Raw genomic sequence first — 71004 nt, 5'->3', positions numbered from 1 at the left:
TTTTGTTTTTTTTTTTTTTTTACTTTAAAAGCCACTGGATGCAGGGGAGCACTGTGAAGCATCTAGCTCATGTTTGGAGTGAGGTCTACATTTAATTGGAAATTTTTTTTCAAACAACTTGAAGCTGAAAGAAATTAAGCAGACTGTGATAACAGTATTGTTTGTATGAAACCTATTCATAGGTTTAGCTTTAGCATTCTGCGAGCTAGTGTGTTTCTCCAAAGGTCTGCTAGTTAACTAGTGTGTTGTTTAAGGGAAGGTTTTAATGGTGTGGGAGGCGTAAGCCTTTGTAAATAATATTATCTTAAATGCAAAAGGCCTTATCATGCACTCCTTGCTCAGGCAAGTCTCCTCTTCAGATCATCTGGAGTTTTGTCTGAGTAAGGAGAGCAGAATCAAATCCATAATGAGCCAACCGCTTAATTGAGTGGTGCAGGGGCATTCAGGCAGTTTTCAGGCTGTAATCAGTACTGCTGTGATCTCACTAGAGGGAGCAATTTATTTTGAAATATTAGTCAATATTAGCTCAGCACTTAGTCAGGCCACAAGTGGGTCAAAATTAAGATTACTTTTCTGAAGTAAACACACATTTTAAGATAAAAAGACAAACAAGGGGGATAGAGAATAGACAGGACTAGTTAAAAATCCTAACTTCTGAAACAATGAGTTGTAAACAGAAAAAGGAATCTATGCGATATGTGGAGATTATTTTTTATGTTGTTTTTCCTGCTGAAACATCTACAGTAGAGGTTTTATCCCTGTTTCCAGGAAAGATTCCTGTTTTCAGGGATTACAGATCATTCTGGTCGGCCCTTGATGTGAGGTTTTGCTTTTATTTTAAAACATGGATAGAGCTATTATCTTTTTTTTATCATAGGCTGTAAAAGAAAATAAATCACCAGATGCATAGAGATTCTTAGCAGCTTTGCTAGCACCCAGGCTCTGTCAACATTTCCATCTTAAATCATTATTTAATGTTGAGTCGTAAACACCTTTCTGTAAACATTTATTTAGTGCCTGACAAGGTCTCGCCTCTAAAGGGGTGGGGAGTGGTGTTGCTCAAAAAAAAACCACAGGGTTTTTAAGTATTTTTAGTGATATCTTTAAAGGCTGTGTTCTAAATCTGTTCTTATTCAAAGTCTATATTGGGGTAAGTTTGTTCTGGACTAGTACAGTGCCTGGCACAGTAAGGTTCTCAGAGATCTGAGGCGCTGCAGCGAAAGCAAATAATACACATTTAATACTGACTGTGTTTATGCAGTCTGACCCTGAGTACCGCTTAGCTCCTGGGCCTTCCTGTCTTGACTGTGTGTTGGGATTAAATGTGGGAATGCAATTGCTCTACTTTGCCCCCTGTCTGGTCTGGAGGGAGGAAAGTGGGTCTGTGAGCTGGGAGGGAACCTAAGCAACCTCCACGAGGTGTAGTATTATGGAATGCTCCTGTCCCACAGGCGAGACACAGCCACCAGGACTTAATCCCTCCTCACAAAGCCAAAATTATCAGCTTTGTGCATCTATGTGAGCGCAGAAGCTAGGTCTTTGTTTCATGTGCTCAGCAAAGAGTTGCTGGATGCAAAATGACGGAGTCTGTTTGCTCTAGTGAGTTTTGGATACAGCCTTTAAAAGCCCTAAATCTGCCATCTGGTCCACTAAAGATGAGACTTCTCTCTATGGATCACCAACTGTGTGATATAATTTGCAGGATGGAAGCTGAAAAGGTCAACATATTTGTAAGCAAGATAACATCACTACCTGCCATGCTATATATTAGACTGACGTTATCATTACTAGCAGAAATCATCAGCATCACAGTTTTGTTTGGTGACAATGTTGGCGCTGTTTTATACAAAACAAAATCAATTTTTGCTTTCCAGATCTGACATACAGAGAGGACAGCTTACACCCATATCTTCACTGCGTTTCAGGAAGCTGGATGGAGGTATGCGCTCTGCACTACCCCAAGCTCTGGCCGCATGCTAGTACGGAGAGCACAATGTTATGCTTAAGGAAGCCACGCTTTGCGGTACAGCAGGATCCGCCTGGATCTAAGTGCCATTTATGATAGGGGAAGAAACTTTAACAGATCCTGCGAAAGGGAAGAGAAAAAGAAGGGCCATGCAATCTTGATGTCACTCATGGCCTGGAAGAACAGCCTGTCTTATACTGCTGCTGACATTTTACTGTCAAGAAAATAAAATCTCTGAAAGATTTTGAAAGAAAGGCAAGTGAAAGTGAGTGTAGATTTAAGGCTACCCTCTGTTCAATAGTGGGAGAAAATAACTTTTTGTAGTTTTAATATCTACTAATCCACCAGGATTTTTATTTTTGGTTCCAGACAGGTTTTCTGGTAATACTTTCCACTAAAAAAAAAAATCAGATCCTGGTTTATTACACTTGCATTACTTTACAGGTGAATGGAGATTTAGTAGATGTGGTGTCAGGCAAGGAGGAAGTGAAATCTGACAGACCGACAGAATGTGACTAACAACCAGTTCATACAAAAAGTCTTTTTGTTAACACCAATGTAACTCCTTTGCTGAGCAAGCAGGGAAAAATCTGTTTGGTTCTTTCAGCAAAGTACTGAAGCAGAAGCCTGACTTTAATTATGTGAATAATGTCACTGAGTGGTTCATATACTTATACCCAGTGCCAGAAATTTTAGAATATTTGCATCTTCGTTTAATTGCTGAGGGATCTCCCACTGCTTTGAGAAAATTTCCAATAAGAAAATTGTGATTGCTAAAGGAAATTTTAGAAAATTAAATTAACATGGGTACAAATTGCCTTCATATGCCTCTCCACCAGCTTATAATCATTTCTGGTGACACCTGCCACTGTGTGTATATATATGTCTGTTCTCCTGGAATTATTGCTGTACCTATCTTTATCGCATTAGGTCAAATAGTACTGATGTAACTGAATGGTAGATAGTACATAGGAGAATATGTTGTGTGTAAAAATTGCTTTAGCAGCTTAGCTTAACAGAGGCAGCAGCATAGTCTGGATTCTGAATTGCTTGATTTCTATTAGTGAAAATCTTGAGAGGCCTAAAAACCAATCTAAACAAGTTATCTATGCCAAGTGCACATAATCCTTTATTATTTAATAAATCCATGATATTTAGTCATCTAACTCAAAAGAAATTTCTTTATGGACCAAGGCTCTTTTGGACAAGAAGTGATGGTAACAGGACAAAGCTAGCCCTTAACATAACAAATTCATTATTTTGTTTCCCATTAAAATGTGTTGCCGGTTTAATGGAGACTGGGATTCTTAACATGACAGACATTTTATGAAAACTTCGGAGGGCTCTCTATTTCTGTATTTTAAAATGCTTGGTATTACATGTAAAACCAGAAATGTTGTGTGTAAAAAACAATATACAGCTGTTGTATTTTTTACAATCCTAAACTTAAACACAAATTCCTTCCTTCCCCACAAATGGTTTGAGTAAGGGAGGTTAAGCTTTCTCATTCACCAAACTACACCTAATTCACAAAACCAGGGTGCTGTACAAAACCCACAAAGGCATCCAATAATCAATTCTTTAGAGGAAAGTGGGCTTATCTATTTTTGCTACAAGAAAAAAGTTGTGCTTTGCAGAGAGCCCTTTGCTCTTTGCTGTGTGAATTAGCAGTGCACTGCTGTTAATCTAAGTGGATTAAAAAGGGTAAAGACTCCTGGTCCATGAAAGCCGGCTCTATAGCTAGATTTTGTATGAGTATAACTGTATTGGTTGTGTGGGAGACCTAGGGGGGGAAGCATGAGGGGGGTCTTTTAACTGCATCTACAGCTCCTGGTATCAATTCACTTACAGTGGCAGGAAGGTGCTTGCGATTCATTCCTTTTCCTGGAAAGGAATAATAATATCAGTATGGGGTCTTTATATTGGTATAATGGCAGTCACAATGTGGGGGAGAGGGGAAGGGTTGTGCTGGTGCTCTTATGCACAAGTGGTCGAAGTGGCACTGCTTCTGTGTGCAGACACAACTGAAATAACGCATTTCCCAAGAAAAACAGCAGTGCCGTTCTGCACTGGGCTTAAGAATTTTGCTTGTGAGCATATCTAGGAGCTTGGCATGCTGACTAGATAAATGTTTAAAAATAAGTCTAGTGCCCAAGCTGACATGCTTGTGCCTTTTTGAATATATTCATCTGAAGAATAAAATGGATTTATCTGAAAGTCTGTTTCATTTGACCGAGGTTCTCATCAGGGACGTAATGCTTACTTGCCATTTTCCTTACTCACCTGAATATTTTTGGTATCTGGAGACAAAGAAGATAAAGAGAGTTGTACTCTATTAATCACCCTTCTCTTTGTTCTCAAACTACCTCTCTTCCTTCTATCCCTCCTCCAAACACATCTCCCTTGCCAAATCTTTAGGGAAAAAAAATAATCACTGTTATATTCTTTCAGGGATTCTAGCACTTACTGGTACAACATGTAATACTTGTGCCTGATTTGTTTTGTTGGTATCTGAATGGGAGCCAGTAAAAAAAAAAATCACATAAAATGGAATTTTATAAATAACAGATGTGAGCTTTTTTGTGAAAAATGTTTGGTTTTTTAAATGTTCAAAGTTTTTAAAGGAAAAAAAAACCTAATTCCATTTGCTTATTTTGGTTTTCCTTTTTTCTTTTGTTCCTGTCTCTATTTTCCTGAGGGTAGAAGGCAAAGAAACTTTCCTGGGGAATAAAAAAATGGAAAAGCATTGTCGTCATTTTTAACATGGTGAAATGAGCACAGAGAGGCTAAAGTGAAGAAGTTTCCACAAAACTAGGATACCTCAGAGGTGACACTCTTATTCTGAAGGTACTCATCGTTACATGGTACAAATCCTACTGACATTATTTACCTGTAACATGCCTAGCAATTATTTCCATTGAACTAAATGGGATTTGAAGAAAGGATTTTGCAGAAAAATGTTCAGTGTTCACTCAAGGTCAAAACTTCTGATAGCCTCTGTCACATGAGGATCTGGGTGGCACTAATTACAAGCCTCCTCAAACTCCAACTCCCCACATCTGCCTTCTCTAGCTATTGTAACAGCAAGTCATAATCTCCATCCATATGTATAAAACTGCTTGTATATAGATATAAGCTACTATCTGCTAATGTTGACTTACAGCAGAGCCACTGCATGCCCTCAGGTCTCCATCCCAGGGCCTATTGCAGCTCCATGTCAGGTGTGGGGAATTTTGCACAGCAAGGTCCTGACCTGGTGTGGGCTGGGGACATTGCTGGGACAGGTACGTGTGCTGAGGAAGTCTAAAGTGCTGCCTATCCCGATTACATAGGTACTGTCTGGGAGCTGAATGCTGCACACTAATACTGCTCTTCAACTCTCTATCCCCACCCATGAGTAAAGATTCAGCTTGAGGCTTCTCAGCTGTGTAACAAACCACAGTTTTTCTCTCCTGGGATAAGAAGACAAAGGCAGAGGCAGCCCACTTTGCCAAATGGAAGGAAGAGAAAACAGGATGGGCCAGAACTGGGTTCCTACCTGCAAAATCCTGGGGACGGAGGCATGACACTCCCAGCTTGGCTGCTGGTGACAGCCCTGCTTACCTACCAGCCACAGCTGCTGCCACTTCAGCCCTGAGCCCTTCCTGGGTGGAAGCTGCAGCCACTTGGCTTTGTACGGCCATGGCAGGGGTGATGCAGGTAGCAGGGCCCAGCCACTCAGGCTGAGCTGCTTTCCCCAGCATGCCGGTGAAAAACTCCTCTAACCACAACCACTATTGTCACCTCCCTTATCCATGCCAATTGCCCTCTGCTCAGGCTCACAAATGGGAGGGGATGTAACCCATTGCAGCTCTTCCTAATGCTATAGTGCCCTTGTCTGTGCTGCCTCTCGTGGTCTCCAGCTGGGCATGCCCTTCTATCTCAAGCAACATTTAGCTCTCCATCATCTCTATGAAGAAAGCACTCAGCCCTCCCTAAATTTCAGTCTGGCCTGGGTGACTTAATTCTTTTGGCAAGTTCTGCTTTACAAAAAGTGGCGATTCCAGCCACTGCTTGGCCACAAACTCCTCAAGAAGTTCCAAGCTGGCCGAGGACAAGCCTGCCCAGCCCATTGGAGCCTGAGTTGGATAGCTGGGGTTCAAAAGTGCAGCGTGCAGGTCTGTTTGACAGATGACTGGGTGGTTCCAGAAAGTGAAGCAAGCAGCAGCTCCCACCTCGTCATCATTGTGGGGAACCGGCTGGGACGTACTGCAGCATTTTGGCTTTGTAACATGTCAATGCGTGTTTCCTACAGCAGCCATAGCCTGATGAGAGCTACAGCATGTGTAGTCTGCAGAGGATTTAGCTGCCCAGCTCTAAAAAGTCTCTCCAGAGTATGTCCAAACTAGAATTTCACAAATTTGGCTGATATTATTTAGGAAAGCAAAGGGTATGTTCCTGACATCAGAGTAACCCTGCCAGCAAATTCATATGCTCCTAACCTCATACAAGCCAGTGCTTTACAGCGGGATGGAGGTGTTTTTCTCCCTTTAGAAAACCAGCCAAATGACAGATTAATTTAATTACCCCTGGAAATACTGGCTGAGCCTTTTCTGCTGAATCTTTAACCAAAAGATAAATAAATCATCGACCAAAGATAGACATCCTTCATGGGTGTTTTTAGTATGAAGGAAAGTACGGAAAAATTTTAAGTGTCTAAAATAGTCTTTTACAAAAGGCAACTTTACATTCTTATGGATGCAATGTAGTGCCATGTTTCCCAGTAACATCGTTTACTATTACAGGCATCTGTGCCACACCTTTTGCCAAAGTACTTCTTCAAGGAACAGGAAAAATGTTTCACAAGTAGTGTGTTAAAAATAATCTTGCTCTTCTTAACCCATTAGCAGTGAAGCTAAATATGCTTCAGCATGGGATCTTCCCCCAGCTGCTCAGATCCCAATATCCGAAGGACCTCCTGCGTGCTGTTTTCCCCTACAGAGACAGCTGAAGCTATCTCTATCCTGTTCCCATCTTCCTCTTCTTGCAGCTATGGTGAGGGAATTTTACAGTCCAGAAACCAACTGAGTGGTGAGCAAAAATATCAGTGTCTCCTCTGCTTACTTGGAGGTGTCTAAGAGAATAAAGTTTGGTCTAGGACTTACTCATGGACAAGCAGTGTCCTTCCACTCAAGGATTTTCAAAGCAGCTGTGACCAGCAGCATGCTAGGAATGCAGTTTCCATGCAATTCTTCTTTTTGACCGCAACATCTAATCTACTGAATAATATAATCCCATAGGATTCACAGCTAATTGCGGATTACCTGGATTCATTGAGAAAATAACTTCTCCCAAAATCTTCACAAGCAGATATCTGCCTGGGAGGGTCTAGGGCCTGGGTCTTGAGCAGAATGAGAAGCATCTTTCTGTGAACTAGAAATCATCACTGCCTTTTGCATATAGACGCATTGCTGTGGGGAGATTAAGTGATGTGCCCAAGGTTACAAAGTAACAAAGTGGTAGAGCAGAAAAAGAAATCTGGTATGCTGACTCCTGTTTGTCTCTAGTTTCTATTCTCTCATTCACTGATGCTTTCAAATCTGTAGTTAACGTTGCTATAATGCATTTAGAAATGAATACAAATAAATATTTTTTTCTTGTGGGCAATAAAGATGAGTTGATTTTGCACTGTTGTAAAATTCTGTTATGTATAAAGGACTCTTTATTTTATAATAGCTGTTAGAATGTTTGTTTGTAGGATTTTCTCGAGCTGGAAACTTCAGAAGAAGCATTGCTTTGAGCTAATCATTTAACAAAGGACAAAGATGCCTTAGATTGCTGAGTCGTCCTATAGTTAATGGTTCTCTCAGGCTTTTCTCTGTCCAATGTGGCAACTATGACATCAAATGTTATCTCTGTGAACACATGCCAACTCAAAATAGCACATGGAGGGGAAGGACGAAGAGTTCCTTATCCTATATTTTAGCCAAGATTATGGTCACCAACATGTTCCTTTCACCACGGAAAAAAAAATAAACTTCAACTACACTTTCCAAAAGTTAATTTTTAAAAACAAATGACCGATCCAACAAACTATTTTGTTTTTAAATTAGCCACCTTACAGGATCATACTTTGAGTGCATAAAATACAGAATTCCTATTTCTGGGATACCAGAATTTGAGTTATGATATGTTGCTTGCACAGGCTCACTACGGGCCTGAGGATAGCTACAGCTATTAGAGACTTTTTTCCAAAGATTTTGCAGGACAGCAGACTGGCAGTTCAGAGACCCAGACAGTTTTGTTGATCTGCCACTGATCTGCCATGTGACCTTGAGCAAGTCTTTTCACTTTTCTCTAGCTCTGTTTCTCCTCCTCAATTTGCCTTATCTATTTAAATGGCAGCCTTTCTGAGCAGGGAATTTCTCACCTTGTGCTAGCTAGCAGTGCTTGGCTGAATGCAAGCCCGTCTTCCTTGGGATTATTGTATTGCAAAGCTAACAAGTAACACTACCAATTAAAAGCACTAGTATAAAATACTAATAAGCTATTTTTTTTCCAGAGGGGCTCTTAGCACAGAAGAGCAGTAATGCCCCCTTCTCCAGTACTTCACTTCCTCTGCTCTTCCTATCCAGGAGCTGAAGCTGTGACGTGGCATCACCAACACTGACATTTTATAGTCAGGTTTTTGGAGGCAAGCCTCAAAACCGTGAAGATACGGGGTGCAGAGCTGGCCAGGCTGTGGCTGTTGAGCTTAGGAGCAGGTCCCACTCTCATGCTAGGCTTTATCAAGGAGGATGAGAGGTGCTCCTAATCCTGGCAGTGAGTGAAAGTGTGCCTGCGGAGCAGCCAAGGTTTTCTATTGCCAGCAATGCTTAACCACACATCCATACTCCTAGCCCCAGGTCAGCACTGTGCATCATCCCAGTGGCTGGGGACCACCAGCGGTGCCCAGCTCCAAGGACTGTCAGGCTTACAGGTAACACAGCCCTGCTGAGCCTCCCAGAGCAAAGTCCTCTCCCTTTAACATGCACACCCAGCCTGGAGTGGCAGAGGACAGATAACCCAGGTGGTTTGCAGCCCACTGAGACCCCCAGGGCTGAGGAGGTAATTTAGATGCAGCTGAATGACATGCCTGCTCGGCAGCAAAGAGCCACAGCCTGCCCTAGTTTTTCCAGTGTGTATAATTGTCACTGGCTGTGTCTCATAACAAAACGCACTGTGAATAAGCACAGGTACAGAGTACAGAGGCTTGCCATGCACATTTTCAGAGTCCTGAGTAACAGGGCACCTCTCGAGATTTATATGCAAGAGCCTCACGTATCCATTTAGCAGGGCATTTGCATGTGTGGCACGTGTTCCTGGATGGTGGGAAAAGTATAAAATAAAAAAAAAACACCCTAAGGATGGGCTTTTCTTCCTTCTTCATGGCACATTATTTATAGACATCTCCAAGCAAGAAATCTGTACAGCCTGTGGAGCCGTATCCCACCAGACTCTCGTTTAGGAACTGTGACCTACTGACCAATGGTGCAGGGAAACTCTGCCTTTGCTCAGAATCAATGGCATTGAAGAGAAGTTGCAGTGGGGAGGTTATGAGGCTGAACCATGATTTTTGGATGGAAGGTATGTTTTGGTCTGGGATATAATATATGCTGCAGCTTATGTTGACTTTGGCCAAGCAGCTTGTTATCCTAACTAGAAGATGTTTGTAAATATGCCCAGAAATATCTAATATATTTTACAAACCAGGCACAAACTGTCAGCCTGCAGCACATCCATAGCAGAACCATTTCCTCAACATTCTTCCTATAAATTACACAAATGCCCAGGCTATTTAAGGCAGCAGTTCACTTCACAGAGCAGGATTTCTTAATACAAGTCCCAGGAGAAATGCAACTACCTACCTCATCGGCATGATTTTGGGAGCTGAGGCTTTCTCTCAAAAGAGTTGTTCAGCACACACTCGCTGTCCTCGCAGCATCCTTTTCCCAGCCAAGCACGTGCCTATCTGCTCCGTCTGCAAGCTGGGAAGACTCAGCCCAGGGGAGTACAAGCTGTGCCTTTCTCTCGCACACACACAGCAAATCCCAGAGCTTTCTGCCTGGAATCCCCCTGAGTCAGCAAACAGCTGGGTTTCTATCTCAGTCAGGAGGCAGCTCTCAGAGGGACATCTGGCTCTGGTCTCTATCTTGTCTGCTGCTCCTTCACACATCTACTTCCTTAAAAAGAGCTTACTAGGTGGAGCGGGAGAGGAAACGGGCTCCAGGTTCTTTTGACTACTTAAAGAGGACCACCCTGTTGCACTGTCGAACAAAAGTTATGTATTTCCTACAAAAAATATAACACTTAAATAAGGGAGACAATTAGATGTAGTTGCATTTGCCTATTGCAATACATCTCCAATGTCTTGGGAATGACTGGGAGGTACAAGAATGCTTCATGCCACTCGCCTTCTCTTCAGGGTGGGGGTGCTGCACAGAAAGGGCAGAGCAAAACATTTTGGTATTTGGGGGAATTGTATTAAACATCAAGCAGGGATGTCAATCCACTCAGCCTTCCAGATGAAATCCTTGCTTTGCAAATTGCCCCAAAAGAAGCTAACAGCAATCTTTTTGGAGGCTCATACTCGTATTGCTTAGAGTGAATAACAGCGGTCGAGCATCTTCTCTGAGAATTTCCAAATAAATGCAAGCCAAATAAGAGAGGAGAAGAACAAAGGACGCTGCTGTGGGGCAATAGATTTGAGGGAAAAAAATGTGATTTTGTGGGCAGTCAAATATGGAATGTGCTGATGATTCCTTAAGATTTTCTAATGGAAACATCATAAGCTGCAAATAGTTAAATCAGAGTCTCTATTTCTCAGCAAACTTCTTAAATTACACATAAAAATCTCTTAAATGCTTCAGCTTAAGGGAGGCCCTGGCTAGCTCTAGATCCTTCGCCTTTTGGGGATTTTGCAGCAGACCACCCACTGGGAAAATGAAAAGTTTGCATCTCTACAACCATGGCACTTTTTCTGGAGACAAGTCCCTAAGATGCTGTGATCTTTTCCCTGGAGAGACAAAATGAAAAGGTCTAACCTGGTTAACATGACTTGACAAAGTGGGGAGGAATAAATCACCCATGACATGACTTTCTTTAAACTGTTAGGTACTCTATTTACACGTATTTGGACCAAATGTCCTGCTTCAGCCCGCTACTTACATGTAATGTAATCAGCCCACACTTGTGCAAGTAAGTCTACAATTTCACGCAGAGACATGCTACACACTGTAGATGCCTTGTCTCAGATAATGAACAAGTTGTATTAATTGTTATAAATCTATCCCAGCCTATTAAAATCTTTCATTAATGATGTTGCAGTGAGGTGGCTGCTTCATTCTGAGTCAGTTTCTCCCGTAGCTATGCTTGCCTTTTTGATTGAAACCTTTTGTGGTTCTTGGTGGAGCTAGGCTATGTCGAGTTTATAGGCCAACAAGCCGCTTTGTCTCTAGAAACTTTTATAAAGATCATCCTCTTCACCTGAATAAAAGGCCTGGAGCTGGAACTGCTAATCTTACGTATGCCAAAAAAAAAAAAAAAAAAAAAAAAAAAATTAACAAAAATGAATGGGTGCATTATGCCAAATAAGTGCCCATCGTTAGGCAGAAATTAAAGGTTTAGTTTGCTGTCCATACACGGAAATTATCTTCCTCACCAAGTCAGATGAGTGTTTCACAACCACCAATGCACTTTTATTGTCACACCACATTGGAAACAATTGTTGCTCTAGTTAATGTAAGGGCCAGTGAAAGTGGTACCTGACAAAGTTCGTCTGAACCAAGCCTACATGGCATACGAATTACCCAGTGCTTTCCAGGTGCTCATCTCCTCTGGCACACTCCAACGACCTGACAGGAACATGTGGTTCCCTCTTAGCTTGCTTGCATCCCTGGTTTCCTTCCAGTGATTGAATATATATGACTATTCAGCATGGTTTTGACTGCTTAGAGCATTATACCAAACTAAACGGCTACAGCTAGGATGTGCACCTGCATCTGAAGGTCTGGAAGCATCCCAAATCTATCAATTTTAACACAATCTTAGTGGCTTGACATTGCCCATGTGCCTGAAATGTGAACTAGTGCCAGTGCCCTGCATTTCACTGAGTTCCACAGATGCACAGCCAGTTTGATACCCAGCTAGCTGGGCTCAGCTTTAGGAGTTGCCATTTTGGAGGATGAGCCAGTAACACCATGGCCAAGGGCCCTAGAAGTAGAAGAGTCCAAGAGACGTGGTGTGTCTGCCTGATCCTCTGTGCTAAAGTCACAGGGTCATTCTGCACTCACGTGCATAGTGTCTAGCAACTGTCTCATTCTCTTGGTGCAAGGGACCCAAACCCGACGCAGTCCCTGGCTCCCTTGGGGTTTTACTGTTTGCTCGCAGAGGGAGTTGGCAGAGAAGAGTTCCCTTTCAGAGGAAAGAGAGATCCCGTCCATAAACACTTCACAGGGCAAATGGGAGAGTGGGAAGCAGCTGAAAGACAGGTTAGCACAGTGTCTCCAGTCCACAGTAACTCTTGCAGGAGTCTTTCAGCTGCAGTCTAAAACATCAAGAGCCCCTTGGGGTACTGTGAGAGCATCCAGCACCAGTTACTAAGCTAGATTGCACGACAGCGTTTTTACTCACGGAGGCCACAGACCCAGGATTACATATCTAATGTCATGCCCTTAAGAGTTAAGTAGTGTTGGACTCTAGCATTATGCATAGATGAGTGTCAGATGCCGTCTTCAGTTTCTTGCCAGGGTATCAATAACTGCTCTTTGCAATTTTATACTTTTCACTCATTTGGCCAACAGCCATGTTTGCAGCCTCAGATCAGGCATCCCCTAATGGACAGAACAAGGCTTTTGCTTGTCCTGCTGGAAGACCTCACTGCACTGAGGACAACTCCTTGAGCAGGTACCTTCTCTACGGGGAGCACCCCACAGTTTCCTCCAATAGAAACGGTGGCAGGACAGGACCAGTGGGTTTCTTCTTAAGGCCTGTGCTAGGCTCTGCTATTCTCTTAATTAACAGCCTGGGATTCATAACCCTCTGGGGTAGTCAGGGTTGGCATTCTGCCCACAACGCTCCACGTGCTCTTCTTGCATATGTGTGTAAACTAAGTGTTGCAGTGAAATTTATCAAATGCCACGAAGAATAGCAAAGAATAAATTATGAGAATCATCATTACCTTTACAGAATTATATTAACAACTTAGCTGTCCCATTTTCCTTCTGCAAGCTTATTTCAATTAGATTTCTTTTAAGAAAGTGAAAGTCTGTCATTAAAATAAATCAGTAAAACAATTGTTTGGGTATTATCAACAAATAATGAGATTCAGAATTATCACCCCTGTAACATATGACCTCTGAGCTGATATAGAAAGCACATAGACTTCTCTTTATATGACCATACATTGGTTTCTGTGGCATGTGGGCCAAATGTTTCTTCTTGTGACAGTCTCTGCACAGGAAATCTCACAGGAACCAGGAATAAGATCTCTTTTCTTATTCTCAAGCTGCTTTATCTTTTCTTCTTACTCCTCCTTTGGCTTCATTTCTCCAGTCAGAAGAGAAAATTAAGATAACTGCTCTGTGATTTCTAATACAATGTGTTTCTCACACAAGGCTGCATTGTTGTCTGCTCCAGACACGGTCAGCATGGTCTTTGTAGCCCAGGCTGCAGATTCTCTTCTTTTACCCCATGAAAAGCCTTCACAGAGCACCTTTGGAGGGTTTCCTCCAGTTTTAATTTATCCATTTCACTTACACTTCAGACATACTCTGGTCTCAAACAACTGATCAATTTCTGTGGCAGGAGATTAAATATTTTACGGTTGGTTGGCTGTTGTTTTTTTTTTTACAGGCACAGTAGAATCTATCTGGTTATTCTCCTCACCCAGCCGTTTGAGATTACATGAGCCCATCTAAGGCCATAAGAAGGGAAGCTGTTCCAAGGCCCTTCTTTCCAACCATGGAGCCTGGTCCTGATTCAGCACAGCCTGCGGGCACATGCTCCGTTCCCACTGTCTTCCAGTACAAGATGAGCATGTGCTGATTTATGCTAAAGCCAACCACATCCTGGGCTACATCAAAAGAAGCGTGGCCAGCAGGTCAAGGGAGGATGATTCTTCCCCTTTACTCCACTCTTGTGAGACCCCACCTGGAGTACTGTGTCCAGCTCTGGAGCCCCCAACATCAGAAGGACATGGACCAGTTGGAGAGAGTCCAGAGGAGGGCCACAAAGATGATAAGAGGGCTGGAGCACCTCTCCTATGAGGACAGGCTGAGAGAGTTGGGGCTGTTGAGCCTGGAGAAGAGAAGGCTCCAGGGAGACCTTATAGTAGCCTTCCAGTACCAAAAGGGGGAGAAACTCTTTATCAGGACCTGTTGTGATAGGACAAGGGGTAATGGTTTCAAAACAGAGGAAGGTAGATTCAGACTGGTCATAAGGAAAAAAATTTTTACTATGAGAGTGGTAGAACACTGGTGGTAGATGCCCTATCTCTGGAGGCGTTCAAGGCCAGACTGGACAGGGCCCTGAGCAACCTGATCTAGTTGGAGACGTCCCTGCTCCTTGCAGGGGGGTTGGACTAGATGACCTTTAAAGGTCCCTTCCAACCCAAACTATTCTACGATTCTATGATTCTGATTTTACCTTGGAAGCCGATGGGATTTAAACATGTGCATACACGTACCGTAGGATCAACAAGCGTGTCACAGCTTCTGCGCCTTCCAGTGCAAGGAGGAAAACACTACACAGACCAGTGTAGGCCCATAATATTGCCATGTAAACAATGCTCACCCACATTCCCAAGCTGTGTTATTTATGTCCCCAGAATTGCCAGCTTTACTGGAGGGGATTTGACTGATCTCAAATGCCAGTGCCTGGCCATCACAAGAATTAAGTACTCCATTGTCATTGAGAGAATTGTTAGAACTGCGATCCAGTTTCAGAAGTCTTTTTGTTAAGAAGACAGAAAAATGCAACATTCTCTGCACCCTAGACAATTAAAAGGAAACACCCTATAAGATGCTGAGAGCCTACAACTGTCACTTAGTAAGCAATGAGGCTGCTTCTTGAGGTAATTAATATCCCTTTTTTTTTTTTCAAAAAAAAAACCAAACCAAACCAAAACAAAACCACCCCATTTTTCCTGCTCTGTATCAGAGGTTGAAGTTTTGAACAGCATCTCACTTGCATGGACCAGGACTTAAAAAAATGACCTGTGCTATGACACATCTCTCCCTACGTCCTTTGCTCGGACTCACTGAGCCATAGCTGTTGACATGCGAGAATGGCTGTCGCCCTCATCGTGTCACACCGACGTGATTTGTCAGGGATGTTGCCGGTCACCCACTGATTACAAGCCAAAGTCTCCGACCTCCTGGCTCAGCCAGTGGTTACAAGTACATCAAGTAGGACAAAGGTGTCCCTTAACATCCAAATAAACCATGAGAATATAGCCCGACTGCATGTTGGTGTTAACAAAACACATGGAGTATTTTTATCTCTGGAAAGCTATTTCCTATTTGTAATACTACTTGAAACCGCTTCCAAGTCTTCATTTGATGTTACTTGTATTCATATATTTTATGTGTCTTGTTTTCATTTTCCAAACATGTTTATTAAAAAATGCTCTCAGGGTAATGGCCCTTGTGGTAGGAATTTCTGTTTTGGGGGAAGAATACCAGAGTTGGAGGGTTTTGCCAGCAGGATGTGAAAGCTGAAGGAAATAACAATGACTGGGGCTAGAGATTTGTCACAGGGAGTTAGAATGCGAAAATTTACAGTCTGGCCATGAGACAGTCCAGGCTAAAGCCATGAATTTATAAGAAGCATTGCCAAAAGCTGGATATTATTATTTTACTCAAACTCTGTTTTACTTTGCATGAAAAAAAAATGTGAATTGCCAGAGACTTTGGCTCTGCAGATAGAGGAGAAAGGGCAGAAGAGCCACCTCTGTCTCCACTGCTCTTCCCATCCTGGCTGAGGAGTGGGAAGCATGCATGACCTTCCCTGGAGAAATCATGGGAATTCAACTACCTCGAACATCATAGGGAGAGTTTCTGCTTGCTCGGGAACTCCCCTCAGGGAACTTCACTCAGTGCTGCGGGCACAGGCTCTGCTGACTTCAAAGGAGCACCAAACGGGCTGGGACCCACTCTCACACTGACACGCCGTCCTCCAGCCTGGCAAGAAATAGCTTCATTCCTTAGCTCTGCATCCACCAAGCGGGTGCAAGAACTTGTGGCTCGGGAGGTGCAGGGCTTGTAGATTCCTGCTCCTCTCCAGATAACACAGCCTTGAAAGCGCCTGGCAAAGATTTTTGTAAAGCAAAGGCTTTATGCTCCTTTATGCTTGTATTGTCCCAGTGACCTTAATTGTTGGTGGGGTTTTAATTGAATGAGAGAAAAGAGTACGATGTCTAGATCTGCTGGAAAATTACTTGCGAGACCTCTGGATCTGTATTTGCACATAAGTGGCCACTTATATTTATTGCTTTACATATGGTCACAATCCAACAAATCACTCAAGCATGTGAATAACTTTAAGCATGGAAGTGGTCCCCCGTGAGCCAGTGGAACTACCACCACACTAAATATACACATCAAGTGATGAGTCCGGCTCCACCCTCGTGTTTTCCCCAAGCGCTGCCATTTATCCACGTACACACCCAGCAGGCCAGGGGCTTGTTCCTCGGGTTCCTTTCCAACTGCATAAACCTCCATCACGGACTTAAACTGTGGGCTGCGTTGATTGCTGCACTCATCGATCCTTGCCCATGCCTAACCGCCGAGGCTGCGCAGCACTGCACTCCCTTCGGATTAAATAGTCTTTCTTTTTTTTTCCTTTAATCCGGAGTAAAATATGTAACAAATTTGCAGGGAGGGGAGCCTTGCTGAGTTTTAGAGGACCTTGCTGCCATATATGAGTATCTCTTCCTATCACACACACGGGGGCACGGTCCTCCGCGGGGGTGGGAGCAGCAGGGACATCTGCGGGCCGCCCCACCTTTGCTAGCCCCGGCTAGGGTGGGCGCGGTGGCTCCGACCACCCCGGAGGGCTAAGAGTCCTGTCTGTCCCGCCTGGTTTTCTCCCTCCCCGCAGTTTGGGAGGAGCGGGACGGCCCCGGCGCCCTCGACGGCTGAGGCTGCCGGCACCTGGGGGGTCCCCGGTCCCCCCGCGGGAGAGCCCGCATCTCTTCCCGGGTATGCGGGACCGAGGTGCGGACCGCACACGGCCGGCGAGATTTCGGGGGAGGAGGGGAGAGGGGAAGCGGGGAGATGGCAAATACTCTGTAGCAAGAATAAGACATGAGGCCGGGAGCACTAAGCGCATACCAAGATTTATGTGTGGACTTTACAGGACAGTTTACTGCAACCTGGCAGATTATTTCAGTTTTGTAGGTAGCGCTTTACACGGCGGGGCCGCTCCAGCCGGTTAATGTTCAGCGCGAGCCAGGCTTGGCGCTGGGCACAAGCCGTCCTCGCAGCGCCCAGCGGCCTCGCAGCCCCCGCAGCGAGGGAAGTGGGGGGAAAAAAACCCTTTTAAAAAAAAAAAGGTCAGACGGAAGAAGAGACCAGAAGGCGATCGCCCCCCCAGCCCCAGATTCCCCGATTCACCGCTGCGGTCTGTGCGGAGCCGTGCGGGGTCCAGCCGCCGGAGCATCCCCCCGCTTGTGCGTGTGTGTATATGTGCGCGTGTATGTGTAACACGTGTGCATGTGCAACATACAAATGTGTGTGCGTGTGCGTATATACATGCGGACGTAAATCTAAGCCTTTCCCGGCGGCACTCCGGCTCGGTGGGTCTCTCCCACACTCACGCTTGCACACGCACACACACGCGGGAACTGGGCTCTCACTCGGCTCTTTCCCCAGCGCCGCGGCTGGGGTCTGAGGCCGAAGCCGTCGCTGCTCTTCCTCACTGCCGGAGCCAGGCATCCACAGGGTCCTGCCCCCGGCTGGGCTGCTGGGGACTTTGTGTGGTTTGGGGCTTCTTTTCTTCTTTTTTTTTTTTTTTTTTTTTTTTTTTTTTTGCCGGGAAGGCCGCAGGGGCCGTGGCCGTGCGGAGCCAGGGTCGGCGCAGTGTCCACCCCCACCCCCTTCCCCGAGGAGGAGGCAGGGCCGGTGGCAGCCGTAGGGGAGAAAGACAACAAACACCCAACCCCCCCAGCCCCAAAACCGCGGGCCGAGCAGAGGGAAATAATTCGCAGAGGCCAGGCGGGCAGCGCGGAGCCCCCTGCGCCCCTCGCGCAGAGGCGCGCAGCATCGGCTGCGCTGTTCCCGCTCCAGGGCCGCGCTCACGAAAAGCCCCCTCAAACGCCTTTTTTTTTATTAAACAGAAAAAAAAAAAAGAGCTCACCGCTGAAAATTTGCAAGTGAGGGTTTCTTTTATTTTTTCCTCTCTGAGAAGAAGATGCAGGCGACTGGAGAAATTAATTCCGAAAAGGGCTCGTATTTAGAAAACTTCAGGTTTAGCAATCAATTAGGCCGGCGTTGTACGGGCTCCGAAGGCGTAAATCCGTCCGCGCTCGTGGATTATTGACTGTGACGGGCTGTCGGGTACGGAATATTCAGACCTGCACGCGTGTCACACGCGTACCAAGGCAGGCATTTATCAAGGTGAATTATATGCCCCGAAAACGCGTAGGTATTAGCGCCAGCGTGCCCTGAGCCGCTCCCCTGCCCTGTCTCCTCGGTTTGAACCCCACTCGCAGCCGCCTCCGCGCTCACGCAGGGCTGCCAGCGGGGGACAGCGCGCTGCACCCCCCCCCCCCGACTGCCCCCGCCTTCAGCGGCAAAACGGCTTCGTGGAAAAAATTCCTCGGGCCCAAAAGCCAACTATTTTTCCGAGGAAGTTATTTCCCTCAAAAAATGCTAATCAGTCTCGGGGGGGGTGGTATTTTATTTTACGGGTATAAATAAATGTACAGGTACGCAAAGGTCGGTATCTAGCTGATTTAGGGACCCGTACATAAAAGCAACGCAAAGAGAGGGAAGCGCACAGAAAATAACCCAAAGCTGAAGTACCCCTGTTCAAGTTTAATTTTCACCTTTGCACGCGCGCCGATCCGGCTGCCAGGGCCCTGCGCACGCCGCCGGGGTTCAAAGTGCGGGAAGGCACCGGCCGCAAACAAAAGAGCGGAGCCGAGCCGGGACGGGGGCCCGAGGGGGCTCGGGTGGGGATGTGGATGGGGATGTGGATGGGGATGGGGATGTGGATTGGGATGTGGATTGGGAGGCAGACGGCGCTGCCCGCTGCGCAGCGGGAGGGCCGGAGCGGCCGTCCCGCGGGCCCGAGGAGGCCAGGGGGGTGCCAGCCCGTCGTTTAACCCCTCTCCCCCCCGCGCTTTTCTAAATAGATATTTTGCAAGTGCCTCATTTAGTTGTGGCTTCCCCCCCCACACCTCTTTACGGCCTCCATTGTTCCAGGTTCGCGCTGCCACCGCCGATAAGGGGAAGCAAAGCCCCCGGGGAAAAAAAAAAAAAAAAAGAAAAGAAAAGAAAAGAAACAAAATGAAAAAACACGACCCAAGATTTTGATTTACGACCTAATCAAAACATTATATCTTTGGTCAAGTGCCGCAGAAAAATGATGACCCTCAAGGCTTCAGCTAGGGGGAGAAAGAGAAATTCAGATTACACTCGGAGTGATTTATGCCCTCTCTGAGCAGTCATGTTGATTTCTCATCGTTTGAGCCATTACACAGTACAGTGGAAAACTCTGATCCACTATTTTGTGGATCCGGAAACGGTATATAATATTCTTCTAAAGGTATATGCGCATAGTACATATTTTCTATATATTATTTCTCCGCGCACACTCAAATTCTAAATATATACACGGACATTTTATAGATATATATGTGTATGTATATATATATGAGAGAGGACTATAAATAACCAATGCCACCGAGAAGAAACGAGAGCCGAAAAGAGCGTGCAAAATACCGTGCCGATACCCGCAGCGACCCTCTCGCTGATTTCCAAGCCCGTCCTGCCGGGAAGGTTTGGGCAGAAAAGCACTCACATTTCTCTGGCTTCCCTGGCCCCCGACGGGGGGATCCCGGGCTGCCAGCCCCTCGCCATAGTCGCCCCCAGACCTTCCACCCGCGGCCCAGCGAGGAGGAGGAGAAAGAGGAGGAAGGGGACATTTTTGGAAGGCACTGGCACTCACCCGGGTGAGGTGTTGACACACGGTGCGGAAGAAACCGAGGGAAGCGCGGAGCTGGGTGGGGGTGGCGGCGAGGCCGGGCACGCCGGGGGAGGGGATGGGGGGCAGCCCGCCTCTTCCCCCCATCCCAAGCACAGAGGCTTTTTCTCTCCGCCGACCCTCTAGCAACGACACAGAGAAGAAAGGAAAACCGAAAACCAGGTTAATTTAGAAAAAAAAAAAACCCAAAACAAAACAAGCGGGAAAAAAAAATAAAATAAAAATCAGATGAGGAAAAAAGAAGGGGGCAAAGGTAGTAAAAATGAGGTGGGGGGAAAAAAAAAAGTGGGGGCTAAGGCCTGCCCCACAATGGGAACGCGGTGGGGATTCCCGCTTTCAGGTGTGGGGGGGGGAGATTTTTTTTCCCCTTGGGACACCTCCTCCTCCTCGGCTTCCCCAGCGGCTCTTCCCAGCCTGACAAAAGCGCGCAAGGAAAGCGCAAAGGCCGCGCAACCCCCTCCCCCCCGGCCGCTGTGAATGTCCTCCCTGCCGTCCCCTGCGCACCTCTCCGCCTAACGCGCCCGCGGAGTTTCTTCCTATCTCAATCTTCCCTCCGGTTCCTGCCGCCTCAGCCCCCTCCCACAGCCCCCAGCCCCTCCTTGCCCGCCCGGGGCGTGAGGCGATGGGAGGGCTGAGCAGCAATTCATCTTGATTTGTTTCAATCGCCCGGCGATGGCCAAAGTTATAATCCTGTATAATTTCACGAACAAGCAGGTTGAGAAAGAACGGCTCGGTATTACTTAAAACAAAACACGGGAGAGCACGACCTTTCCCTTCAACGACGTGTTGCAGCACGGAGCCGCAGGAAACTCGGGGGCAACCTCTCACCCCTCCCCGCGCTCCGCGGGGTTGCGGTTATTTGGGCTGCTCTTTGTTTCTCCTCACGTCTGGAAGGGGGATTTGGAAATAGAAATGCAATATTACATGAAGGATCTCCCCGCTGAAGGGAGAAGGTGAGCACAGGGGGCGGCGAAGGGGACAGATTGTTTTAAACAGGAGCGGTTTGTTTGCAAACTGGCTTTTCTTTTTTTTTTTTCCCCCACCCTCTCTTTAATGTAATAAAAGCTTCCTTCACAGCGGGAGAAATTTATGCTCGAGATACAGCAACTGTGCGGCTGGGAATTCTCGAGGCCAACGAAGTCAAATAATCCATTTTCTCGGGGCTGCGCGGGGGAATATAAGGATCCTGCTGCACCCAAGGCAGCGTGTGCAAGCCCCACGTTTCTCTAGCATGCAACTTTAGTGTGAGGGATTTTTTTTCCCTTTTTTTAACAGTGTAAACCGCCGGCACTTATTTGTTTTGCAATGAAAAGTACTGCCCTGTGTTTCCAGAGAACGAGATCCAGTGTCAGTGATCAGTCAATCACTGCAAACCAGTTGCTGCTGTGCAGCTTGGCTCATTAAATAAAAATCCAGACAAAACTGTATGCTGTATATTTTACTCCCATGAAATAAAACACATTTTTTTTTTCATGTTTGCTGAAAAGTAAAACAATAATATTGTACGAAATGTTATGCACAGGGCATGTTTTACGTTGCAATATCAGAAACATCGTTGCATCCACCAGAGGTACTATTCTAAAACTGATATTCACACAATGGTTTTTTTTTTAATAATTATATGTTAGAAACATACAGTGTCGCATTTAGTATATACATTCCCTTGCTCACAAGCGAAAAAGTCCTAATCGCTTCTCTGTAACATGCTTTATTTTAAAGCCTAACCTTTAAAAACACTGTTGTGATATTACTAACAACTGCTTTTATAAAATTAATTTGACATTTCGATATATATACATCCTTTCAGTCATTTTTATGTTAACAATGCTAAACTTAAAAAATAACAAGCTTATAGTAACATTAAAATGTCATATCATATCCAGTCAAACATTTGTCCATATATATATATATATATATGTCCTTGTAACTGTTGAAATACTCTTAGTGAATGAAAGATCTCAGAATCTGTAGGGGGTCCTTTGAAAACAAAGGAACTATCTTATTTCAGTGGTTTCCTCTTTTTTTTTTTTTTCCTCCTCTCTCTCTTTTCCTCTCCCTCTCCCTCTCTCTGATTTTCCTCCTTTCTCTTTCTCTACAGTGCCCATTACTTCCTAGTGTAATTCTCAGTCTTTGCAGGAAACGGGGTGGGATTCCCATGCAGTGTTTCCTACTGGGGTGCCTCACACGGGTCTGTCCACCGCGTACTGGCAAGCGCTCAGGTTGGAAGCAGGGTTCTGCACGCTGGCATAGCCAAAACTGGAGTGCTGCTTGGCTTTAAGTCTCAGACTCGCCAAGCTCGAGTTACATGTGTCCCTATAAACGTACGGAGGCGTCGGAGGAGCGTAAGGACAGGCAGGCGTCGGCACGGCAGAATTCAGGGAGGGGTTGCTCAGGTTGTTCAAGTTATTCAGGCTGTTGAGGCTGGAGCCGGGGACCCCGGTGACTGCAGAGGGTACCATGCTTGAAGACATACTCATGGAGGAGATGGAGTTTGGAGGGGAGAACATGCTCTGAGAAGACAGAGGGTTGACATTCATGGAGTTGAAGAAAGGAAAGCTTTTTGTGGAGAGGGAGGCGGAGGTCAGGCCCTTGGCCGCCCAGTTGTTGTACGAGTAGCCGGGGTACATGTCGTCGTAGGGCTGCATGAGGCCGTTAAACTGCGGACCGAAGCCGTTTTTGCAAAGCTCGGCTTGCTGGTTCCTCTCTCTCTTTCTCCACTTGGCTCTGCGGTTCTTGAACCAAACCTTTGGAAAAGGTGGGGAGGGAGGGGCGGGCAGGGGAGGAGATGCGAGACTCGAGTTAGTCAGGGACAACAGCCCAGCGGGTCCCTGTATATATATATACGTGTAAAAATGTGCATGTACATATGCACACACATCTATAGGTTCGCCTCCTCCTCCACGAAGCCCCGCGCTGCTCCAGGGCAGCGATCTGCTGCCGGGGCCGCCGAGCATCCCCTGGGGCCGCGGGGTTTAGCAAGGCAGATCCGTGGGAGAGCCATCCCGCCCCCCGCCCTTTTTTTTTTTCTTCCTTTTTCCCTGTAATTTCTCTCTCTTTTTTACCCCCTCCTTCCTTGGCTTATTCCGCACTGGAGCCGTCCAGGGGAAACACAAAAGTGCAAAAGTGAGGGCGAAACGGCTGGAAACCTGCGGAATTTTAAAGCGATGTTTCCTATTACGGGGAAAGAGGGAGAAGCCAGCAACTAATAAATCCTTGCTCCAGTTTGTTAAAGCTACAAGTTCCTCCCGCGCGGAAGCTTCCAGAGCCGAAAATCACTTTCTAAATAAACTCGTTCGACTGCTCTTTAGATGAAAAAAAAAAAATCAAAGAAGAAAAAAATTTTCCCCATTAACAACGTGCTAAGTGAGATCTGAGGCACCCTTCCCGCAGACAATGGGGGAAACGTGCCCTTTCCCAATCCACATCTGGGTGCCTGACCCGCCGGGCAGCCGCCGGCCACAGCCTGGCTGTGTGTATTGGAGCCGCCCCGGCGGGTTTGCAGGAGCCCCTCCCGGGCCAAGTCGGGCAGGGGCCGTCGGACGGGTCCCATCTGGCGGCACCGCGGCCCCCGACACCAAAAAAACCCGGCAAAAGCCCCGCGCCGCCACCGCTCCGCGCTCCGGCGGCCCTTCCCCAGCCCCCGGTTCTTTCTGCCTCGCTTTCCTTAAGCGACGGCGGGGAGAGGTTTATGTGGGAATTCCGAAAATCTGGGGGTTCGGCCCGTTTCGGGGGGCTTTTTGTGTGTGTGTGTGTGTGTTTCCCTCCCCTCCGCCCAAGCGCAGCGTTTGCAGGCCAGCAGGATCCGGCCTCGGTATCTCTGCAGCACCGTGATGGTCCCATAAATCTCGGAGGGGAGGGGGGAAAGGGCGGAGAGAGACGCTCGTTGAATTGTGAAACCAAAAGAAAAGAGGAAAATGCAAGGAAAGGCACGTCGGGAGTGCCTCGGAGTGAAGCAAAACCCCTTGTGTATTTGACATCTTTTTCTCATTAGAGGCAGCGCAGGTTGCAGCCTGTTCCGAGTGGCTTTCTCTGCTCATCCGCGTTACGATCAAAAGGAGCAGGACGCATTGCACGGGGAGGGTGAAACGTGCAGCAAACCATATTCCGGAGAGGGGGGGAGAGAGAGAGAGATCCCAATCTGTCTCGCTTTGACAGAAACGTCCCGCTCTGCCCTCCTTTTGCGCGAGGGCTCTGAAGCTGGCGGACAAACCGAAATCGAAAGCAGCTGCGAACATCTCGGCCCTCCTCTCCTTTACTTACCCCCCCACCCCCGCCTCCCCGACCCCCGCTGCGGGGAGCCGGAGTGTCGTGCCGGGACTTACCCTAACCCTGGCCTCGGTGAGGTTGGTCCAGACGGCGATTTCCTCGCGGGTGGACATGTCCGGGTAGCGGTTCCGCTGGAAGGTGGCCTCCAGCTCCTGCAGCTGCTGGCTGGTGAAGTGAGTCCGCTGCCGCCGCTGCCGCTTCTTCTTGGAGGGGTCCTCGGGACCCGCATCCTCGGTTTTGCTCTGCTGGCTCTTCTCTTTCTCTGTAAGGGGAGGAAGCAACAAAAAAAACCACAACAACAAGGCGGAAAACGAAGGCGCCTCAGCCTCCGAAGCCTCCCCTCCGGTGGTTGGGGCAGGGCTCGTCCTCGGCCCCGACTGCGGCTTGGGGTTGGGGGGGGGTTGAGGGGTGGGTAATGATTAACCCGCCGCGGGAGCGACGGGGCCGGCCCTCCACCCGGCTGCGTGCGAGGTTTTCGCCGGTCGCTGCGCGGAAGATTTTCTCCGTTTTGCATCCGGACGGTCCGCCCGTCTGTGCACGCGTAACCCGCGCTGCTCGCTCCGGACCCTTCCTCTGCCCGCACTCGCGTCGTTCGCCTGTCTATACCCGCACTATTCGTCCGTCTATATCCGTGCTGTTCGCCCATCAGTACCCCTATTCGTTTGTCTACACCCATGTTATTCGCCGATCTGTATCCATACTATTCGCCTATTTGTATCCGTGATTTTTGCCTATCTCTACCCGCGTAACTCGCCCGTAACTAAGCCCATCCTTACACATGTCATCATCTTTCCCACGCCGGCACACAGACACTGCACGCGGAAAAAAAAAAAAAAAACCCAACAAAAAACCCCAAAACAAAACAAAACAAAACCCAAAAAAACAAACAAAAAAAACCACACAAAAAAAACCCCCAAAAAAGCCATAAAAGGGGTCTCGGCTTGGGTGCGGGCCGCTCCCGGGGCGGTGGGTGGGGGGGCTCTGCGGCGGGGCTGCCGGGGCCAGCGGTCAGGGCTGGGCCGGGGGTCGGTGCCGCTCGCCCCTTCTTACCTGCGGCCTCGGGGCTGGAGGTGTCGGAGATGGTGTGCACCTCCAGCCGGTGCTTGGCGGGCTCCAGCGAGGAGCGCGCCTGCCCCGCCGCCAGCGCCGTTGCCATGGCCAGCGCGGGCTGCTGCTGCTGCTGCTGCTGGTGGCAAGATGATGATGATGATGAAGAGGAGGAGGAAGGTGAGGAGGAACACAGCTTATTCCCCGCTCCCAGGCGCTCCAGGCTTAGCGGGTCCTTCATGCAGTTCATCGGCAAAAGAACGCCAAAGTCTACGTGCGCGCCTGGGGGGTCGACAGGAGAAGGTGTGCGTGTGTCTGTAGGTGTCGGTACGTGTAGCAGGGCCGGGTCGGCGCGGAGCAGCCCCCTCCGCGGGCGCGGAGCAGCCCGGCGGCTCCAGAGGGGTCAGGGCTGCCGGGCGAGGAGTCTCGACGGGGCGCGCGGCGCTGGGCTAGCGCCCGGGCGGCACGGCGAGCCCAACAGCCCCCGCCGCCCGGGAGGGACGAGGCGGTGGCGATAGGCGGGCGGGCGAATCCCGTCCTGCAGGAGCCGTCACGGCGACAGGGCTGCTCCCGGGCCAGCGGCCCCCGGCCGGCCGCGGGGCTCCGCGGGGCGGGGGCGGCGGGGGACGGCAGGGCGGTGCGCTCCGCTCCGCTGCCCGCGCATGGACCCGCGCCGCGCCGCGGCCGTCCCCGCACCGCTTCAGCTCAGCCCGCTTCCCTCTTGGCCTGACATCTTAAACCGCCGGCGGCCTTCCCCGCGCCGCCGCGTCACCCGCCCCCGCCCCGCACCGCCCCCGCACCGCCCCTCCGCCCCCTGCGCCCCGCCCCGCGCCCCGCCCCGCTCCCCCCTTCCCCCTTCCCCCAAACCACAACCAAAAAACCAAACCCCTCGCGTTTTCCGCCAGCTTCCCCTGGGGGGTGGTACCCACGCCCGGAGAGCCTGGCCCACGGGGCGCCCCGTCGGGGCTCCCGGACCGCTCCGCGCTGCCTTCCGCACTCGCGGACGCGCGGGAATGAGCAGCGGAAAGCTCGAAGAAGACAGCGAGGAAGGCGTAGCCCCGATTCCCTCGTTGTGGAGGGGGCGGCAAACACACGAGGTGGGTGTGCGGCCGCTTAGACGGCGGATCTCTGACCGGTAACAGCGATGGTAGCAGGAACAGCCACCACCACGACAGCTAAACACGAACGGGTACAGTACCCGCACCTCTGCGGCACGGCCACGGAAAGCTTCACATCCCACTGGAAGGAGCATGGAAGAGCGTATCGACCCCAGCCCCTCAGCACTCATAAGCCCCGCGCTCGCCGGCTGCCCACACCCAAGGCGGAGAAAACGGGGGAAAAAATCCTCTCGCCGGCACTGCCATTCCCGTCCCTTCATTGCAGCCGGATTCCCAACAGCCAGCCCCCAGGGAGGCTGCTCCACCCCAGTTTTCCATCTCATTCTCCCAATTACCCGCAGGGATCGGTCCCCCCCACCCCCTCGGGGACCGTCCCGCTTCCCGGGAGGGGCCCCCGCAACCCGCGCCCACGAAAGCCCTTCGCAGAGTTTGGCCAAGCCCCGCAGCGAGCCGGGCGCCGGCACGCAAATCTCTCACACACAGCCCCCCCCCCCAGGTTTGGGTGGGGGCAAGATTTGAGCCCTTGCTCCCGGGCACCTTACGGCGAGGGGGCGAGGCTGCTGCGGGCCCGAGTCCCGCAGGAGGAAGGAGGAGCGGGGCTGCTTCCAGCGGCCCTAACGCGGGGGCAAGTTGCCCTCCCGTGTCGGCCAGGACCTCTCGGGGCAGGGGAGCCCATCCCCGAGCCCTGCTCGCGGGGAGAGCCGCCTCCCGCCCCCGGGGAGCTGTGACCTTGTTAGAGATGGGGAGTAAGAGGGAGTCCAGGCACGGAAAACGCCAGTTTGCGCCTCTGTCTTCAATCCCTCTACACTGTCACGGGCATCAGAAAGTCACCGAAAGCTTCCCCTCGATGTGGCCCTCCACACCCACATCCCAGCGCCCAAACTTTTCCCTATCCTGTTGCTTCCCCTCCGGGCCTCCCCCGTAAGGGTCCTTCTTAAGTCGCTGATGCTCGTTCGAGGTGCGTACCATCCCCCGCAATCTTACTTATCGCTAAATTATACATAGTACTTTCCCAGCCTGTTAGTAAAGAAGGTTAAATTAATTTACATTCTGCTCATTATCTGGTACTTAAATGACGTGTTTTTATCCCTGAGATTTGGCAAAGAATCTCTTTCCTCAGACCCCACAGCGTTTCGATGGAGACAATGCTCTTACATTTGTAGTGGATTTTAATCTGATAAGACTCTAATTTGCTTAAGTCTTTTAAATGGGGGGTTTAAAATGATTCTAGCCGTTTTCTTATTGAATTTCCTCTAATTCCCCCAAGATCATAAAGTATATGTGTAAAGTAAATATTTCCTCCCTTTGCACCGGCAGCAGATGACCTATAACTAAGTCAACATGAATCCAGCTCCATTCCGCACAATTTGTTTACCAATCATATGTCCCTTTTTCTTCTTAACCTCTCGCTACCTCCGTGGTCCTGCACCCAGAAATGCTCCCCCACCCTCCCGCCCCGTCCCAGCCTTTCCCGGCCTCGCACTCGCTGCAAGGGGACCGGGAGGGGACCCTGCCCTTCTGCAGTCCCCACGCCGGGGCTGTACCCAGGCTGCAAAGCCCCGGGGAGGGGGAGCAGCAGGAAGAGGGGTTACGGTGACCTCCCCCGTTATTATTATCTTTTTTTTTTTTCAACAGGGCAATGCAGCCCACTCACAGATGAACACTTTTACCGCTTTTCCTTTTTTTTTTTTTTTTTCATTCATTCATTTATTTATCATTAGTTTGAGGAAACGCTGGCTTCTTCCGCCGCGACCCAAACCGAAAAGCTGCTCCCGCCTGCGCGGCGCAGAGCGCTTTTTACGCGCTTTAGGCTCCCCTAGGGTACAGCGCCGGTGCCCGCCCCGCCGCGGCCCCCTCCGTCCCGGGATGCTCGGCAGGGGCGGGCGGGTCCCGGCCCGCTCCCCCTAGAGAAGGGGGAGAGGAGGGGCAGGGCCCGGCCAGCGCGCCGCCCTCCCACGCCTCCCCCAAAAAGCGCCAGTCCCGCATCCCCCAGCCCCACGCGGGACAGACCCTCCGGCAGTCACCGCGTCCCCAGAAGAGAGGGGCACAGCACTGGCCCGGGCCCTGCAGTAGAGAGGGAGAGGGTGCCGGCATTTCCTTACATGCCTTTAATTAAAACTCTCCCATCCCGGGCAGGAGGGGAGCTACCACGAAGCATTAGTCGTCATGGTGACCATAAATCACGTAAATCCAAAAATACCCACCTATAATCTGAAATGAAGCTTTTATTTCCCGAGTGAAATAATATTTTAAAAGCTGTCAGCCAACCGAAAAACAACTTAATTGTAGCCACCCAAGCAATATATTAGCGGTAAAGGTTTCAATTAAAATGTCAGAAGTGTTTTTTAATTCTCCCCCCCCCCCTTTTTTTTTCCTGCTGGAAGCTCCCATCCCCTTTCGGATTCGGGTTACGGTCGCGAAGCCGCCCCGGCCGGGTAACCGGCGTACCGACTGTCCGCGCCTGCTGCGGGGGGCTGCCACCCCAAAACCCCCCATTTTGGGGGAATCTCTCCCTTCCCCTTTCCGCCGGCGCTGCGGGACTGGAGGGGGATGCGCCCCGGCCGCCTGGAGGGCATCCGCCGTCTGCGAAAAATGGAGATTTGGGGCTGCTTCCTGCCCCGCTCCACCTTCTTCATTGCCTTTTTGATTTTGTAAATTTTTTTCCGTTCTTTTAATTTATTTTTTCCTTCTTTTTTTTTATTTTTGGTTTTTTTTCCTTCCCCAAGTGTTTTTCGACCTTCCGCTGCCGCGATCGCCGGTGCGGGACGCGGGCGGGCCGGTAGCGGGGCGGCTCGGCTGGGGGTGCCAGGGTGGGGGAGGTGGGCGGCCAAACCTACTGCGGGCATTTATTTTCCCACTTTTCCTTTATCTCCTTACAGGATCGTTGTTTCTAGGCGTAATACTCTCCTAAACGGATAAATCTCCAGCTCCTCCTGTTGTCTTTTACCTTCGGCTTGTTGTCTTTCGCCTATCTCGGATTACTGGGTATTCTCCTCGATGAAGAGCCATTAATTACCCATTCAGTCAATATTAGGAAGACTACAGAGCTTTTTACATAGGATTAAGAAGACACCAGGTTGTTCCATTAGTATATTCCTACTCACGAATAAGCTTTCGTTATACATTTAGTTTTCCCTGGAGTGAGGCTAACACCCGCTGCATATATTATTCTCAGACGGCCGGGGGGTGGCGGGGGGGGGGGAATTACATATCCGAAGCGCAATAGATATATTTAGATATCTTTTAATTTGCGCTTGGCGGGGGCTGCGGGAAGGGGCGCGCAGGTTCCGCGCAGAGGCAGCGCACTGGCGGCGCGCGCTCCTCCCCGGCCAAGTGGAGAGCCCGGCTCCACCGCTCGGGTCACAACTGCGAGGACAAATTTGGCCACCTTATGTACCGGGGAGGGTGCCGCTCCGGCTCCGCCTTGGCCCGCTCCCCTCCACCCGCGCCCGCTTCCTCCCGCGGGGCGGGGAGGCTGCCCGCCCGCCGCGTCGCAGGGCTCAAAAAAGGCACCGAGGACGCTGCCGTCCCTCCAACTGAATCAGGGCTGGGTTTTTTGTGTGTTTTTTGTTGTTGTTGTTGTGGGGTTTTTTTGTTTGTTTGGTTTGGTTTTTTTGTTCCTGTTGGTGGTGGTGGTAGGGTTGTTTTTTTTTTTTTGAAAAAGAGATATTAAGCTAGGGAATAATTATTTTTTTTCAAAACAGTTGAAAAACAAATTTGAGATGCTGAACGATGATATCAGGCGGAATGTAATTTCAACGTTTTATGTTGGAGGCTGCTGTTTCAGCAATACCCAGATTATCGATTACAGGACAGGATTCCTTAAGCAGAATTCATAGAACTAATAGATCGTATAGGCTTTTACATATATATATATATACACACACACACACGTGTACACACACACACACAAATAGTTTAAGAATCTCCCGCCCTGCACAAAAATTATTCGAATGAACCCACTAGCAACCATTTACGTGTGCTGAGGGGTTGCCAAAGCGTGTGCTGGAGTTTTCCAAATTTCGTGGGACTGGTCACCCAGCAGCAATTTTCCCTTCTCCCTGGGTGAACGCGACACCCGCCGGGCTGCAACGACACTTTCATATATTCCCGTTTCCCTTTCCCCGGCGGGGCCAGGAACCCGTTTCTCCTGAACATCCCTCTCTCCACGCGGGAACGCAGCGCGCCCGTCTCGTTTTGGAGTGTTTCCTACTTGAATTTCGTTTCCTCCTTTCACAAGAGCATCGATTTGACCGAACATTCGCTTTTAGGTTTGTTGCGGGTTTTTGTTTGTTTGTTTGTTTATAATTATTACCGATGCTGCTGATTACCGATGGTGCCTAACCCGCAAAATTACCTGACCGCTCTCCTGATTTCCGAAACTGAACTCTGACGGGGTGGGGGGGTCCCCAAACAAGCCTTGCTCGTCTTCGCCACCTCCTCCCCGCACCCCCGCACTCCCTCCCTCCCTCCCTCCTCCCCGACCCCCCCCCACCGAGGACTGGACTTTCGGCGAAGTAAATCCCATAAAGCATGAAGTCCTTCCGGTCAGGCAAGAACGAAAGTCACTGAACACGGCACGACGAAAAGCAAATCAAAGCCAAGATCCAACAAAACTCGCCCGAATCACGAGAAAAACACCCGTGACACTACAATTTGCTGCAGCTCGGGGCGTCTCAGGACTTTGCCATCACTGGTCGCGCAGAGCCCACAAGCTTACGGGATCAGCCCCACATCGGCAGGGGTATACCCTCACATCTGCAGGGATATGTCCCCCACATCTGCAGGGATGTATCCGCACCCGCGGTTGTTCCACACTTCCCTTCCCCGTGCATGGGAAGGTTTTAACGGTCGGGCAAACCCTCACGTTGCTTCTCCGGCTCGGACTTATACTTTAATTAATGGCATTAAAGGTGTTTAGATAGCAATTTCCCCTGCAGCCCGACGGGTAAAAAGCAAAGCGGCTGATACGGTAACGAGGCAGGAAATTTTGCGTGTACTACAATAATCCGGGTTCCTAATTGATGGTTAAGAAAATAACCATTTGTTTCTCGCAGAGGAAGTAGAAAGTTACCGTGTCAGGGAGCATATGTGGATATTACTTTTATAAATACTCAGTCCAATGAAGCCAGCGTGGAAGGGATCATAAATTTATTATATCAGAAAGGTCCCCACTTTCCCATTAGGTCGCGCTGGGGGTTCTGATGAAGGCCACCTGTCCGGTGGGAGGAAAAGGCAGAGGGGGGTGAAAAAGGCCTTTTTTTTATTCGCAAACCATATATAAAGCGATGTCACCCTTCCTTTCCACGTTATTTAACACTCATTATGGGACGAGGGAAAAAGTGCCAGACCTCTGCTAAAGCCTATTTGCGCACAATTTAATATCACGTATGTTTCCGGGATTAGACATTATCGACTCATAATACCGCCGCGCTTGGCGTGACCCCCGGATTTCGCTCGCTAACCTCCCTGGAGCTTCAGCGTTTCTTCTTCTGGGGGTCTAGCCAGCAAATCCTTCCTGGAATCTCCGGGGGAGGACGGACTCGGGAAAAGGGGAGGTGGCTCCTGCCGAAGCCACTGGATGCTGTTTGAGAAGGAGCGAGCTGCTCAGCCGAGCAGGGTTAACGCCTCGCTCCCGCAAGGAAGTGTTTAACCACCAGGCCAGCAATACGTGCATTATTAATTCGCTATAGTTTCCTGTATTATTAATTCAGGTTAATGTATTTTACTTAAACACAATTACGTTTGTCTTGGATTAAACAGCCTCTCGAAACGCAGAGCGCCTGTTTTCTCCTTCGTAATATATTTGCGTTGCTGTTTTTCCTTACCAGCCCTCGGGCTCGCCTACCAGACCCCCTGAAGCGGGCAGGGGAAAAGGAGGCCCGCAGGGTGCGGGAGGAGCTCCGAGGGTACCGCCTCGGCGCGGGGTGTGAGGACCGGTGCCTCGTTTACGGGCGAGAGTATTAAAAAAAAACCCAGAAAATAAAAATAAATACACACGAGAGCGACCCTGAGGGTATCTGAAAGGCGCACTGACAGCGGTGATTTCGAGGAGGGCCTGGCTGGCGCTTTGCACCCCTCCCCCCCCCTTTTTCCCCGCGGCCGCGCATCTTCGGGCGCAAGCGGCGCGCGGGCTCAGCGCCGCGCCGCGCTGCGCCGCCTACGGACAGCAGGGGGCGCCCTGGCGCCGCGCAGGCCGGCCCGGCGAGGAGCTGCGCCCCCCCCCCCCACTCCGCCCCCGGCAGCGCGGCCCGCGAAGGGGCGCGGAGGGAGAGGCTGCACCCCGGCACAGCTCCCCCTTTTTGATACCCGCCTCCTTGGAGAGCAGACACCGGGCGGCGGCGGGCCCTGGGGACGGGGGAACGGCGAGGGGAGCGACGGGACAGGGGAGAGGCGGTCAGCGCCCGCTGCTACGCACCGGCTGCCCCGCCCGGCTCCGCACCCGCGCAGCGCTCCGCACGGCAGCGAGAGGCGGTCTCTCTTACCTAGCTGAACGCAGGCGGAGACAAGCTTGCGGCAGTTGGGCTCCATCCCCCGTTATCTGCAAAAGAAGAAGGCGCCGGAGATTTAAAACAAGTATTTGTGGAGGGAAAAATAAATTCCAAGAAACCCAGCCGCCCCGCAACGATGCTGGCGGGATCCCCACTTCTACCCAACGATGCCCGCACGGTGCCCCCTCTCCTCGCCTCAATCTCGGCTCCCACCCGTGGGGGTTTTCCCGCCCTTAGGATCGCTCGGCCTCCCTCCATTCCCTCGTTATTTGGGGAGCTGGAGGAGGGTCCCCGAACCTCTCGGCCAGGCTGAGACCCCTGTCCCAGGGGGGGTCGCGGGTACCAGTATAGCTGGGCCACATGCGTGGCGGGAGATGCGCGGCCACCGAGACCTCGCTTCCCGCCTGCGCCTCCACGTCCCCCCGGCCCGAGAGGCCGGGCAGTAAAATCACAGGATTAGTGCCTGATTGAGATGTCTGTTTGTGAGATATTACAAAATTCATTATCACAGCTCTCTACTAACTCGATATGAAGTAACACAGATGGGATTTTATTAGTCCAGGCTTCAAATGTTTACTTATGATAATTTCGGGGAAAATTTGCATGTCACCATCATTTCGGTAATCTTTTCTTCTTCTTCTTCACCTCTTTTTTAATGTCTGAACCGGCCGAGTGCTCTGAGCCGGTGCTCAGAAACGCGGCGGCCGGGAGCCGAAGCACGTTTGAGATAAGCAGCGCCCGCCGCGCCGGGCCCCGCCGCTCTCCGCCGGGCAGGCAGGACGGAGCCGGAGGGGGAAAAGGCAGGGAAAAAAAAAAAAAAAAAAAAAAAAGAAAAATTAAAAAAGAGAGGAAAAAGAGAGGGGAAACGGGGAGGTGCGCTTATCGGCACTCCTCCCGTTTATTCAAGGCCGAAGGAGAAAAACTCTGCTCCCCTCGGCAGCCAGGCCTAGAGCACAAGCCGCGCCTAAATTAATGAGGAAGGTGATGAGGAGAAGCTTAATTCTTCGCCGATGGTCCTTCAAGAGGGATAGGTCTCCATCAAGATCAGCCCTGCGTGACAAATCCAGCTGCCCTCCCCCGACGGCTGATTTATCTCGCGAGTACAGACACACACACACACACACACCCCCCCGCGCCATGCACACGCACGGCAGCCGAGGGGAAGTTTCTCCCGAGCCCCCGGTCTCCTCGGAGAAAAGTGCTTTTTCCCAGACGGGTTTATTCTTCCTTCTCCGCCCTCGGTGGCCTGCACCGGTCCTTTCCCTTTCTCCTCTCCGCATCCTCTTTTCGTTTTTGTTGCGAACCGCACCGCAGCGCCGGGCCGAGGGGAGTGAGGAGCCTTTTCCTACCGCCTGGTGGCTGGGTTTAAAGCCGCTCCACTCACTTTTTTCCATTCTCCGAGCACTTCTCCGCTCGCAATGAAACACCCCAGCCCCAGCAGCCGCCCCGGCAGTGCGGGCGGTCCCTTTCCCCGCGGCCGGCGGGGCCCGCTCCGCGCAGCAGCGACCGGCTCGGAACACTTCGGCTGTGACAACTGCGCGGCGCGGACGAAAAAGCGGTGTCACACTGGATTTATTTTTATTATTTTTTCCCTTATGGATATCTATAGCTATTTTTTCGGGGCGGGAAAAAAAAAACAAAACAAAACCCCTAGCCGTCCAAAAGACAGAGTCCCCTGGCAAACATCTCAGCAACACTCCGAACAGCGAGGTCGGTGATTTCGGCGGGAGAGTTTTTGCTAGGGGCCGGCGGCCGCTGTCAGTGGCTCCCAAACGAACGCAGGGCTCCGAGCGGGGCCTACCACTCCTCCGTGCCCGCAGCCCCCCTCGGGGGGTCCCGGCCGCCGAACCCGCAGAGCCTCCTGATCCTCTCGATTTCCCGGCTCCGCGGCCGCCCCCACGCCCGGCTGCGCGGCTCCGCGGCGGGAAGGCGCTGCCTGTGCGGCCGTTCCGCGGGGCCAGTTCTCCTGCGCCCGCCCCGCCGAGGGAGGCCAGGCAGCCGGTACGGCGGCGAAAAGGCGCGGGCTCCCTTCGCCGCGGAACGGGGCCACAGTTGCCTGGGAGGACACTCGCAGGTTCGGCCCGCGGCCCCGCCGCCTGTCCCGGGGTGCAGAGAGCTGGGGCCGTAGCCCCGCGCCCGTCCCGCCGACACCCACCCGCCTCCGCGCCTCCCACTCACCGGGGCCGCTGCGCTGTCCGCCCCGCTGCTGACACTGCTGGTACCGGTGCTGCCGGGGGCGGCGGGGCCGCGCCGGGCTCCTGCGCTGGCTGCGGGGCCGCGGAGCCGCCGCTGGCTCCCTCCTTCCCCGGCCCTCGCGCGCCCCCGCCCCGCCCCGCCCGCCTCCCCGTGCCCTGACGTCACACCGGCTCCGCTGAACGCGCCTTGTCGCCGCCGCGGGGCAGGGCCCGGCCGGGCCGGGGCAGGGGGCTCAGCGGCGCTGCGCGGGCACGGGCACGGGCGCGGAGGGGGCAGGCGGAAGGACAGACAGACGGACGGACGGACAAAAGGCGGCGGAGGCGGCGGAGGCGACGGGCTAGGTAGCCAGAGGAAAACCGAGGTGAGCGGGGACGGCCGCGGCCCCTCCGCGCCCGCGCAGGGCCCGCCCATCCCGGCCTGGCCCAGCCCGGCTGGGCAGGGGGGCACAAGTAACTGTGGCCAAACTTTCCAGGGCCGGGCCGGGCCGGCGGCTATCCTTGCACCAGGTGTGAAGAGGGATCGCCAACCCATTGCGAGAGGTCTCGTTTTTCTTTTTTAACCCACTTTTTGGTAACTTTTTTTTTCCACTTTTTCAATTTGTTTGTGTTTTTTTTTGTTTTGTTTTGTTTTGTTTTTTTCCTTAAATCCCAGAGGTCCTTGTTCGTGCCCATATCGCTAGCGCAGAGCCGGGGGAGCCGAAATCTTGCCGCTCCCCTCCGTTACTTGCCCTGCCTCGTGGACGGACGATAGCGAGAAAACACCACGGCAGGCTCTCACTCTCCTTTTCCCCCAGACGACACCGAGGTGGAGCCAGGGGGGAACTTATTTTCGATTTTGTGATGTTTTCCTTGTTTAAGAAAACAACGGAGTCGGATATCTCTATTTAGACCAAAGTGAAGCGATTGCTTTTTTTTTTCTTTTTTTCCTTTTTCTTTCTTCTTTTTTTTTCTTTTTTTCTTTTTTTTTTTTTTTTTCCTCGCAGCGTTTCCGTGGCTTTGTTTGCAGAAGGACCACGCTAAAACACAACGGGCGCTTTCTTAACTCGGAGGCTGCACCTGACCTGTCCGTAGCTTTTCTTAAATTATTTCAGCCTGGAGTGAATTTTAGTTATTTCTAGGCGTGGGCAGGGGGCTAGGCGATTATTGCCGGAGAAGGGAAGAGAGCCCTCGGAGGCGGCCGAGTTTCCAACGGGCTCGTTTTCCCGGCGGCGCCGGGGGAAGCCCAGCCGCGCTCGGCGGCACCGCCGCTTCCCGGCGAGCGCGGAAAAGCCCTTCGCCGTAGCGGAGAGGGTCGCTTCCTCTGGCAAGGAACGAAATCGTGCGGAATTTTAAAGTTTTTCTTTATTTTTCCAGGGAGAAATAAATGGATTAGGTGTGCTCTCGGCTACCTGTGTTTCTGTCCCCGGGAGCGCTCTACCGGGTGGAATCCGCTTTCCCCGCGCATCCCGAGAAGGAGCGGAGTCTCCTGCCTCGCACCTGTGTTTCCCCGGGGCGCATCTTCCCCGCACTCCCCAGTCCCACTGCGTTTCGGACAGGGAAGGAGAGGCCCCCGCCTCAGCAGCACGGCCGCGGCGGCTCCGCGCCCTTCTCCTCCGCGCCCCGCTGCTGCTCCGCTCCCGCCGAGCCGGGGGACAGCGGGCTTTGGCCGCCCCGGAGCCGGAGCGGCTGAAGTGAGCAGCTGGTGGGAAATGCAAACGGCTCCTGGAGAAACATAAGATAAAGGGTGATTTTCATTCCCTCTCGAGTGTGTGGAAGGAGCTGGACATACGTTTCACGCTCCTAATCCTTCTTTTACATTTTTAGTCATACTCCTATTAAACAACTAATTAATGCCCAGAATCACCAGGGAATACATTAGACATGCTGCCGTGGAAGAGGGGTTCCAGGGAGTCTGGAAACTATGGAGCCGACTTAATACGCGGATTTTTTTTTTTTTTTTTTTCCTTCTCCCCCCCCCCCCCCCCCGTCCGTCAAAGCAATAAATGTAATAACAGATTTCAGGGCAGGCAAAGGCCGAGGCGGCTGTATTTATAGCCTGGCTCCCCCACTCCCGCCAGCGCAGCGAGAACAGTTTAAAAAACCCCGAGGAGCCTGGGGAGCCTTTTCCCGGCGGGCTGAGACGCGGAGCGGCGGCCCGAAGAGGACGGGAGGAGCCCTCCCGCCCGCCCCCCTCCCGGCTTTCCCGACTGCTTGGAAAGCGGGCCGGGGTCATATTCCTCGTCGCGACGGGGGGAAAACGCTGTGTTGGTGAGCGCCTGTCGCGAGTATCCGTTGGCAGGCAGCCGGCGCTGCTCCCGAGGTGACCTCGCGTCTGAGCCCGGGCCGGGACCGAAGGAGCGACCGGGGCCGCTTCCCCACTGCCAGCCGGGGAGGGTTTTTTCCTGGGGACGGGTGAAGGTAAAAAAAAAAAAAAAAAAAAAAAAGAACAAAAAAACCAAGAACGACAACAAGGAAAAGGCGAAGCGTGTCTAGCCGTGACCGAGGGCAGAGCAGTGTTCCGAGCATCCCTCGGCCTCTCGCACCGGCCGCCGGCGCTGCGGGACCGGCGGAAGAGGGAGCGATCCTCCGAAGTGGGCGATGGGGCAAATTCACGGCCATTTACAGTCTTCGTTCCCGGATTATGATCTCAGCCCTCGCAAGCGATCCCTCCCGTCTCCCCCCCGAGCCTCTCCTCCCACCCCCCTTTCTGACAGGGAGCGGGTATGTAAATACCTATGGCTGTCTGTGTTTAACACACTCAAACATTATCGATTTGTTGGGCTGCTCGAATATTTTCTTCCCGGCCAGATCTGGTTTCAAAATTGTACATACCGGCGGTTCGCCCTTGTGCTACAATACAATAATTGTTAAAAATTGCAGCAGTTCAAATGGAGCCGTTGATTTGCATATAAATTAAAATCACTGTGCCTCGCGTATTCCAGTGTTTTATAATCGTTTCGAAATTAGCGCTTAACCACTTGAGCTAAAAGGATATATAAATGCCTGTATTGACTCGCTAATGAATAACCTAATTAAAACGTCCCGAGGACGTCGGTCGTTGGGAAGATTGTTGAACGAGGGCTAAGGATGACGGCGCGAACCGGAGCGGAGCAGCCTCTGCTAAAAGAGTAACCTCAGCTCCACGCTGTGACACCCTATTTATTTCCCTTTGCTTAGATCCCTTACCCCTCTTCTATTAATCTTATTATTATTATTTTTTAAGGAGGAAAAAAAAAGAAGAGGAAGCGCAAACGCCTCCCGGTTCGCCCCGCGCCGGGCGGGTGGGATGCCCTCGGCATCTTCCCACCTTCCCGGCAGAGACCGGCTGCCGGGAGCGGAGAAGTGCAGCCGGAGCCGGCGGGGCCCGTCCTGCCGTGGAGATGCTAACAGGCACTTACCTTCGTCATGAGACTGGGGATAAAAAGGTAGTTCTTCCTAGGAGAAGCAGTGCAAAGGAATGCGAGAAGTTCAGGGGGAAAAAAAGAAAAAAAAAAAAAAAAAGGACAAAAAGAGCGAGTAAAAAAAAAAAAAGGCCGGCGGTGAGAAAATCTGTAGCCTCGGGGGCTAGCCAGCAACCCCTTTCATTTCAAGCACTTATTGATTTGCTGTTGTCATCTTCTGCGACGCAGAAGGACACTTGAAAGAATTTCTGATGGGGCTCTGATCTGAGAAACGAGGTGACCTGATGGGGCTTCCACCAAATTCTTAATTACCACATCAACGGCCTTAAAAATAAAAAAAAAAAAAAAAAGGAGGGGGGGTAGCGAAAAAAAAAAGGAAAAAGGGAGGGGGTTATCTTTGACAGCAACAGAGTTTGCTTATCCGAACTTTTTTAACCACTCAGAAACTTCTCTTACCTCCTGCTCCCATCGCTGTAATTCCAGCCCTGCATGCAACTCCCCTTGCCCGCCTCCGCTCCCTGCAGCCCCGAGCTCTCCGTCCACCGGCCCGGCGAGCCCGCGGGCGCGGAGCATCCGCGGGGCGCTGCGGGGAGACCCCGTGCCGGGGAACCGCGCTCGCGCCTGGCGGCCGAGGCGGAGCCCACCCCCGGGTTCCCCCCCTACCCCCGGACAGGTCTGGGGAGCAGCCTTCGGGGGCGGTGGAGGGGCCAAGCCTGGGAAGGGAGTTGCGAGAGAAAACATTTCAAGTGCAGCCGATTGCAGAGGAGAAGGGGAGAAAGGTCAGGACGAGGCGGGTGCGTGCGGTGCTGTGTGTGTGCGGGTGTTACACTCCACCAGACACGCAAGCCCGTGACTTGTCTGCAGCCAGCTGCTTGAGTGTCATCAGAACTAGAGCAGGGAAATTTCAAACGAGGAAATCGACACGAAAAACCTATTGTCGAAGGCACTGGAAGGCAAATAGTGTTTGGTGTTGCTTGTATACAGGCGCACTAAGCTGACAGATGACAGCAGTGCTTTTGGTTGAAGAGAAATACACTGCTTTTGTCGCACATGGTGTGCACACACATGCACATTCCTTCTTCTTCCTGCTCTGGCTTCTGTTTCTGCAGGACAAAGCAAACCATCCTTTATAGGCATCATCTTCCCTTCTCTCCTTCCTTCCTTCCTTCCTTCCTTTCTTTCTTTTCTTTCTTTCTTTTCTTTCTTTTTTTTCTCTTCTTTTCTTTCTTTCTTTTTTTTTTCTTTTTTTTTTAACTCTCTCCCCTCTGCCCCTTTATGTGTGGTTGCTCTTTATTTTGGTGCCAGAAAGCTGAGGGAAGGGATTACCACCTAATTCGGTATCTCTGATCCTGTCCACCTCGCAGCAGTGGCTGGACCCAGGCTGCGAATGCTCAGTAGGGTTTTGCTTAGCGTTTTGTACCCTTGTTAGCTTCGAAGGGGCATCGTCCTTTCCGAACAAATGCCCGTCCCACCAGTTCATGTCTCCCTGTCAAGCAGGGCTGATGACGTCCCTGTTGTTGGTGTGTGCCACCCTTCTCCCATTTCCAGCAGATCACCGGCTGCTCAGCTCCAGCAACCAGGACTGTCTGGTTACACCCGAGTCTTACACTCTATTGAGCCTTAGCTCCTCAAGGTCAGGTTTCTAGGGTGGCAACACATATCAACAAGGACTAGATGGCCTAGCACTCATTTTCAAGCCTCATTGTATGGCTTCAGTCATTTGTGACAGGAAATTTCAGCCCATAGCTTGCTCATATCCCATGTCCAGCATAGTATAGTCAACACGTCTTATCTTCTCCCTACGTGCCCAACGCTTTGCAATAGTCAGTGGACCTCCTTCGTGTCAGTATCACACTGTAGTGAAGGGAATATGAAACCACGCCTTGTTGTTTTACAGGAGCTGGATTCAAATTTGGGGGATTTGGGAGCTTAGCAGAGAAATCCTAGAAGGGGTACCACTTGGATTTTTTTTTTTTCCCCCATGGCTTTGAACACCTTTTCCAGAGCTTATGGAAACCCGGGACCTCTGTGTAGTTGCTTAATTCATTTCTATCCATACCAGGTAAAACTAGATCTTCTGGTAAGTGCTGCAGGTGTAGGCTGAAGGGGATGTCACATTTTTCAGAAAACAGGCACAGCACAACAGTGCTGCCAGTGTTGGAGTGTCAGCCTCCCTGCTGCTCTCCTCTAGAAGGCAGGCAGATGTCACACCTCCTGTCACAGCAGGGTGCAGAGGGACCCATCCCTCATACCATGAGTAGCAGCAGTGTTTGTGCTCACCCTCTCCAGGGAGCCTCTGTCGCGCTCGTCAGGTGACTGCTTCTCCTGTGTCTCACTTGCCTTTGTTGGTGCCAGCCCATCCCTCATGCTATGAAATGTTGTGCCTGAAGTGCTCATGTGTCGTCTCCAGCTGTTTCCTTCAAATGTTTCATCAGGGGAAGGGGGAAAAATGATACCAGAATGGCCCCAAATTATCTGTATATTATAGAATAATAGAATCATAGAATGGTTAGAGTTGGAAGGGACCTTCAAAGGTCATCTAGTCCAACCCCCCTGCAAGGAGCAGGGACATCCCCAAATAGATCAGTTGCTCAGAGCCTCATCCAGCCTGGCCTTGAACGTTTCCAGGGATGGGGCACCCTCTCTGGGTAACTTGTTCCAGTGTTCTACAACTCGCATTGTAAAAAATTTTTTTCCTAATATCCAATCTAAATCTACCTCCCTCTATTTTAAAACCATTACCTCTCGTCCTGTCACAACAGGCCCTACTAATCAGCCTCTCCCCATCTTTCTTGTAGGCCCCCTTGAGGTACTGGAAGACCACTATCAGGTCTCCCCAGAGCCTTCTCTTCTCCAGGCTGAACAGCCCCAACTCTCTCAGCCTGTCCTCATAGGAGAGGTGCTCCAGCCCTTTTATCATCTTCGTGGCCCTCCTTTGGACCTTCTCCAACTGGTCTATGTCCCTCTTATGTTGGGGGCTCCAGAACTGGACACAGTACTCCAGGTGGGGTCTCACCAGGGCAGAGTAGAGGGGGAGAATCACCTCCCTTGACCTGATGGCCAAGGTCCTCTTGATGCAGCCCAGGATGCGGTTGGCCTTCTGGGCCGCAAGGGCGCATTGCCTGCTCATGTTGAGCTTCTCGTCCACCAGCACTCCCAAGTCCTTCTCCTCAGGGCTGCTCTCAATCTATTCTCCACCCAGCCTGTATTTGTGCCTGGGATTGCCACGACTCAGGTGCAGGACCTTGCACTTGGCCTGGTTGAACTTCATGAGGTTGGCACGGGCCCACCTCTCCAGCCTGTCAAGGTCCCTCTGGATGGCATCCCTTCCTTCCAGCATGTCAACAGCACCACACAGCTTGCTGTCGTCGGCAAACTTGCTGAGGGTGCACTCTATCCCACTGTCCATGTTGCCGACAAAGATGTTGAATAGGGCCGGGCCCAACATGGACCGCTGAGGGACGCCACTCGTGACTGGTCTCCACTTGGACATGGAACCATCGACCACCACACTCTGAGTGTGGTCATCCTGCCAACTCCTTATCCACCAAGTGGTCTATCCACCAAACCCATGCCTCTCTAGTTTAGAGAGAAGGATGTCATGTGGGACAGTGTCAAAAGCTTTGCACAAGTCCAGGTAGATGATATCCGTTTCTCGTCCCTTGTCCACCAATGCTGTCACCCCGATGTGAATATTGTGATTTTATTGGGCATGAAGTAATTGTGAGGAAACTTATTGAAGAAGATGAGATAAATGTGCATTGCTTAGCCTTTGCTCTCCTCTCACCCATGGCTTCGTGGTCATCCAGTGTGACAATCAGCGATCGACCTGTTTGTGGGTTTTGGTATCTTTGCTGAACTACACTTTGCTGGAAAGTCAGATGCGCACGGTAAATATCCACCTATGTCTGATCTCACACCATTCCTTACAGCAAACCGTTGCCTCTTCTTTCTGTTTTCTCTGGGCTGTCTCTGCCCCGGTGTGGGTCACCCATGGACTCCTTAAAGCTGGTCCTGCCCCACTGTGATCCACGGAACCCTCAGAGCTGGCCCTGCCCTGGCTTGGGTCGCCCACTACTGCAGTCCCTCAGGGTGCCTGCACCCTCTTCACCATGGAGGCCCCCAGAGTGCACGTCCCACCCCATGGCTGCCAGGTTCTTTTTTGGTAAAAAGGTTTGGGAAGAGGTGCTGTATGTGCTTTGAAGTTTTGACGTGATATTTTGGGGCACAACAGTCAAGTTTTGGCACATGGCAGGACTGTGCCACCATCTGTCCTTCAGAGCTGACTGGAACCAGCTGGAACATGGCTATGTCAGGGGTGGCCACCCAGCAGCCCCACTGCCACTGCCATGCCTCCTTGCCCATGGCTGGAACATCTATAGAATTCATCCAGGAGTGCAGGGTATCACAAACCCCCATTCCTGCCTGCAGTGGAGTAGGGAGAATGAGTGAAAAATCCCACCTGGCCTAGGGAGGGCCTGCTCCTGGGCTGGCCTCCTGCCACCTCCTCCTGCCTCCTGCCACCTCCTCCTGCCACTACCCTCCTCTATGGCAGGAGGAGACAGGATGCAGGCAGTATCAAGATAGGTTTCAGTGCCCAAGGAACTGACTGAAAGCTAGGCAAATGGAGCTTAAAAGCACCCCGGCTGCTTAATTCGGATGGCTGAGTAACCCCCATCGCTGTGAGGTGCGGCTCTGGCCCCCATGCCCCTGCCCCACTAGGAAGGCCTTACTGCGCCCCTGCCAGTGCCTTGGCTGTGCTCCCTCTACCCCAAAGTGGCTGCCCGGTGGTTGGGACGGCTGGTCAGGCTGTGTCACAGCCTTTGGAAAGTGTCAGTGCTTTGGAAAGGTTAAAGTAGTAAGCAGCATTTGGGGAAATCACTCGAGGAAGGGCAAAGGTGGTGGCACCTGGTGAGACGTTCTTTGTCTGGGAGCGTGGCCAAGCTCTCTTACTCACTGTAATACACCATGTCAAAGAGCTGGCTCCTTGTTACACACTGCTTTTAAAAAGTGGAAACATAATGATAAATTTTCTTCACTGGTTGAGGGCTGCTTCTCTACTTTTTTTTTTTTTTCCCCCCCTTTCACTACTTTTAGATGAAGCTGTTCTGACATCCCCCATTAGGGAAAATGTTGAATGCTTTTAGAAAAAATATTTGTTCTGATGGAATTTATGACGTGATCTGCTACTCAAATTTATAGTTAGCTTAATGTGGTAGGTTAGATAAAATGGCTCTTGATGACATTGTGGCAATCACAAAGCCATACTTTCAGGCATGTTTGGACAGCTTATCAAAAAGGGTTTGGAAACAGAATGTGGGTATTAAAAAATGCAGAATAGAGTTGGAAAGATTGCCAAGGTTAAAAAAAACTCACACAATCCAAACCTGAAACTAAAAGACAAGTTTATAGGTATGCTATAGGAGTGTCTTCCTTTCCCCCGGGCTGAAGAGACACTGACTTTGAGGTCAGAATTGAAGAGGAAAGGTAAGATGTACTTAGTACTTATTTTTGGGAATTATGAGAAAAAAAAAAAAAAAGTGTTCAGTATGTTCAGACCTCTCCGGTAGACAAGAAAAGAGAAGAGGAAAGCCCGCAAGCAGATTTGTCTTCCACATTTCTTTTCTTTCAGGAACCTTGCTTCCCAGGAGAGCAGCATGCCCACTGGTTCTGCTGGCGTTGTACCACCGTGCTGTGCGCCAGCATGGCTTGGTGCAGTGAGAAGCAGGCTCCTTTCCAATCACTTTTGCTGGTAGTGTTGACGCAATGTCACGAGAACAGCATGCCACATAAAACAATTCTCCATTCAGTTGGGCTATCCCTGCGCCGTCGACCCTACCTAGCTATGCTTCGTGGACTATTGTGGAATGCATGTTTACGGAATTGCTTGCGGTAACTATGGCCATCGATCTCACAACTGAACTCTTTCCACAGCAACGTATCTCACTTTTTCCATCTGCTGTCTGCTGCTTTTATTTTGCAGGCTTTTACCATCCTGGGCAGGGTTTACTTATGCCACCATTTCTGGGGATAAAAGACATGCTGCCTTCTTTTCTTCAGCATCACAATATTTAAATGAATACATTCCCCATGTACCCTTTGGGGAGAAAAGAAAGAGGCCTTTTAAATTTGGCAGACAAAAGTTGCTGGAGACAGAATGCGATCTTTCTGCAGCTGATTTCTCTGTCTCTGTCTGCTACTGGGCAGCTATAGCTGATTCTGCTTATTGTTTTCCCTCCTGATTTCTGAGACCAAACATTTTCGCACAGCCCATTTGTCTTTAATTTGTGTTCCTTTTTGCCTCAGAGCACTGGGAACACAAGGGGCCATGAGCACTTTGTGGCAATCACCTTGCCATGAAATGAAAGCCCTATTTAAGGCAGGGAGGCTCACAAAACACTGCGTAATAGGCACAGCCAGGAAGTTATTTGTGTCTTCTGAGATTCTAAAAGCTACTGAACATACCTGTGATTATAAGTGAGCTGTAGGTCAACAAAAATGTCTGTTAGTGCTTTCATTATAATCACAATTGTTGGGAGTTTACACAGCACAAACATTTGCTTTGTGGTGAAAGTACAGCATGTAAGCCTTTTGATCTGCAAGCAGTGCAAAAAAAACAAAAACTTTTTTTTCTTTGTTTTATGCCGTCCAAACACACTTTACAAACTGGGTTACAGCAGGAGTGATCTGATGTTTGAGCTATAAAACATGGCACGAATATAGATGACATTGGCCACTCCTGCTTTGCTTGGTTTGGGAGAAAAATCCTTTTAAAAGGCGTGATAAGATCTCTTCCGAGTGCGCTCAGTAGCAGACTGCACTGTCTCTGCAAAGAGATGAGAAGCCTGAAATATGGGCTTTGCCTCACGTATAGCTCTGCGATGAGTAATAGGCAGAGACACTCCCTCTGCTGCTCTGAGACCTGCGAGAGGGCAGTTAGGCTCAAAATATGGTGAGCGTGAAGATTTTGAGATTCTTCAGTTCACACACGGCAAGAGAGCAAGGAAAAGTCTCCAGTTGCTTTTCTTTTTTTTTTTTTCTTCAGTTAAAAAGGCTTCTCTTCTCCCACAGAAAAGAAAGGCAGCCCACTTGTGGCTTCTCCCGGTCTTCCCAAAGAAATCAGCAATGAAATGCTGAACAGCTGGGCTCCTTCTTGGCACTTCACAGTCAAGGGTGTGAGAGAAAAAGATTTCCAGATACTAAAGCAGGAGCTGCAGCTGCTGCTATGGCAGTTTTCCTGGGAACAAGCAGGTAGGGAGCTCCATAGTGCCTGGGCAGGCCAAAATAGCAGCAGTGGGGACAGAAATGGGCGTGATGGGTAGCAGCATCACTGTCTGCCAAACTCCAGGTCTGCCTGGTATCCGAAAAGGCCAGGCAACGTCAGCTCATGTGCAGCGGAGGCTGTGGCTGCCCAGTCTGTATCAAATGACAGGCTGTTTCTTTAGAAAACCTGTCTGTGGTTTTCCCTAATCTGCTGAAGCACAATGAAACACAACACATTCCACTTTTGGGCTGTTTGTCTCGCCTCCTGAGCTATGGTACAAACAGTAAGTAACCCTGTATTTCCAGATGATATGACAATACAAAAAGAAGGCATCTTTAGGTCATTTAGACATTTCTTAAGTTTTTTTTGTGTGTTTGATTTGGAAGGATGAACTACAGAGTTGATTATAATCTTCCTATCCCACCACCCTGCCAGAGGACTCACTTTTTCAGACTCTTTCCATGTTTCTCTGGTCTCTGTCTGTCACAGCAGCTCTCCACATTTTTCATCTCACACATTTACTCCAGCTTTCCATTTGGAGGATGTTAACACACAGTTTATATGAGGATGAGAATTTAGTCTTATGCATTTTTCCTAGAGATACAGAAAACTCACCCTGATGCAGAACCTCACCTTCCCTCGAATGCTAGGTATTACTGAAAAAAAACATAGGTATGCTGAAACTTCTCAAGCTTAGAGATTTTTTTTTTTTAACATGTACTTTTTTACCAGTGGAAAAATATTTTGCATTTCTCTTCTCAGAAAAATTCCGCCTTCTCAGTTAAAATTTAGCATTGCTACAGACAGCCAAAAATACTGGTCTTACAACAGGCAGTATGAGGGAACTGCAAGTCCAAGAGGAAAACACACCCGGTAGTAATCAACAGCACCATTTCCATAACTCCTAACACCTGTTAACTCCAGTCAGGTGTTGGCACTTTAAATACCAGCTCTGAGAGGACTATTTTTTTTTGGGATTGAGTGTCTGTTCATCTTGGGAAGCTAAGGGTTTAGACAAGCTTTGCTTTGTCTAAAAAATATAACGCAAAGGAAAGGTTTGTTTTGTTTATAGGTGGAGTTTTATATTGTTGTTTGTTTGTTTTTCTTTCCTTCTCTATCCCTAAGAGTAGTGTGACTGTGCACATATATGAAGGGTGAGTGTGTGTATGCTTACCAGAAAAATCTGTTACTCCTGGCTCTTTTGATGGATTTTATGGTTGTTGGAAGCTTTTTATCTTCCACTGAGGTAATGTTTAATTATTCACTCTTCTTAATAATTCCTAACAATGAGTAGAATTAGGCTTTGAGTTCACATCTAGAAAAGGACTTTAAAGCTAAGTAACTCAGTTCAAGAAGATATGCTGTGGATACCTTAAACCCATACAGTTGATATCTTGGCCTATTTCTTTGTTTCTCATGTGGCTTCATTGTGCGGGTGGTCAAGTTAGTTCATGTCTTCTAGTAGCTGTGTTGTATAAACTGGAGGACATCAGGCTGTCCTTGCTGGTGGGATGCTAACTATGTTTTCTGACTAGCTATTGTGACAAAATGGGAGTTGGGAAGAACCCATGTTCTTAAGGAGTGGACTAGGCTGACCTGTGGTCGAGAGGATTTTACCTGTGGGTGATGTGGTAGGTAAAAGCCTGTGGATTGTTCTTAGTTAGCAATATTTCTACTATGCACAAAACTTCTGCAAACCTCTCTTAGTCCTAGGTTTAGCAATTTCTGTGTATATCTGAGATGCTGAGTTTCTTGTTTTGTGCTATCATTTCATTAGCTCTCTAGTTGGTGTAAAGTTTTCAAGGGAAGATGGAACCTGGGGTTTTTAGGGTGTCTTTGTTTCTACTTTTTGGTACAACAACTCTTTGTTCTTCCTGATTATTTATTTATTTAGTCTGTGTGTGCAAGATAGGAAGGTAAAGTAGATCTCGTTTCCCTCCCTCTCTTCCTTTCTGGCTTTATTATCAGGTTCTCTGATACTGCACTGAGTGCATCCAGATTGCTAACTTTTTGACTTAATTAATGTTAATACTTTGAATATATACAATCATAGAATCTTTAAGGTTCGAAAAGACCTCCAAGATCATGAAGTCCAAACATCAACCTAACACCACCATTCCTACTAAACCATGTCCCCAAGTGCCACGTCTACATATAAATAAATACACAAGAGAATTGTGCTCTATTCTTGTAACAAAGCAAGTAACTGAAAAAAATAATTTTCTTTATCATTTCTTATTGTATCCCTGTCTTAAATATGTAAACTCTTCACTGTTCTCTTTCTAAAGGTTAGACAGTCCTAGTTTTAGCGGTAATGTAGATGAGGTTGGTTTTGGGCAAAGTAAATCTGAATTTTAGGGAATTTTAAGCTTCTGTTAGCATGCTAGCATTTAAAAGACATTTAGCAAAGCTTGGTTCTAAATCATTGAGCTGTTATCAGAGGTATTATACAATAGCTTCAGTTCTGAGTATTCTACAACAGTTTTTTTTAAATTAAAGCATGTCTCTGTGTTCTTACTGAATAAAAGAAACTGATTGTGCTAATTCAACACACACTTTGAAAATAGTTTTTTTTTTTTTTTTTGTCCTGTAGGATAGAATATCAATGGTATATCTGGAGGCTGCTGCGTCTTTGATGGAGTAATATTAAATGCACCTGTAATGCAGATATTAAAACATACCCTTCAGTTCTGTAAACAGTCTGACCTGAGGGGAAGGAAAGAAATGTAATAAGAATACATTTAGAAGTGTCAAAATTGGTGCTCTGGTGCTTAACTTCTGGCAGTGGTATTGCTGATGCAATCTGTAGATGTGCTAAGTGCTTAGCGCTCCTCTTAGTTTCAATGGAATAAGGTTACTGTGGAGTGGCACAACTATAAAATGTACTCTTCCTAATTATCTGATTAGAATCTTAGAATCATAGAATGGTTAGAGTTGGAAGGGACCTTCAAAGGTCATCTAGTCCAACATCCCTGCAAGGAGCAGGGACATCCCTGACTAGATCAGGTTGCTCAGAGCCTCATCCAGCCTGGCCTTGAACGTTTCCAGGGATGGGGCCTCCACCACCTCTCTGGGCAACCTGTTCCAGTGTTCTATAACTTGCATCATAAACATTTTTTTCCTAATTTCTAATCTAAATCTACCTCCCTCTATTTTAAAACCATTGCCCCTAGTCCTGTCACAACAGGCCCTACTAAACAGCCTTTCCCCATCTTTCCTGTAGGCCCCCTTGAGGTACTGGAAGACCGCTATCAGGTCTCCCTGGAGCCTCCTCTTCTCCAGGCTGAACAGCCCCAACTCTCTCAGCCTGTCCTCATAAGAGAGGTGCTCCAGCCCTTTTATCATCTGCGTGGCCCTCCTCTGGACCTTAGGATAACAATGCTACTTTTACTTTGTCATCCTAGCTGATATTCACATGTGAAAGTGTTAAAGTAAGAGGCTAATGTTTTCTTCTATCTGCAAAGTAGAAACACCATTTTTTTGGTAGACTGCAGCTGTGAACTCTCTAACCAGAGAAAGCAGCAAGTGAGTTGCAGGGAAAATGCAAGATCATAATCACAGAATAGTTTGGGTTGGAACAGTAATATTTTTTCTTTTTTTTTTTTTTTTCCCCCCACCCTCACTTTTTTTGCACCCACTTACCTTTTGTCCTAGTCTGTATGACTGCTATTAGGAAGATTCAATGGGCATTTTCAAGTTTCTGTTAATATTTATGACCTAGCAGCATACTGGCTTCTCTGTTGTTGCTGTTTGAAATCTCAGATGGTTTCTGGTGTACTGAGGCTATTTTAAGACTGAGATGCCTTGGTTCGTGTGCAAATGGAAGCTGTCAACTGTTCAGGAGTACCAGGATACTTTCAGCTCCCCAGCTGAAGGCTGCCATATACTTTCAGCATGTTCTTGTCTGTCTGAAAAAGTTCACAACTGGTTCGTCGAATGCCATGGAGAGAATTTCCTCTTTTGCTATGCAGATGGTGCTAACTAGTGACAGGGACTTAACAGTGGGGGAGAATAAGAATGATGAGATGCAAGGAGGAGCAAAATGTGAATTGAAGCCCCCAAAATGCTGGGTTTGGAGGCTTCTGTAAGTTGTGATTCAAAATCTGAGGGGAAGGACTCCTGTTTCCTTTTCGGAAGTGGAATTCTTTTTTACGTATCAAATGAAGAGTGTGGCAATGAGGTGGCCCCTTGCTCCATTCCCATAGTGTTTAAATATTTGATTTGACATAGTTTTAGAGGTAGCTTGCTTTGTTTGGAGATTTTTCTCTGCTCCTCCTGAAAGCCAAGATTTTTTGTACTGGCTCAAAGAGAATGCCTAAAATTGCTAGTTGCCTTTGAAAGTTCTTCTCTTTTTTTTTTTTTTTTTTTTTTTTTCAAGTAGTACTGATAGATGTTGCATTCCTGCTGAGTATTTTCTGTCATTTTGCAAGTGTGTTTTTAAATTATGCATCTACTAGAAAGAAATGGTAGTGAATGACTTTGTTTCTTGGCCAGGACAAAGGTTTGTTTCCTTTTATTAGTTCTGTGTCATCACAGAAAGCAGACTAATTTATTTTGAGTTTGTATTTTTTTTCTTTCTTTCTTTTTTTTTTTTTTTTCTTTCTGTCCCTAGACATATTGGGCTGAATAGCTCAACATAACAAATTATTTTATGTGCTTTAGTTTCAAGTTTTTCCTGAAGAATCCAAGTTTTGGCATCAGGATTTAATTAAATGATAGTTTGATTTGACTGAAAAATTAATGGTCCAGAACAGAAACCTCGTAGTATTTTTTTTTGATCTTCTTATTTTCAGTACTCCTGTTTTAAATAAAAGTCTGGACTCAGCCCAGTAACATAAAGCTACATGTTCCCTCATCAGCTAAACGTACATAATGATTAAATTTAACAGTGATTGTTTTCTTATTGCTCTTTTTGGCTGCGTAGGTATCTTTCTGCACTCATAAAATGAATTCCCTGCTAGAAGTGGCACTATACTGACTTGCTGTGAGAAGTTTTTTGCTACTGTCTGTTGCCCTTTTCAGGAAATAATGATTTGCCAAGTACAAATCATATTCTATAATTATATGTCATCTTCAATGACAGCTTCAACATTCAACTCCTGTTTACGCTTGAATTGGATATATTGATTTTTCATTTTAATGATAAGCAGATTGGCATGTAATACATTTGATGATACATCTGCTTAAAATGTGTTAAGAGTGCTGAATTTAAAAAAAAAAAAAAAAAAGATTGCAATGTAGGCTAGTGGAGGCATTCAGGCCGAACATAAGATAAGGATGCACGCTACTCTAGGTAATTCACACCAAAAGAGATGCGGTTCCTTTAATCTGGTATCCATGCAGGAATATTTATAATTTGCTGTTCTGGTTTGCTGTCAGTCTGTCTTTTGGCCAGAAGAGATTTTGCAGCCAAGAATACTGACAGTATTAAAAAAAAAAAATTACTGTGGCTTTACTTGAAAAATGTTTTTGGTTTTGAATTTTGATTTGTTCTCACAGTCAGAATCTACTGTAAGTTAAAATGGAAATTGGCCAAACCACACAGTTTAACCTCTTGTTACCTGTGCATTCACTCCTAAATGGTTTTATTTTTTGGTGGTATTATATAAAGCTGTATATATGCACCTTAACATGTTAGGGGAATTTGTACTGTACTGACTGTATTAAAAATATCTTCTACTAAACTGTTGCTTTTGGATAAAGATGAAGGCTTCCAGGCATACTCCAATTTTTCTGATGGTAATGATGTTTACTTAACTCTGTAAGGTTTCTTAGAATGTAAACAGATACCTCCACACAAATTTGATTTCTTAAAATTTTCTTGTGGACTTGCATGGGAAACTGTGCACTTGACTTTATTATATGCTTTCTAAATGTTACATAAAATTCAGTTATCCAATCTTAGGAGGCACTGTGATGTAAATACTTGTTTCCAAGTGCAGTATTCTTATCAGGTAGGAAGTGGAAAAAAAAAAAAAATATATATATACACACACACACACATACATATAGAATAATGGAATAGTTAGGGTTGGAAGGGACATTTAAAGGTCATCTAGTCCAACCTCCTTGCAAGGAGCAGGGACATCCCCAACTAGATCAGGTTGCTCAGAGCCTCGTCCAACCTGGCCTTGAATGTTTCCAGGGATGGGACATCCACCACCTCTCTGGGAAACCTGTTCCAGTGTTCTACCACTCTCATTGTAAAACATTTTTTCCTAGTATCTAATCTGAATCTACCTCCCTCTATTTTAAAACCATTACCCCTTGTCCTATCGCAACTGGCGCTGCTGAAGGGTTTCACCCTATCTTTCCTGTAGGCCCCCTTGAGGTACTGGAAGACCACTATAAGGTCTCCCTGGAGCCACCTCTTCTCCAGGCTGAACAGCCCCGACTCTCTCAGCCTGTCCTCATAGGAGAGGTGCTCCAGCCCTCTGGTCATCTTTGCGGCCCTCTGGACTCGCTCCAAGAGGTCCATGTCCTTCTGATGTTAGGGGCTCCAGAACTGGACACAGTACTCCAGGTGGGGTCTCACAAGAGTGGAGTAAAGGGGAAGAATCACCCTCCCTTGACCTGCTGGCCACGCTTCTTTTGATGCAGCCCAGGATGTGGTTGGCTTTCTGGACTGCAAACGTGCATTGCCAGCTCATGTTGAGCTTCTCATCTGCTAGCACACCCAAGTCCTTCTCCTCAGGGCTGTTGTCAATCCATTCTCTGCCCAGCCTGTATTTGTGCCTGCGATTGCTCTGACCCAGGTGCAGGACCTTGCACTTGGCCTGGCTGAACTTCATGAAGTTTGCACAGCATGTCAAGGTCCCTCTGCATGGCATCCCTCCCTTCCAGTGTGTTGACCGACACAGCTTGGTGTCATTGGTGAATTTGCTGGGGGTAGACACTATCCCACTGTCCATGTCTCCAACAAAAGTGCAAGATATGCACACTGTGTGTGTACAGTCAAAGGCAAATAAATTTTTAGTGTTCTGAACATTTTGGACAGAGTAGTTTTAACCAGAAAATGCCTGGCATCGTTTGACCACAGAAAACCCACCCAAATCATAATGTTGGAATCAGTTGTGAATGTAGCAGCATCTCAAGTAGAAAAATACTGAAAAAATGCATAGATATTTCAATAAAGACCTTATGCTTTCTGCTTTGTAGTTTGCAAAACATGGAATTGAACACTTTTTGGATAATTTTGAGATTTGTACTTCTGATCTTCATGTCACAGAACACCTTTATGTCCTTCTTGATCAGTGAGGCCATCACATGTGCTCTATCCTGAAGTATCTTTGTCCGTTATGATCTTTAAGGATATTTCTTCCTTCATACTTCCATAATGTGACACCTGAAGACAAGTGGTACATGACCCTGTACCACAGAAGAATGAAGTTGTTTGTTTTTTAAAAAGGCATGAACAGTTCAGAGCAAAACCAGTCATTTTGCTGCTCAAAGTGCAGTGAATGCTGAATACCTGGTCTCCCTGCTCCCACGTGCCCAATTTCCTGCTAGTGTCTGTCTTTAGTAGGCCCTTCACAGGCTGACCTCTCTGCGCGTGTTCAAATTTGGTATTCAACATGAAGATGATGCAATGATTCCTCAGAGAGTCCAAGGGCACTAGGTTTACCTGGTTAGTTTGTTGCTGATGTTTATTCTCTTTGGACCCTGTGCTCTTTTTCTTGTGTCTCGCTAATCCTTTTCTCTTTCTGTTCTTCCTCCACGTTCTCTTTGATCTCATTACCTTGTATTTTTCAGGATGCTACTTTTATAAGTACATCTGTATTTGATCACACAAAGGATACAGCCATGGTTAGGTTCTGTGGTCTTCAAGCATGGCTTGTCATGACTTTACCTGTATGACTGAAGATGCACAGCGCTTAAGACACTGTAGATTTGGTATGCTCCTGTGTTTTATCTAGCTGCTACTGTGCAGAGCCTGGGAAGTATAGTATCTGTGCTTGTCTTAAAAAAAAAATAAATAAAAAAATTGAGTATTGATTAGTTGAGGTCAGTTAATATGGAAGATGTAGAGGATGCTTCAAGAAATGTAAAGACCTACGGATGATTTGCTTTTGCAATGGAAAGGCACTTTTCCATTCAAGAAAGAACTTTACACCTTAAAAAAAAAGAACAACCAACCCAAACAACTCAACTGTTGAAGAGAAATATAAAGAAGCAAGAAGCTGCTAGTTAGGCTTGATTACAGCCTTCCCCTAGCCAAAGTTCAGTACAGCAGCACATCCAGAACATAAACCCTTGCTGAAACTCCTGTGGGAGCCATCTGGAGAAAAAGCTGTATAAAAACGATTGGCTCTCCAGATGACTGTGTCATGGAGTCAATTGCTAATGTTTGCTTGTGTTCTTGACTTTTCAGTCAGAAGTTGGCAGGTCCAGTTTAGGAAGGCTTTTACGAAGAAGCTCTGTGGGCCAGTGGGACTTCATGTCATAGTAGATGCAGGGGAAATCTTTACATGCAGCCCTACTTGAAAAATGATACCCTCCTCATCTTCTGTTTCTGGAGTCCCTTGTTCTCCACTTCTTTTAAAATAGTGATCTAAAACATAAGCGTGTACTACCCTTAAACATTAGAGCCAATTTTGTTCTCTCTCTAACCTTCCCAGCAGGCTGCTGTTAAGCACTTTATACTGTCGCATGTGTGGGATGTGTTTTGAGTCTCCTGAGGGTCTGTACTCTGAACAAGAGCTGGGTGGGAGTGAGGAATTCATCCTTAGGAGTCCACACCTCAGGTTGGTGTGGTTAGCTGCACCAATATTTAGACACAGTACGTACAGAAAGCTAGGAAATAATGTGTGTTTTCAGAGTATATTATCAAGAAAACTCTAGTAGGCTAACTATATTTGTTCCATGTAAATATGAGAAATACTTGTCATTCCCTTTGCAAAATTTGTTTTGCAAAATTTGCAAAAATCTATTATACAATAATAATGTACCTATATAGATTGCACTGATGATATCGTCGCTCTTACTATATGTGCATCACTTACTACTGGGGTATTCCTACTCATGCTACCTATGCTACATGTGTCCTATATAGGTTTGCATGTATTCTGTAGTGCTGTATTTTTTTTTCTTATTAGCCCAAAAGACACTCATGAAGTCTTTTCATTATCTACTTTTAATTGACCTATCATGGATGCGAACTCTGCTTCCAAAGTACAGTGGTGGTATGTTGCCTCTCCTAAAGAAATGTCCCTTTCCTGCTCTCCAGGCAGCTGAGTTGGGGTGGGGGGTATGAAAGAGACAAACTTTCAGGCACATAAGCCTTTCTTCATTCTTGACCATATGTACATAATCACAACAGATCCTTTAGGCACACAGGTCTGCTACAATACGCTTGTACAGCAGTGGTATAGGCTTTTTAATGTAAAACACTAACTTAAGTGTATAAAATATCAGAGATGGTATCTTGAATTTGTTGTTAGCAACATATATGTCAACTCATCTTAATTTTCTCATTAGTGAGATATGTAGTAAGTTACTGGAGACCTAGCTGCTGTGGCATTATTTATGTTAACTGATACAGCATAATAGTGTGATGATGAAAGGGACCTGGGAGAAGAAGAAGGAAAGCAGAGCTTAGACAGCTATCTACTGAAATGAATGGAATTTTGACTGCCCACTAAGTTTTAAGTTGTTTTTAAGTGTAGAAGAGGCATTTTGCCTATATTATTAAAAACAATACTCCCCCTCCCCAAACTTGGGTGTAGGTTTTCTTTTGAGAGTTCAGCAGCAGTTTTGACTTGGATTTGCATCTTGTCCTAAATGGCAAAATTTAGAATTGCCATTTTAAAAGGTAATTTTTTTTTTATTTATTTTTTTTCCTTCCGTGACAGCATTCCCATTTCTGGAAAAGGCTGGGAGCTCTTTGGCAGCTAGGTGCTTAGCTATTGATCCATAGCTTAACAAGGTAAAGATCTAAGTGCCAAATGTGAATAATAGAGTCCCTACACTTTAATAAAATACATTTCCCAGCTACAAATAAAAGGGGGTGGGGGGGGGGCAGGAGAGGAACCACCTGGCAATGTCCCAAGTACATCCCAGGGCATGGAAGCCTTCCAGCAGACACAGAGGGGAAGAAGACTCATGTCATACGTGATTGTTGATAAGAGGAGGCTTGAAGAATGCGTGCATTGGTTGGGGAGCAACTGCTGCTATCTGGAGCATGGCCCCAGAAACAATGGAAAAATATGATCTGGCTTATAACTTGTGTTTGGCACATAGCAATGATCAGGAATCTTCTTGGCAGACCCCTGCTTCTCTTTCCTTTAGCAGAACCCACAAATATAATAGAAATGGGCTGTTGCTGAGAAAGAAAAGATGGATGCTTGTAAAGGGCACTTGAAACCGGCAAAAGTTAAGCAGCACCAAATAGCTGAGCGGAGCCCTCCCTCCCTCCTACTGGTCTCCCGCTGATTTTAATATGATTTGGTTGTTACTTGAGTTGTTCCTATAGTCAGATTACATGTGGGCATTTATAATTATTATCCCTGCTGTTTCTTTTCTTTGTGAATTTTTTTTTTGGTCACGCTTGCATGCATTTTGTCTCTCCAGTTATGTTGTAAACTGTGAAGTGGGGGGGGGGAGGATTAGCTGTCTCTTTGCTATGCCATGGGGCTAATCTCTGGATGGTAGCTTGTCACTACACTTAAAACGTACAAGAAGAGAGTGGGAATGAGGATGGCTAGTTTCAGGCACCCACGTCCACCTCGACTGCAGCTGCCTCTCTTCCCACTAGGCTTTCAGAGCCAGTGGCAGCCCTAATCCTAATCTAGCTGGCAGTCTCCTAGGGTGTCATACTGTGGAGTGGGCAAATACTTCCTCTGTTGGTTTTTTGGATTTTTTTTGTGGGGTTGTTTTTTTTTTTAATTTGTGGCTGAGCACAGTGAAAACAGAGCTGTGCCTGCTGCCACAATGCTGGGTTGGAGTGCCACTGGATGTTGGTGCATTTGAAATACGAATCCAAACATTGCTGCTTGTATCCTTTTCTGCTTAAAGATGCCTGTCCATGTGTCTGTTTGCTCCCACTGCCTAATTCAGCAGCTGTGAGCTGCAGGCAGTAGCACACGTGCACTTGGCTAAAATAACCAGCCAGCCTGCCCCTTTGCTCTTGCCAGAGTCTCATGTTGTTGAAGAGAGGTTTTAGGACTGAATCTGGCTTCTCAGTTTACCTTATTGCTTTGCCCAAGACCAGTGGGAAGGCCTCATCAGGGTGGCCTGCCCTTTTCTTTTCCATATCAGGTTTAAAAAATAGTAATTTGGGATATTTACTACAGTATCTATGTGGTTCTTATTTTAAACTTAAAATAATATTGTAGATTAGGAAAATCTCTTTTGAGAACAGACTTTAGTTGTGTATGTCCTGTTTGGGTGTAGTGTTTTTTTTTTTTTTTTTTTTCTCCCCCTGAAAGTCACCATTTTTATATATTTTTTTAAGCATGTTAAAATACTGTTTGAGTTTCTCATGGCCATCACTTTACAAAGTGAGGTCTTTTCTTTTTCAGCGCAGACTTACAGGGCAGGTAGCTAGAAATGCAACTTGCTTGCTTCTCTTGAAACTGATCTCATGTATGTGAATGGTACAAATATGAATTTTGTAAATGCAGGTAACATATTTTAGAGAGAGAGCCTGGACCCTGTGCCCAGATGAAAATGCACTCCTCCATGTCTGTGTGCACAACTTGTAAGTGTATTTCAGGCTGAGCATTCTTACGCTAAGATTAAACCTGAATCAAAATTTTATGGTTGAGTTATAGCCCCTGAAAAACTGCTTTTATAATGGAAATGTCGAAAGACCCTCAAGTTTAGGACCGGGCATAGCTGTAATTTTACAGGCATTAGGCATCTGAAATAACTTTGCCTAAAGATTACACTGGGATTTGTCCTCTTTTTTTACTAGAAAAAATACTTAACGTTCAATTGTATTTTATGCACACAAAGACTTACTTCATAAGACAATGAGCTCAGAGATTTAAATTCCAATATTCAACAACACTTTTACTAAGTGCTTTTTTCAATCTCATAATAGAGTTGTCATAAACTATGTATTTTAAACTATCTTAAACTGAATTTATGAAAAAAAATTCTACGTGGAATCTCAATTCGACGTATTTGAAGTGGAAAGTGTCCTATAGAGTTAGGTCATCTTTTTTAAAACCACTTACATTAAGAGTCTTGTAGCTTACTTAGCTTATTATTTAATCAATTGCCTTAAATTACGTTTTTATCTATGAATGCTTCATGTGTGAGGAAGATTCTCTGGGGCTGCATCTTTCATGCTGGAAGGAAACAAACGAAGAGTCCTCCTTTCACCAGACAGGAAAAACGCTTGCAATATGTTTGGGTGCAGTGGAAGAAATTCTCCTGACAAGCTGGAATGAAGGCAAGGCCTGTAAAGAGGTTGTGTTCCAGTGAAAGGATGTGTGTCCAATTCTTGCATCAGCCAGCTGTTGAGATGTGCACTCCCTTGACATAAGGAAAAGCAATGCATCACTGTCAGAATGTCATGCTGGCTTTTAGGGGTCAGTTTTATGTGGCTTGGATGTCTTGTAGTGACCAAAGTTCTCTCATGTAGGGCAGTAAAAAAAATTTTTTTTCCAAGTTTGACTTCAAACAGTGCTATGTCTGCTATTCGTGAGTGATAATTTGTTTCCTCAGTAACATTGACAATGTCTTTTGCAGAAAAGATATTGAAATGCTCTCCTTTGTTTGCTCTAAATGACAGAGAATGGAGAACATGTCATCTGCCATAGGCATCTGAGCATGAGTTCAATAATGTGATCAACTGAATAATATCTCATTGAACTGCATTTCCCAATGTGTGAAAAATATTGTAAACCAAGTGTAGGCCCAAATGTTACTGGCTGTGCTGGGATGTTTGGAATTTATTTTCAGACAGATGCTCTTGCTACAGACTTAATTAACAAGTGCTGTTGCGTGCCCTTACTTCTTGGTGCAAAGTTTGATTCAACGTGTATGTGGTGGAGGGGTTGGCAGAGGGAGAGGTAATATGGTCGATCCTGCAAAGGTCTCAGTGCATGTCCTTATTTCACCTTCTTTTCACCTTCTTTAGTTGTTGCTTTGGAAGTAACTGGTAATAGCTGGAATAATACAAGTAGTTTTAAAACCCTCAGATATATAATTCATTGTTAAGACCACTGCAGAGTTAAAGATTGGTGGCAGAGATTTCCTGTGATCTGGAAAGGCTGCTGTTACAGCAAGCAATATCCAAGGGAAAGCTCTCATTAGTTGAATGTTTAAGTGAAGTGTGAACTGAACCACACATTAATTTAGCAGTTTAAAGTATTGTAGTGATAATGTAATCCACTGAAGAGATGGGCATTGCCATAATTCCAGTTGGTGATTAATCACTTAGTAAATTAGGGAGCAATTGTAAGGAGAGTTGGTTATATCACTCCTTCTACCAGCAAAGCAAATACACAGTGGCTGAAGGAGTTATCTACCTGTCTGTGGGAGGTAAGCATATGAGTGGAAGGAAAGGAGGAAATTGGTGACTGTATAACTGCTTCGTTACACTAAGTATAAACAAAACAGTATCTAACAACTCCCTCACTAGTCTCTCTTCTCCCTTTTTATCAATAAAAATCTTACAGATCTTGTAAGACTTACTGTACCAAGTTGTTAATTCAGAAAATTAAATCCCCTTATTTAAAGGCTAGACGTTGTATATTTTATTTCTTTTACATGCATGTTTTAGAAGTTTGTGTCTGCTCAGTTCTTGTAAGTAGGTAAACTTTCCAACTATTCAATAAATCATGACCATCTTGTTCTAAAATCTTTTGCTCTGGCCAGGGGAGAAAATGTTGTCCACTTTCTTAAAGTTCTTCCCTTCTTCTGTCCCTTTTTGTCAAACATCACTGAGATATCCATGCTTTCATCCTGATCAGAAAAATCCCATTTTAGAAGATGGTCCTTATGAAGATGATGTCAAGGTTCTCCTGTCAAAGCCACAATTTCAACCCGTTCCCCCAGAAAGTGGTTTGAACTAATAACATGGGTCATCACCTTGTGTTCTTGCATAGCAGCATACTTGTAGGTTAACTTGAGATAGGAGTGAGTGTTTTTGTTGTGCATGACCAGCTTGTGGTCTCACCATGGCAGTATGTTTGGATGGCTGCAGCTTCAGCATGTACATGTGCTGTGCCAAGTAGCACAGTCTACTTGAGCCATAGACCATTCAGTAAAATCCACATTCAGTAAACTTGATCTTTTAAAGCTTCACACAGCAGCATTATAGCCACAGTTGTCAAAACCCACACTTGTGTTGAGAAGCACTGAGAAGCAATTTGTCAGAAAGGGGACTGCTGGTATGAAAAGCAGCAAAGGCAGCCTCACTTCTAGAAGTTGTGAACTTTGTGGTGACGGACAAACACTCTTTGGAGCAGCAGGGTAGTTTTACACATGTATGTACATACAGTTAGGTATACAATGCTAGTCTCAGCACCTTGAAACCATGTCACTCTTCAAGTCAGTGAAGGTTCGTATCTCAGATGATGTTTCCAGAGAAGTTGTGCTTGTACTGTTCTTCATTCAGCAACTGGTATAGTTCTCTGCACTGGGGACCTTAGGGCTTCTCTGCCTTATATGAATACATTTGCATTTAAAGCTTTTAATGTTCCTTTGGATCAGACAGGTGTGATGGAGATACCTACAATCAGGAAGCAAAGAATAAGATACAAAACAATAGAAAGCAACTAATACTGTCTGTATCTGAACTAGATATACAAGGTAGTTTACGTAAATTCCCCCCAACTTACCCTGTCACTCTGTTTCATGTTATCTCCGCTCATCCCCACCACATCTCCAATCATTTGGCAGGATCTCTGCTATAGAGAGCTTGCCCCTAAGTCTAAGCTGCATTTTTATTGTGCCTTCTCACAGGAGAGAGTTTGTAGCAGCAGGAGTTTTATATTGTGTTCACATTTTGCTGTCCTTTATCCCTGGGCCGGTCCCAGGCACAAGAGTTCACATCTAGCTTCACATAGACTCAGAGACCTGTTCTGGCAGCCAGGAGTTCCTAGTGCATTGAAACCTTAGAGCCTACTCACTTTTGCTCAGGAAAGGATGCTTACATTGAACAGGAAAGCAGAAGCCTTTTCAGGCAGTAGAAGCACCATCCCAGTGACCTCCTGTCAACAGAGTTTTCCAGTCATGGGTTAAGACAACATTATGGCTACATCACACTACTAGTTAACTAAGCTAGAGACTTGTCTGCCCATCTTTTCTGCAGTCTTGCAAAAGACCCCATCTAGGGAAAAAAAAAAAAAAAAAAGAGGCCTTTGACAGGCACCACAAACAGAGTATGTTTTGCCAGTAATGCCATGTAAATCTAGCAACAGATATGATATGTTGACACAGATATAATAATGTGCAGCAGGAGCACAAGTGTGCCTAACCCTCCCACAGGTATCCAGCGAGCTTTTCATACTCAGATCTGCAGTGACTGGACACATATGGCAGGTGCAGGAGATTTTAAGATTGTTTCTGCATCCTTGCTGCTGCGCAGAGATTTGCTGGCTTTATTTCAGGCATTTACCAGACTCTGTGAGCCCTTCTATGCTTGGAATTGGTAACTACTGGATTGCATGCAAGATGCTGCTTACTAGAGTCAATGTTAAGAGAACTGTTGGCACTCCATGTTTTTAAAATTCTGTTCTTTCCTATCTCTGGATTTAGGAATAAAATTTAAGCCATATAGGTTTGCAAACAGTGGTTATTATGTCTCCAAAACAAAACATACTACAGCAATAACCACACACTCACGGGACACTTGGAATGGTAGATAAAATTCTTTCAAGTCAATAAGAGACATTCAAATATTAGGTGGGCTGAAAAGGTGTTATATTTTATATTCCCATCCAATGCAACTTAAGTTGTGGGTGGTTTTTTTTTACTAGCACTCTAGAGAGAATTGCCCCCAGTCCCATCAAAGGTGATGTTTATAGTTCCCATATCAACAGCTATTTAAATTAAAATTTTGACTCGCAACAAATATATGATAAAGAATGAGAGTCTCAGTTCATTCAAGAAAAAACAAGAGCTAGAATATCCCCATCTATATGTTTCTACCAGACTAATACCTATGGATCTTCTCCTGAATTGGCAAATATTCACATATGCATCCTGTCTTTACTGGAGCTTTATCAATTTTTAATAAAATTCCTGTACATTCAATAAATTGAAAATATAATTTCAACCTATGCTTAAACAAAGATGCAGAATAAGTACACCGATTATTTTCTTCAGGTATTAGATTCAGATTCTAGTTCATGTTAACACTGGAGGTACAAATTCATATTTGAGTTGGACTGACATTCTTAGCCACTCATCCATCATTATAAAACAAAACCCAGTAGTAGCTTTTTAAAACATCAATTACACAAATGTTCACTGTAAAATTCCTGTTCCTACTGGGAAAATCATGCATAGCCTTACTTCAACTCCTTTTTCGCAAATCTTTCCCTCTAACTCCTCTTCAATTAAAATTATTTTTCTCGACCACATACAGTGTCTTGAAAAATCTGCAGTAGTAAATTTGATTACTGTCAATTTTGGTATTCCTCAAAACCTCAAGGGCTTCAGAGACTTGTGCCTATTCAGAAATGTTTTCAGCTGTTGATAGAAAATGTATCATAACATTATGGTTGCAAAATTATTTCCTGCACTTATTTAGACATGCCTAAATAAGTGACAAGAAATCATCAGTTTGTATCATTCAGGAAATGAAACAATTCTGAGCTAGAGTAAAGCAGTCTCCCGAGCACCTCCAGGACAGCTGGTCTCTAGTATCCCTATTACTCATTATGTGGGTCCAGGAGATAAATAACAGACTATGAACTGAAACATTTGCACAATTCAACTCAAATCTTTTTTTGGATCCCATTATAAATATGATTCACATTCTGGGTTTTAAGGAAAGTAAGTTAGACATAACATTACCACCACCTCCCTGCTTCAATTTTTACTAATTAACTTGACTTCATTAAATTGATAAATGAAGCACATACCTCCACTATTCAAGATGTGCTCCATGCTTCTTATTCTTGAATCTATACACCTCTCTGAATAGATATTTTTCTGAAGTGGCCATCCGCATGTGATTCTTCAAAAGGCACTCACATACCTAACTGCAAACTTAATCTCACTTCTGTCACCATTACAAGCCTCTGTCATCATTATTATTTGGCATTTGTTATTCAGGTTTCAGCTTCATCTTATCTGTAATTTTCCTCAGATAATTCCACCCTCAAAAAAAAAAAAAATGCAGAGAAAAGCAGGTGTGAAGCAACTCACCAACTAAATAGTCAACACAAAGTATCTGCATCTGAAGCCTATTAAACTGGTAAAGTTATCACGGATAAGGAACTCCAAGGATTTGAATGTCTTGATATCCTAGCTCTGCCATAGAAATTTCCAGCACAGCTTTGAGCAAAATAGGCTGTCTTCCCCATTACCCACAAAAATGCAATAGTAAAGCTACTCCTACCTCCCAGCCTACAAGTTTCTTGTACCTGCCTTCCTGAGGCATTCAGGACCTGCCTACATGAGGCAATGCAACACCATGCTCAGTGGACATTTGAGCCAGTTCTGAGAGAGCAGCAGAGCTCCACACACAGTGTGACGCTTGGGTCCTGAGTAACACAGCACTACCTCAGCACAGTGCTGGGCCCACACCCATTTGGTGTGGTGCCCTGCCAACACAAAGAAGCTGCTCCCAAACTCACCTCAGTTGGTTCTTGCTCAAGTTGGCAAAAAGTAGCTATTGACATTTCATGGAAGATAAAACTTTCAAGTCTTGCAAGGGATGTGTACTGCAAGATGTAAAAATTTCCTAGATATCTTAAGCATTTTTGACCCATCTTTTGATGATAACCCAAATATTCAGCATCAGTGTTGCCAATCTTAAGTCAAAATTCCTTGTGCCAGCTTTGTAGCAGCCACTCCTTCAGCACTGTTGGGTGGGAGAATGTGGAGATGTGGTCAGCCAAATGAGCCAATGCATTTTTGGTGATGGGAGGGGAAAAAGGATTAATACAAAGGACAAAAATAATCCTAGAAGATGTTAGCTCATTTGTTCCCTCCCTCTTAGAAAATGAAGGATGCAGTCCAGCTTCCCCCTGTCATCAAAGGAAGTCATTCCAACAGCTTTAAGCATTTAATATATAGATTTGGGGCCTGGTTTAATTTAAAAGATAACAGAAATTTATGTCAGGCGTTCTGTAGTTTTTTACCAGCAATTCTAAAGTAGATGGCCAAATGAACTCAGGAGTCCAGTAATTTATATCTGAGAGGGGAATTTTGAGTGGCAAAAATCAGCAAGCTCAACTCTTGAGGAAGCTATGGGCAGCACTGTAAGCTGCAGAGAGCTAAAATGAGCATTGCCAACCTGACTGAAGTCAGAGCTTTGTAAAATGCATGGAGATTGTCTGAGGATCTTGGACAGATGTTTCAGATGTTAAAACAGGATGGGCTTTTCCCATCCTGACAATCTGTCACTGTGTGTGTGTTCAATAGGCAAATACGAGGGAACGCCAGCTTTTTTTTCATGTAAATCTCTAGGGTTCAGAGCTCTGGCAAAAAGCTGTCTGCAGGAATAATTACAAAGGAAAAAAAACACCCTACGAAATTTAAACAAAATATCCAGTGCACAAACACAGCATATGTGCATCTTTGAATTCAGCTTATAAGTGCTTACAATTGGAAAAAGATCTATCCCTTTAAAAAAATCTCTTATAAAATTAGGTATTTTGAGGCAGCCTAAAGGAGCACATGGTTTTGTACTAGGAATTGGTCTCTATCCAGTATGCTTTACATGTATTTGTTGAAGGATACAAGGGGGTTGTATTATTGCACCAATTTCATTCTTGGATGATTTCCCCTTTGGCATACTAGTGACAGTTTTTCATTGGTTATTCATTTATATTATTGATTAACACCTACTGGACCAATTTATTAGTCCCTCTGAATCCATTTTAAGTATTAGGATTTTCTAATGGAGAAGTATCTATTTCAGAATACTAACATCACACTTGTAAAACCTTCATTGACTTAATTTATTGTACTGTGTATAACATAAACCAGAGCTCAACAAATAGATGTCCTTTTGTTGCAAGCCTCCTGGCTTTTTTGATATGGAAATGTTACCTAGAGCACAAGTGAAACCTATTCTCCTGCAAGACTCATGGGGCTCCTCCTGGCTGGCATGTAACTGTGTTAGCATTCCTTCAAGGAAAGAGCTTTTCCCTGGTTTGAGTCTGTCTGCAGAAATAAAACAAATGATCTTGCTTATTGCGTATGGTGAAAGTGTGGAAATTGCCTCCGCTGTCTGCATCTTGGGGAGTAAGGAGTGAACCAGGAAAAATGAGGCAGTTCTTCTTTCTCCTGGAATGAGTTAAGCAGAGAATGATGCAAATACGTGGCATAGGGAGAGAATTCCTTAGAAAAACTCTTTTGGATCAAGGCACTGTAGCTCTGGGACATAAATGTCCAAACTGTATCTTTAGAAACCACATACGGGCTGATAATATTAAGTACTGTGGTTCAGGAGCATGTGTTCCCTATTGTACTTCTCAGGGAAATATCTTTGCACATCACTGGGTGTGTGCATGTATATATATATATACACATTTAAAATGTTGTCAAAAACCTTGTGTGCATGTGCCAAAATTACTGATTAAAAGCTCCTGAATGGTGGTGAAATTCTACAAGCCTGTAAAGCTTAGAAGCCATAATTGTTCACTACACCTGTTAGCTTCCTTGGCCCATATTTTCCAGTAACTAACCATCTAGGTTTTTTTCCCATCTTAGCAGATAAAACTTGTTTCACTCATAATTTTCTACCTTTGCTACAGCTAGTGATTGACATGCTCTTGATGACTGACAGATGTTTGCTTACAAGATTTTTACATGATACCTGGGGCAGGCCTAGGTATATGAGGGAGAAAACCATGGCTCAAAAAAATGAGCCATGAATAAGACCAGTGTCCTAAACTTCAACTGCCTCCATCCAGAATGCAGTAATACCAGAAACTGTCTTTTTCTGCATTAAAACAAAGTACTACTCTTGGAACTTTTTGACCTGAAATGCGTAAAACAACAAAATATTAAATTTAACAAATTAAAAGAAATGTAATTAGTGAAAAAGCAATTAAGACAGAAAATATAGTTGTGGCATTTTTATATTACAACTGTCCAGTAGCTCCTAGATCTTCTGCTAGTAGACCATATGAGAATGGGACTTGTATTTTACTAGGGGAACATAACTGGAGAGAGTTCACAGTAAGGCTATGATTTAAGATGCAAACAGATGTTGGCCAGTGATGTGGCTGCAATAGATGAATCAGGAGAGATTTGCATAGTACTACAAAGGATAAATGTTGTCAGTGCAAGTTGTCCTGTTTCTTTTCTTTAAAGACACCTCATTTGGGATGTGCTCTTTCTACTGACTGAAATGTAATGACTGTTTTCTGATTTGGTAACTACTTTGAAACTGGGTAAAGCATAGGCTGCAATTATGAATTAGAATTTACTGAAGCTGAGCATACAGTTCATGGTGTTATGTTGCTTTGAAGCCAGACATTTTGTACTTTATGCATTTAAGGGATCAAAAAATCAATATTTAAGTAACTACAAGTGTGCCAGAAAAGTCACATGAACTTGAATTTAAAATGTATTTTTTAGTGTCCTTTTTAGACAATGCTATGGAGTCATGCAGTTCAGTGAGATTTGCAAAGCAGGAAACCTTTATGCTATGATGTTCCCTAACCTTCATATTCAGCCTCTTCAGAAACACCACTTCTTGCTGCCTGTGGGGTCCAAACGGAGCTTAGGGAAATCTGAGGCCCCAAACTAGGGAGGAAAAGGGCTGGATTAGTAAATGTCCATAGGCTGTGGAAAGAATTTGGTGCTGACTAGCATTTTCCTCATGGGCCTCCTTCTACAGTGAGAAACTGCATTTCACGGGGTATTTGCAGGAAGCTCCAGCAGAGCAGTTCCACAGAGTTACATGGTCTGGAGCATGCTATGTGAGCAACAAATGTCAAGCCTGGTATAGAGTAGAGGGGTTCCACGGAGATAGCATCTGCTGCACCTTCTAGCAATCCGTGGATTATTTCTTTATGGAGAGATCGGTGCATTCCAGTCATCTCTACCGAGCATATACTTGGGTTATTTTCTTCCTCTTCTGCCTTCAGCATTCCCTGTTCAGTTCCTGTCACAGAGGGTGTGTGTGCAGAAGAAATGCAGGAAGCTTGTCTGGTGGACTCAATGTACAGTTTTCTTCATGGATTTTAGTGGGAGGCCCTAAGATACTAAAAGGCATGAGTTCTTATGAATGCAATGATTCATGCTCTCAGTGAAGGAATATAAGCCCAGGATCTTAGCAAGCAAATTAATTTTTATGTGCTAGTGACTATATAATTATTTGGATTTACTAACGCTTTAAAGCTTCTATAAGATAACCTTCTAATTTCTTCTTACTCACTTCTTTTCCCTCTGCTTGTGGGAAAAGTGCTCAGAAAGAGTGTACAGTGTGCTGAATAAGTTTTCATCTTATTTAATTATTTGCTTTCTATATTATAATGCCTGTTGTAGGACCCATAACAGACTGGACTTTCCCCTAGGTAGATGGCAGGTTGATTACAGCTTGTCTATCCATAAGTACCATCGAAACTGACTTAAGGCATGACTTTACTGGGGATGACAGGTCCTTATGTTGTCACTGCCATTTGTATGTTCCTGTCTAGATTTCTAAAGCACCCAGGTTGTAAAACATGCACACATCATGCATTTACTGTTTTTACTTTTAAAACTGGAGTCTCTTCAAAGACCTGATTTGGATTCTAGCCTCACAAGCAAGTGAATTGACACAATGAAGGGGTGGGTAACTTCTAGAGACCAGGTAGCTCTGACCGGATGGGGCTAAAGTTGGAAGAGAGACCTACCTGGAGTCTTTTTACCTGTAAAAGAGCAAGTTGGAGCTGAAAATTTAGTCTGTGGTTGAACAATCCCTCCTGCCAGATCTCTGCTAATACTAATTAGGTCTGGATCAGCGTGTGTGCTCAGTTGTGCCATGCTGAGCCAGGTGCAGCACATGCTGTGCAGTTGCTACCAGACCAATGCCAGCTGCGGCAGCAGAGACGATACCTGATCCAGCGCGAAGTTAAGAGTCGTGTAGACAGATGACACCTGATCTCCCCTAGTCTGCTGGGACAGCTACTCCTTGAACGTTTTTAACAAATCTGAAATGACAAACCAAGTTTTCTCTGGCTCTGCAGTCTATTTCATGGCTTCAGTGTTCCCGATGCAGAAGCAAGCACCTTAAAGCAATATTCTATGTGATCTCAGTAAACATCTGCCTGTGCCATAGGGGGTTTAGTGAATATAGCTTGTAGATAGGAGATTAAAAAAAAAAGAAGAATGCAAATTCTAGTCTGTTTGGACATTATTATTGCTTAGTTGACAGACGGTTTTGTGCCAAATGCCTGGTCCTGCGAACGCTTAAGAGTGAGCACAGTTTTGTTGGCTTCATTGAGAACTTTAGTTAGCTGTTGGCATGATTTGGGTCCTAAGCCAAAGAAAGTTTTCCGTGGTAGGAAGGTAGACCCCATAGATACCAGTTATTTTAATTTAACTGGAATTCAGTTGGAGTCTAATCGTAATATTCTCTTAAGGGCTATCTACAAATTCCGTTGAAAGTTGGATTGAGATCTAAAGCAGTAAGAGGGCATTTTTTATATATGTTATAAATATATAAATAATATAAATATATAATATAAATATTATATTATTTATATATAAATATATATGTTTTATATATGTTTTAATATATATTCTAGTATCCTGTTTTTGCATCTGCCATGGAAAGGAGAATTTGTTATGTTTAATAAACAGCAATCTGTGTGTGTGTCTGGAAGCAGATTTGGGGACTCTAGTGTCTTTTTGAGGTGCAGTTCTGTGTTAATAACACGGGCGAAGTGTGGCTTGTCTTCTCATAGCCCTAAAAGTGAGATAATCCTTGTGTAAGGAATCAGTAAGTATGGTCTGCTTAATCTAGTCCCAGTGTGAAACTGTTGACATTCGTTCTTTTTTTTTCTGTCATTATGTGACTGGGCCTGTTTTGTGCTGGATTAGGCACAAATCTCCTATGCAGCACATTTGGCATGTTACTAGTAGTTTAACTTCATTAATAATGTATGAAGGAAATGTAATCCATGACAAGGAAGGAAAGAAAAGTATTTTTACAGCTACCAAATCCTCTGGAATGGGTAATTAATCAAGATTTTATGTTTGATGTTATAGTTTATGATTGAGCTCCTTTCACAGAATTAAAAAAAACCCTGAAAATATATATACATAAACACAAACCAATATAGTAGCACTGTAAGAAAAAAAAGTGCATTTTGCCTTTTACATGTACTGGTTTGGAGTGCATCAAGTGCAGAGAGAAATGTAGACTGTAAAGAGAATGTGCTTTGTATTAGCTGTAAGCAGTACTGTGTTCTTGTGTCAATGAAAACAAACTTGGACAATATAGCAGGCATTTTAAACAAAACAAAAAATCTGGCACCCAAGAAGCTACTCAGTGAATTACGTCAGCCTTGCGTTAGAAAGAAGATTAATTGTTTATATGCATCAGCTAAATAATGTAGATGTTGGTTTACAGGCTGTTTTAAACTAATTTCTTATTTAGAAATTCAATAGCATACTTGGTATTCCCTATCATCTGCAAGTCAGTCCTAAACAGTCTCAATATTTGTAGTGGCTGAAAAGTCACAGTGTGGCTCAGGGAACCTAAACCAGCCCCAAAGCAGTGGTCACTTGCAACTACTTCTGTGCTCTGCACTCCTGTCACATTTGTGCTATCGGAGCAACAGCTGGGGAGACTTTTTCAACAAAGATGAGTGTCAGATAATCCTGATGAGATTCCACATCCAACATCTTTTGTAATTATGTCACATTCAGCTGTAATGGAATAATTCAAGCTGAAAGGACAAGCTTTGATCCTTTCTTAAACCTTTCCCTGTGGACTGGCTATCCAAAAGATTTAAAGATATTTCTGTTTCAAGATCTAGAGTTTCCTCAGAGAAGTCATGTTTCTGAAGCAGTGAGATCTGTAAGAGCAATATTATTTGCCAAATACATCTCTCAAAGCATTTTTGCTAAATAAAGATGTCAATAAAAGGATATCTTCTCATAACGAACAAGGAAGTTAGAATTAATTTTAGCATTCTTTAACTCAACTGGGTGCATGGAAAATAGACTTTATTTGATAATGAATCACAGTGATATAATCTATAAATACTGGTGTATAGATGTGTTTGCGCTGACGCGAGTACAAATTTGTTTTGGCAAAGATCATACATATTGGGAATATCTATTTAGTGAAGCAAATGTTTCTGAAGATCCACTTTTTGCAAATAATTAGTTTACACTAGGATTTCTGAAATAAGATTCAGTGGCCAGTCTTCTATTGAACCGAAATTGTATTGAAATACCTTATGCCCCTAGGCTCTTTTGGAAAACTTAATTAAATTGGAAAGGCCTTTAGATCTACATTAAAAAACCCCCAAATCAAACCCATTCTTTAGAATAATCTTTCTTTTTTTCAGGACAATGTTTTGTATTTACTAGTGTTACAGAGTATGGCACTGGCTATTTGACATGTCTGAACAGAATGATATGGCTACGGATTTGGAAAGTGCTGTAGAAAATCTTTGCCTGGGATCCCTTTGGCCTCAGTTCGGAGAACGGAGTTTGGATCCCTAATTTTTCTGTGTGTCAGATTTATGCCAATGTAAATCCCTTGACTTCAGCGGACGTTTTTCATTCATTTCCTGGCCTCCACTGGAAAGAGAACTGTTTCTTAAGGTTTTCACACATGGGCTACATTAAGGGGTCACATTCGGATGATACTCTTCTGGCATTTCCATCAGCCAGGGGTCAATAAAGTGCTATCTGGGCTAAGAATATAGGGTTGGGCATGTGTTTAGTCAGCTCCAAATTTCCCATCTGTCAGA

General features: G+C 46.4%; 1 protein-coding gene and 1 long non-coding RNA gene across 3 annotated transcripts; one reads left to right on the top strand and one right to left on the bottom strand.

Moving 5' to 3' along the window:
- Window positions 1-21611: 21611 nt before the first annotated feature.
- PITX2 (paired like homeodomain 2) lies at window positions 21612-35423 on the bottom strand. Of its 2 annotated transcripts, XM_086747581.1 has the most exons (5): window positions 35292-35423; window positions 33108-33163; window positions 25508-25786; window positions 24514-24719; window positions 21612-22935 (listed from the first exon to the last, which is right to left on the bottom strand). In XM_086747581.1, exons 2-5 carry the CDS (start codon window positions 33151-33153, stop codon window positions 22372-22374), a joined length of 1095 nt encoding a protein of 364 aa, XP_086603707.1. In that variant the 5' UTR covers window positions 33154-33163; window positions 35292-35423; the 3' UTR covers window positions 21612-22371. The 2 variants fall into 2 exon arrangements, with proteins under 2 accessions (XP_086603707.1, XP_086603708.1); XM_086747582.1 differs by lacking the exon at window positions 25508-25786.
- Window positions 35424-35494: 71 nt separating this feature from the next.
- Window positions 35495-36685, top strand: LOC147600859 (uncharacterized). The gene is made up of 3 exons (XR_015258518.1): window positions 35495-35670; window positions 35782-35848; window positions 35961-36685. It is a non-coding gene; the product is annotated as an uncharacterized LOC147600859 (long non-coding RNA).
- The last annotated feature ends 34319 nt before the right edge of the window (window positions 36686-71004 follow it).

The sequence above is a fragment of the Chlamydotis macqueenii genome, chromosome 4 (assembly GCF_036417535.1).
Source record: "Chlamydotis macqueenii isolate bChlMac1 chromosome 4, bChlMac1.mat, whole genome shotgun sequence".
Classification (NCBI taxonomy): Eukaryota; Metazoa; Chordata; class Aves; order Otidiformes; family Otididae; genus Chlamydotis; species Chlamydotis macqueenii.
Note: the sequence above shows the minus strand (reverse complement) of the source record. Positions and strands in the feature narration are given on the sequence as shown.

What these genes read in the sequence shown, in the direction of transcription:
- PITX2 (XM_086747581.1), bottom strand. Translation starts at nt 33,153, where the DNA reads ATGGAGCCCAACTGCCGCAAGCTTGTCTCCGCCTGCGTTCAGCTAG. An exon ending in CTCCGCCTGCGTTCAGCTAG is followed by an intron (nt 25,787 to 33,107) that starts GTAAGAGAGACC and finishes TCGACCCCCCAG; the next exon opens with GCGCGCACGTAGACTTTGGC. An exon ending in TCACCGAGGCCAGGGTTAGG is followed by an intron (nt 22,936 to 24,513) that starts GTAAGTCCCGGC and finishes CCTTTTCCAAAG; the next exon opens with GTTTGGTTCAAGAACCGCAG.